General features: G+C 40.0%; 2 protein-coding genes across 2 annotated transcripts; one reads left to right on the top strand and one right to left on the bottom strand.

The window, feature by feature from the left end:
- Positions 1–14993: 14993 nt before the first annotated feature.
- LOC138875286 (uncharacterized) lies at positions 14994–30404 on the bottom strand. The gene is made up of 3 exons (XM_070154108.1): positions 30081–30404; positions 15367–15537; positions 14994–15296 (listed from the first exon to the last, which is right to left on the bottom strand). The coding sequence occupies exons 1-3, from the start codon at positions 30402–30404 to the stop codon at positions 14994–14996; spliced, it is 798 nt and encodes a 265-aa protein (XP_070010209.1).
- A 14992-nt stretch (positions 30405–45396) lies between these two features.
- LOC138875287 (uncharacterized) lies at positions 45397–45936 on the top strand. The gene is made up of 2 exons (XM_070154110.1): positions 45397–45615; positions 45676–45936. The coding sequence occupies exons 1-2, from the start codon at positions 45397–45399 to the stop codon at positions 45934–45936; spliced, it is 480 nt and encodes a 159-aa protein (XP_070010211.1).
- Positions 45937–72089: the final 26153 nt, after the last annotated feature.

Consider the following 72089-nt stretch of genomic DNA (forward strand, 5'->3'; position numbering starts at 1 on the left):
TTTACTTTTTTTTAGTTAATCGCGAAATATAAAATAAATATATTACATGCTTATTTAGGATTTAATTGTACATTTAGGAATTAATTAAATCATAGTTTGGTTTTTAAAGAAAAATCGCAAAAGTATGCTTTTCGTCTTATGTTTTGTTGCCATGGTGTGATTTTACCTATTTAAATATTTTAATATGTGTGTGATAATTGTGTTAAGTGTTAATTAATATGTGTTTAGTTTTACTTTAATTAGGTATTGTGTTTTAAATTAGAAAATAAAAGAAAAGGAGTGCAAATTGGTCTAAAAATCGGATTGGGCTAGTTTCTTTAGGAAAATTCGAGGCCCAAAAGCAGCCCAAGGCAGCCGGTCCAAGAGACCCATCTCCCAGGCCACCAAACGATGTAGTTTGATACCAAAACTACGTCGTTTCAAGAACAACCCATCTCCGCCGTTCAAACAAAGTTGATTTGACGGCCCTCGTCCCATCTTTCTTACCCATTACCTGACCCGACCCACTGAAACCCGGCTTGATCCATTCCCAGCATGAGACCAAACGACGTTGTTCCCTTCATTGGAAAGATCACGGCCGTTGATCATTGGCGATCCAACGGCCAATATCAAATCACTCACCCCGTATATAAGCTTACCCCCTTTCACCCCGCACCCCCGAGCCAGACCCCCCTCATCTCACTGTTCCTCCGTCTCTCTCATTTCAGAGACGGACCCGGGTTTAAACCCTAGCCGCCTTAGCCCCCTTCCGTTTGAAACCCTGCGGCATCAACGCCGCCGGCCACCATCTTAACACCCTAGGACCACTCAACCACCCTGAATCCAAATCCACAAACCGTTTAGTTCGAATCAATCCCTAGATTCTCGAATCTTCATTTGAAGATTCGAACCAAACCTCGACCTACACCAAACCCCCCCAAATCCATGCCAGGTACTCCCCTGACCTCCCCTGTGACCAAACCAGGCTTGGTTTGGTCCGAATCTAACCAGAAATACCTGAACCCCTAATCTGAGCCCCAAGAACCCTAGAAATCCAGAAATCAGGATTTTTGTCCTAATTAGCAGAGGTTTGAGGGTCTAATAGACCTTAGTCAAAGTGTTCTCTGTTGATAACACTTGATTAAGGTTCATTCGACCTCAAAAAGGTCGAGTCTGAGTTCGGGTCCGTTTCACCTACTTTACTTGAGGTATTCTTTTGTTTCTTTCCGTTTGATCCATTGTTGTTTGTTTGTTTTGTTGTTCGTTTGTTGTTTAGAATGATTTTATTTCCAATTTCTTCGCTTTGTTTTTCTTTTTCTCTAAATCAGACCTTTTATTTGGTCGAATTATTTCTGTTCATTGTTCAAGTATATAACAGGCTATGTAATCGATTCGATAAGTTTCGTCGATTAATTAAGTTTCCTTTTAGCCCCTGTTTTGTCAATACCATTGAAATCACAAGTTTGCCTGTTTGGTTCTGATTGTTTGTTGCCAGTCGTATGTTATACACTACGTAGTCGATTAATTAAGTTTCGTCGATTAATTGTTTGTAGTTATTTGTTCCCTTCGAACTGTTTGGTGCCAGTTTTGTTGACATTCCCTGATTCAGAGTTTCCTGTTAGTTGATTCTGCTGAATATATGTACATATGAATTCATGCTAGTTTCGAATTGAACCAAAGCCTAGTTTGGATTGATATTGATGTGCTGACCCTGTTTGTGCACATAAGATAGAGATTACTAGCCTTGTTTATTCACTTTAGATTTAGAAAATCAGAAAGCACGACAATTTGTAGTTCTTTAATGAATTAGGGGTAATTGGACAACATGTGCTGTCAGGGTATATTCCTGCTGCCCATGTTTGCTTAGTTTAATAAAATGATAAACCATTTTAATAATGAAAAAGAGGTTTTTGTCAGGGAATCTCATGGGGAGGGCTTTTCTTTTAAGTTTGTAAGTGGAAAAACAGAAAGGACATGGGGTGAGGTCAGTTTTATATGGGTTTTAACAGGCTGTTTAAATAGGGGATTTTGGGCTATAAAAGGGGAAGGTTTTAAAACCAACAGGAAAGAAAGATAGAGGACATTAAGGGTTCAGAAAAAAGAGAGAGAAAAGAATTAAGGGAGATAGAGAAAGAAAATATCTGCTGCTTGATTTAAGTTGAAAACTCTGTTTTTCCTCACCTTTTTCTGTTGAAAATTAGCATTAACCTGCTATTTGTTCTGTCAAAACTTAGGGTCCATCCTTTGAGTGTTTGAGAATCGAAAACTGTTTTCCATTGTTGTTTCGGTTTCACCTATTTCGGCCTGTTGATTAACATTGGTATTTTCGAGTCTCAACTGAGTCTGCTGAGTGTGATTGATTGGGTACTGGGTACTTGTTTCATTGGGCTACTTCTGGTTTGTCCATCTGGGGTTGATTCTGCTCTACTGTTGCTACTGTATTTGTTGTTGTTGCTGCCATTCTGGTTACTGCTGCTGACTTCTCTACCTTTTTCTTCTTCTTTGAGTTTCAACATCCAGGTACACACTAGAATTTCACATTGTTGTAACGGTGAAAGCATGAAATGAAAGATGTGAAGAAGTTCAATCATTTGCTGCGTAATTACAGCTTTGTAGATGTTGTTAGATTTGTACAACTTGTTAGGTTGTAACTCAATAGCATAATACAGTAGCTAGTTTTTTGTACTCAATTGAAGCTTAGTCGGTTTAAGTATTGTGATTTACATTTTGTTTGGTTGTACGAATGATATAATCATACAATTTGTGGAATGCACGAGTTGGTTGGCATAATGATAACTAGATTTCCTTTCAGCTATATGTTGCATGTATAGCGTTATACAATGTAGTCTTAATCTTCCGAGTTTTAACTTTATCGGATCCCGTTAGGCAGTTTATAGGACCACGTCCGAATCCCATTTGTAGCAGCTTCTAGTAATCAATTCTATTAATCTAGTTAAAAGTTAGCTTAAATTTAAACTTGAAAGATGTCTAGCGTAATCTTAGCATGCTATTTACCTTGTATGCAATTTCTTTTATCAAATTGAAAGCATGTTCAATAAGGTACAAAATTCCCCACCTCGCAGATAATTAATCTGATAATTAATAAGAACCCGGAGTTGGCCAAGCATGTAATTTAATTAGCATGTATTTTCTTTCTTCTATTTTTTTAGAGACAAACAAATAGAAAATGTGGTCATGCTAAGATTATCCTTTTTAAAAAAATAATGAGACGAGCCTCGCCAAATAAAAATGCAAATCGCGGGGCCCTCAATAATTGATCATAATAAATACTTAGAATTTGGGATGGATTGTTTAGTGAATTTCACTGCCTTCCCCATAGATAATAATGCGTTAGACTCTTTAGGCGTGACTTAGTTAAATTAGATTCTTAAATTCGGGTGCGCATTTATGTGACCCAAATTCAAATCTCAACGGAGTCGAAATGTGTTAACAACTACGGGTGCATTGATTGTGACGTGGTTCGAGATGCATTTTCACGACGTTGCAATTCTATAAAAAATAAATGATAATAATAAAAGCGGTTTAAACTTAATAAAAGCACATAAGTCACAACATGTATTTAAATCAGATATTTAGCCATTATAACAATTTAAGCGACCGTGCTAGAACCACGGGATTCGAGGGTGCCTAACACCTTCCCTCGGGTCAACAGAATTCCTTACTTAGAATTTCTGGTTCGCAGACTTCATTTGGAAAGTCGAAAATTTCCTCGATTTGGGATTCAAGATAAACCGGTGAATTGGGACACCAAAAGCCAAACCTTTCCCAAGTGGCGACGCTGAATTAAATAAATAATCCCATTTCGAATATTGTCACTTAAATTGGAAAAAACTCCCTCGCGTATTTTACCCTTCGGGGCAGGCGCAGAAAAAGGAGGTGTGACAGTATGTATATACGTTCAAAAACCCCTTGACATGGGCCATAATGCTCTCCTCCGGGGAAGGTATCTGCAACACCACCTTTTTCCCCATCCGCAGTCTTTTCTGAATGCCTCGAGATGCTCCTCCCCTATTGAGGAGATAAATCTCGACGCATGCTCCCGGTAGCCTAAAACATTGGGAGGTTTCTCTAACGTAAAGTCCCTCTTCTAGACAAAGCACCTCGATGTTAGCTCACCGGACGCAAGCGGTGTACCACCGACTGAGTGCGAAACTATGGAAGAACCCTCCTCTTCTTAGCAAGCGAATGTGGGCACAGTAGCCATGACTATGGAAAAGCAAAGAAAAGGGAAATAAAAGACTTAGGCGAAAGCTTTGAGGTAAAGGGAAATTGGCGCAAGAAAGGAGAACCCTATAAAGAAGATAGTCGCTCAATATAGCAGTATCTTCAAATAAAGGGAAAACAAGCACATAAATTGAGCAGGCGATGACTATTCGCTGATCTGGAGACCAACGGATTCTGACCACATCAGTATCATTTTTCTTTTCAGGAAGCACGCCGGTGGGGCCACCTCGGTCACTTCGCAACTGTGCCACAAAAATGGGACTGTCATGCAAGCGGTCGAATTCAGAAATCTGTGGGGGGATACCGGTCTTGGTGCCAATGGGTATCAACTTCTAAGGTTTCCGTTAAGGCCTGCATAACCCGCAACTTCCTCTAATGTATGTGTAAGCTCAAAGTTAGTAAAGCGGAACACATTGCGAGTCGGGTCCCAAAAAGATATTAAAGCTTCAATTATGTCCAACCTTGGCTTGACATTCAATAGTCCGACGAGGGCTCCCAGAACTTTTACCACTGTTTCTCTACGGCATTTTCCTAGATCATTCCACCATATATGAAGCTTTCAGGGGATCTTATTAAGGATTGTGAAGGGTTCAATTTCATTTGTGCTCATCCTGCACATTTATTAAGGTGATTATTTTGACCCAAAAAGAAAAAGTAACTTCATTTTTCAATTTTTTTTTCATTTCAAAAACAAACTTGGTTTCGCAAATACGACCCTTCAGCACTTCGGGGAAGAAGATTCTAAGGCTATGCCTGCTAACCATTAAAAATGATCCCATGTGGTTGTTCTTGCAAAAACAGCCTTCCGGCACCCTTTTTGGGGACATTCGACTTATTTTAAACAAGAATGGCATCACCCGACTTATTTGTGACACAAATCAAATTTTTGTTGTTTTTGGGGTATTCTTGCAAAAAGGAAAAGTTGGACCCGATGAGGGTTGCCTACGTATCCCACATCCGATGAGAATCAAACTGGCGTAGTTCGGGCAAATAAAACAAAACCAACTATTTTTGAAAATAAAACCAGTTTTTTTTGTTCATTTTGTTTTTCCCAAAAATTCGGCAGAATTTCAGCACTATTTGGACATTGGTTTTTCAAAACAGGGGACGAACTCACTTAACCCTCACATTGATATTTTTTTCAACTTTTCCCATTATTTATAAGCCGGTCAGCATGCAAATCTGAAGCAAATAAATGCACAAGTAGAAGTAAGATGCATCAGAATGGTCCTTTTTCATTTCGGGTACACCTGTCCTAGACAGACCCAACCCCTATGTTGAGTCTCCAAAGTCAAATGCACGTGATGCAAACAAACGTTCCTACTAGGGATCCGACATGAGGCTTTGTTATACTAGGTTTAAAACCTGGGTTTATTGTTCTAAACCAAGCTTACCCGAGTGGACAGCTCGAGCCGGGGGGGGGGGGGGGGAAGCGTACCGGGAATACAGAAGCTTCACCGGCTTTGCAACTGGTCTGAACCTCGTTCTAAATTTGGGATATGACTCTAACAGAAAAGAAGTCACACGAAGTGCACACTTCCCAGATGTTTTAGAAGATTCAGAGAGAGGAGGGATTCGTAGCAATTTTATATATAGTTCAACAATATCAAAGCGGTAAAAAGCAATGTTTAGCACATTAGGCCGAAACATGTGAATAAAACTAGATAATAAATAAAGCCAAATATAACAGTTATTCTAAGCTCAAATTCTTGAACCCTAAACCAGAGATTCTGGGTTCGTTCCCCAACAGAGTCGCGAAAGCTGTCACACCTCTTTTTTTACCTACACCCACGGAAGGGTATAAGGGAGTTTTTCTAATTAAAGGAAAATCGAAACGGGATTATTATTAAAAGATTCCGAGTTGCCACTTGGGAGATTTATGGTGTCCCAAGTCACCGGTTTAAATCCTGAATCGAGGAAAGGGTTGACTATGTATTACAGTCCGCGAACCAGAAATCTGGGTAAGGAATTCTGTTAACCCGGGAGAAGGTGTTAGGCATTCACGAGTTCTGTCGTTCTAGCACGGTCGCTCAACTGTTATATTCAACTTAATTATCTGATTTTAAACACTTTAGAACCTATGCACATTTTTACTTTAAACCGCTTTTATTTAATTTTAGGAAAAATTCAACGTCACATAAAATGCGTTTTGAACCACGTCACATAAATGCACCCGCAGTACGCAACACACTTTATATAACATTGTTAGGATTTGGATTTGGGTCACATAAATGCGCACCCCGAATTTAGGAAGGTACATTATTAAAATAACGCGACTAAAACACCTAAGCGTTTGCAACTTTGCGAGGGCCACAGAAAATTTGCTAAATGGCACGCTTCGAATTCTAAGAATAAAAATATTAACTAAGCGAGAGCCATGCAATTGTCATTTTTTATTTGGCACGGCACACCTTGAATTCTAACGATTTTAAAAGGAAGAATTAAATGAGGGCCACGCATTTGAGATTTTATTTGGCGTGACGCACCTTGATTCCATTTTGAAAGGTTATTCAAACTAAAGCTCGAAAGGCCATAAACCATTTATTATGACTCACCTCAAATCCCCCTAAAAAAATAGTTAATTAAGGAAAAACTTTACGGGATTCTAATTAATTCAAACTAAAAGTTCGACCCTATTTATTAATTAATAAGAGTCTTATTAAAACCAATTAACTTAAAGACAAATTGTTACAGAGGACAACAGCTATCTGAAACCATTTGAATTACTTTCAAGCTCGAGTTTGAACGAATCCGATTTCAATAAAGAACGGATGTCCAAAGAGTCGAACACATGATGCGTTTGAGATGGAACTTTCGTTAGTTGGGCCAACTTTAAGCCCAATCATCAGAATCTGATCTAGGGTACAAAATCAATCTAATCATGACTATATGAAACATGCATACTGAACTAACATTTTTTTTTTACTTTTGGAACCTTGATTATTTGAACTAAAAAAACTGAATTTCTAAATGTGACATCCATACACTTTGGGCCAAGTATGCCTTAGACCTTTAGGGAAACATCATTAGAAAATAGACATTGGGCTCCAAAAGAGCCCAAACCAGATGTAGGGCCAATTGCTGGGACCTGAGACTCAGGATCGAGTCTCCTCAAAGACAAACTAGGTGTGTGTGTTTAAACCCTTCCTTTATAACAACAAACTAAATTTCAAAACTATAAAGTTTAAAACCTCATTTCACGAGATATTGAACATTGCGTTAATTTATGTACATATCTCAAGCAAGACTAAGAGGGCAACTAAAGAAGACAAAAAAAAAACTACTTTCAACTTGGTTTATAATCATGCATCACCAACACAAATCCATCACATCAAGATAACACCTTATAGTACTTTTTTGGATAGCATATCATGTATGATCACTTCCATCCTTAAATTACACCAGTCAATTATAATCAATCCATTTGAAATCCTCAACAGGCATGAGTACTTATTTCAACCAGAATTTAAACAAATCTAAGACACAATATAGTTCGACTAAACATTCTAATACAACATCTTAACAATCCCCAAAGTCAAATATAATTAACTTAATTCAACTAACTAAAACATACATTAACTAGAATACATATTGAATCATGTTGCTAAAGACATAAATATTATAATGAAGCACAACTGAGTCATAAAGGGAAGTATTGCTATGCTTTCAACTCTATTCTGTATTTTCATTCTCAAATTAAACCTCACATTAGACAAGATTCAAAATGTACCTGGAAATGAGAGTAAAAAGGGTAAGATTCAGCAGTAGTTCAGCAGCAAAACCGCCCAGATTTAACTAGAAAAAATAGTGAATATTCCCGGATGAATCAATGTAACAGTAATTGAGTAGAAAAACTTGGGTCAATACTTTCAGAAACTAATTCAGATCATTCTTCAACACTAAAGAAAATCAAGAACTATTTTTGAAAGGAAAATTTTAAAATTCAAGGCAAAAAATGCAATGGAACAGTAGTAGTTTTTTTCCCTAGTAGTTTCAGTTTTTCCTCACTTCTAATTCTATCACTTTGTGTCTTGCAAACTCTACCTTTTTCAGTATTTTTCAGAATTATTCTTGTATCCCCTTGAACTCAGTCTCTATGAACTCTTAAATAGGTAATGGGGAATGCCCTTTGATTCACAAAATGGCCTTTCAACATTTAAAAATTTGATCCACTCAACCCTTATTGAATTAAATTTTCCGGTAAAGAAATCTAAACCCTACCACTATGGAAGCTTCTCGATTATGTGACCACTTTAAACTTATACTAATCATTCTTATCAACATAATTAAATAAGAAGTTAAACCAAACTATTGAACTAATCCTAATTATTCTGACTAAATGATTAAACGAGATACAATTTCAAAGTCTTAAAACAAACAGATATCCCAAATATACGAAACAAATTCACAAAACCAATCTAAAGAAACAAACAGTGAACAGAAATAATTTATACCAGAGGACTGATCGAATTTCAATTGAAATTGACCAGAAAAAGAAAAAGAGACGAGAAAGACGAACATCAGAATAATACTAATAAAATATAAACATAAAAGTAGGACAGAAACTCACCGGTCAGTAGTAATTGAAAGAAACCTTCGAATCTTCAATTTTTAAACCAAATTTTGACTTTAACTGTGTGTTCTTATCAAGAACACACAGATAAAGTCAAAATTAGCTTAAAGTATCAACGAATCTTGACTCTGCAGTTTTAGCTTTAAAACTTAGATTTATTATTCGACAAGTTTTGGTTTGATTCGAGGGTAACGGATCGTGGATTAGGGAAGAGGGAAGTGAGGTGACTTCAGGGTGTTAATTTGGGAGGGATTAGAGGCGCCGCCGCCGCCGGAAGGCTGTGGTGAATGGTGGCGGCTGCTAGGGTTCATCCCTTTAAATCGAGATTCGAACAGTTCTAGGGATGTTCGAGGGAATTGGATCATGGATTTGGGAAGAGGAGGTTGTGACGGTTATGGGGTGTGGTTTTCAGGCGGATTGGGGACGGCGCCGCCACTGGAGAATGGTGGAAAGGGTGGCGGCTACAAGGGTTACTCGTCTTTGAAGAGACGATGTGAGACAAGTGAGAGGAGGGGGTGTTCTGAGGGGGCTGGGGTCTGTTTGGATAATTATATACTGGGGGTGGAATTGGATCCAGGCCGTTTGATCAAACGAGATCAACGACTTGGATCATTTGACTAAATGGAATGACGACGTTTAGATACATTAGAGACCGGATCAGTCTCTGATGCAAACGGGTCGGGGTCGGATATGGGCGATGGGGCGCGTTTTAGACCGTTGGATGAAATTAAATCAATGGCTCATATGAATGGTTGGTAAACGACGTTGTTTGGATGGTAAAGGGGCGGACCGGGTTGGGACGAGTTTTGGGTGTATTTGATTTGGGCTAGGGATTTTGGCCCAAATCTATTTTCCCCTCTTCTATTTAATTCTTTTCCTTTTTCTATTTATTTCCCGAACTATTTTTTCAAAATTAAAACTAAAATCCTAAATTAAATTCTAACACCCAAATTAGCTTAAAAAATATTAATTAACTCTAAATAATAATTATCATAAATAATTAAATACTAAATTAAAAGAAAATCACAAAATTTGACTAAAAATACAAAAATATGTTATTTTTTGTGAATTTTTTATTTTTGTATAACACCTAATTATTAATTAATTCCAAAAATGTAAAGCCAAACCCTAAGTGCAGATGCTATATTTTTTTCTATTTTTAATGCATTAATAAAATTAAACATGTACTCAAACATATGCAAACAATCAGGAAAATCGCACCGTAATTCCTAGAATAACACATAATTAAATAAAAGACCTAATTTTGGAAATTCTTTTGGAGTAATTCATGTGAGGCAAAAATCACGTGCTCACACACTCTTGCGGTAAAAAGGAATAACGGAATCGGAAGTTAGACAAAAGTTGCAGCAAGCAAAAGAAGCAAGGTGAAGAAGGGTACTAGGTACCCAATTAATAAAGATTATCATTATTTACCATTCAGGAAGGGAGATATAAGCTTTTTGAATTACCTTCAACAATAATAGATGTATGTAGAATCGACCACACCTAAATAAGTCATGCCCTATGGGAGCTAACAGATATGGTTTAAGAGAAGGACAAAATATCACGATCCGGCTGGGGTTAGAGTGACCTAAAATGGTGGATGAATTATTTGCGTTAGTTGACATTGCCGAAGGATATTGCAAATGTGCTAATAGATCTCCTTGTGAGACACCCAGATGGTGCACTCTAGAATATTACAATTAGATGTGAATACTAGCATGATCAAAAAATTTAGAAGATAGGCATCGAAAGTCTGGAAGAGATAAATAATACCTTAATGTGACTCTTGTCCCTAGTAGAGCGAGGACGTTAAGCAACCCTAAGAGCCGATGAATGAAGCAAGGAAAGCTAAAAGTGAAAGAATTTCCTATTGATGTTTTCACAAGAAAGGGATGGGCAAAAATTTTAGCAGAGTAATGCGAAGAGAGATAAGGAAGAATTATAAGTGAGATGTGATATATGGATGACAACGGTAGAGTGTTACAAAACCTATAGTCAAATGAAGAAAGAGACGGAAGGTGATGGGCCTTAAGACAACAAAAGAGTATAGGTCATATAGTCACATCATTATTTTGAGAAATAAGTTCGCGACTCTAACGTGATTAACAGAAGGAAAAGTTAGACCCCGCAGTAATAGAAATCAATATGGACTGGTGAACAAGATAAACTAAACATGAATTAGGAACTGAGTGATTTGATAATAGTTAGCATCATGAGAATTTCAGATTGCATTCTGGCAATAATCGAATGGACAACAAAAGAAGATCCATGATGAATTCTGTGAATAGTCATTCCGGGACACGCTTCCCTAAAGCAAGCAATATGATCAAAGTTAAGCTTAAGGGGCTATATGTGCCAGTTACACTAAGTGTCACTATCGCGAGTAAGGAATTTTGTTATCCTTGGTACAGAAGGATTACCGCAAGGCAAGTAAGGGTCATTGATGATGTAAAAGGATGCCAAAGAGGAAGACGAAAAATATCTATAGGCAGGTCGTCATAACTCCAAGTCTTAGTACTCCCCTAAAGGGGGGAATATGGAATGCTAAATGAATAATGCGATAAAAATGAAAAAGGGATGACATTGCACTTATCCAAATGTTATAGATATGCTATGATTCTAGAACGTTATATAAGCACGACATAAAAAAAATGGAAGTCAGGGTTCCTGCCTATGATGTTATTGATAGATAAGGAGAAAGTACGTGAGGTAAGTTAAGACAAGGAAATAACCCAAGAAAGACTATGCGGAATAAGGATATGAGAATGGACCGACTAGTAGTTAGTAGTCGATTCAGGAAGAGCCTAATCACGACTAGACTAGAAGTAACAGACAAATCAGCAGATCATGCAAGATAAATATAGTAAACCCCAACATGGAGAAGTCAGCCTCGCAGTAGTGTCATTATAATACTTGAGATATATTCAAATAGGAGATGGGGTAGTTAAAGGTACCGTATAAGTGTTACGGGGATAAAAAAAAGTACCACTGGAAATACAGTCAAAATATCAATTTAGAAGAAACCCTACAAACACAAGGGCATGGAGGTAAGCAACTACGGATGATTATAGGCAGGAAAGACATCAATAAGTCCGTAGTAAGCTCACAGCTTTACGAGAATTAAAGGTTCTCCCTAAGTACTACAACGAAAGACCAGTTGAGGAAATAAGTGTTTACTGTGAAAATGGTAATAACAATTAAATTTTATTTAGTGGTTCTAAAAATATGTGATCTACTTTTATGCTAGTTATTAAGCAGTTGATGCTATGTGAGAGATTTAGAAACGAGATAAGAGCTTAAAACGAGATGTTAATCAAACCGAATCATTGCCAATCGAGGCCTCGAGCTTGCCTGTTCGAGGACCTCAGGGTCAAGTCTGAAGCTCGGCTGGGAGATATTGGGGGCGGTCGATGGTGGATAACAGTTATAAATAAATCAAAGGCGGATCTTTATGGCCAATAATAAGTAATGAATGAAGAACAACGAATAGAACACAATATATACGAGCAATAAATGAAGTAATAATATCAAGAGAATCTGTTAGAGAGCAGAGAGAATGTTCTTTGTATATTGAGTATGGAGCCACAAATGTTTAAAAAATGAAGCATCCCCTTTATATAAGAGGGGGAATCCCAACATAGTACAAGTGCATTTATTACAAAGATATGGAGACGGTACATCTAACTAATGCCACGATACAGGCCCAGACTAGCCTGACAGATTTTGTCGACTCTAGCTTCATGCCTTGGGAACTCCCCATTTTTTTCCTGTAACTGTCGACCTAATACTGTCCCGAGGTCGAGCATTGATGGACATCGAAGGACGAAACTCGACCGTGATTTCGAGCCTTCGAGGCGATATAACGATGGAAAATTGGACCCTCCCGATTTTACTGTATACAATAAGGAAGAAGGCTTCAACCTAAGCACAACGACCGAAAGAGGAAATGGGCGTGTAACAATAGTCTCACAAAAACATTGGAATCATTCCAAAGGAATGTGGCACCTACCGTGGCTAATGAACGAGAAGTAAAATTAGAAGTAATATTTGAGATCATATGAGTTGCACGAAAACTCTGGCATGTGTGGGCACTAAGATAAGCTAAGTATGTGAATTATACCTATGTGGAAAGGAGGTCGTGAAAGAGATATAAGATATGATACGAGGTTTTAAGGGGAGTAAGGTAAAAGGTGAATAACATACGGGATACTCAAATGCAATAGGTTGTGAATAGTCCATACTTCAGATAAAAGGCAAGAAATGCTAGGATTCAGTATTGATAGTGGCATCGCTAGTGGCATATCTTCCAACCTAAGGTTTCTAGGTATCGAGATGACTAATTAAGAGAGTAAAGAAGATTTAGATAAAATGTGATGTCTCGCTTGATGTTCTAGAATGACATAAGAAAATCTATGATGCAAGCAAGTTGAAGGAAGGTTGCGAGTAGTATAAATAGATATATGTAGGATACAAGCTAAAGTATAGTAAAGCGACAAGGTTGTATGAAGACAGGAATAAGGACAGGAAAGGGTGAGTGAGAAAGTGACGAGAAACGGAGAAGTTCTCGGGATTAAGCTAGTGAAAACAAGAGTTTGGTATGTTGGGATAAAATACCGTCCAAGCTAAAATACTCGGTATTTATAAGCTAGTGCCATACAAGGTACCACATGAACAAGATAGTAAGGTGTATAATATATGTGAAAAGTAAGTAGTATTTTAAGTAATTTGAGGTAATTCTTAATTATGCGGGTAATTGATTAATTACCGGGTAATATAACATTAACTAATTAATCAAGGATATAATGATAAGTACTAAGTGACATGACGTGGCAGCCCCCCACTCAAAGCATGTGACTAACAATCTTGGTTGAAAGGTGGCAACATTAAGTGATATATGCTACTTACGTCTTACATGTAAAGTTTGGCAACATTTGGCAAATTGGATTCAAAAATCAGCAATCACTTAAAAATGACTTCATTTTGCTTCATCTAACATTTTCCTAACTCAAAATCTCAAAACAGACCTCCAACAAAGGTTTCAACAAAGTCATTCTCATAATTTTACATTCAGATGTGATTTTCAATGTAATTCCTTACCAATTTTACATTCAGTGGTAAAGAATCCTCGACATACGCAAAAGAGCTTCGACCTTGTTAGATTCAAACTATAGGCTTCGAAACACTCAACCACCGAGAAAAACCTCTCGAGGTGTTCATTCACTGCCACATAACGACTCACAATCGAGGTTTTTATCGAACTATCGAAGAGTCAGGCAAACACAATTTCAAAAAGTTCTTAACGAGGAGAAACTAAAGCCTATATTAGAGGTCGTACCGACTCAATTCGTAAGAGCCACTGTCGCTAGCCCATATAAAGGGTCATACCGACCCAATGCATAAGAGCCATTGTTGCCAGCCCATATAAAGGGTCATACCGACCCAATGCGTAAGAGCCACTGTTGCCAGCCCATATAAGAGGTTGTACTGACCTAATGTGTAAGAGCCACTTGCCGCCAGCCCATATAAATGGTCGTACCGAGCTAACACGTAAGAGCCTAAGGGCCAGCTTTAAAATAAAAAACATAAGGGTCAATGAGCTCGAGTCGAAACCCGACTCGAAGACTGAACCCGAAATAGTTAACTGAATATGCCTAAGAGCAAAAGCGTAAGAGCTCAAATGCCGGCTTAAGCTGATAGGTCGTGCCGACCAAACGCGTAAGAGCCTACGGGCCAGCCCCACGAGCCCCAGGGCCGTACTACAAACCTAAGGGTTCTTTTTAACTCGAAGACTAGTTCAATCTGGCTAATGACTGACAAACATCGATGCAAAGGGAAGTGCATGAAAAATGAAACCGCAAGGATTCCTCTTATACTTATATGTGAAAAAATACAAAGCTCCATTTACAATGTTCTTTAAAAGCACTATACACAAATCAGAAAAGAAAGGCCTAATCTGCATCCCCCTCGGGGACTATGGCCCATCGACCTCTTTCTCGCTATCTTCGGCATCAGATATAAGGAACTTAGTGTCATATCCGTTCGCCTTTGCCTGCTTTATCTCTTCCAAGAGATTGAAGCCCCTGGCGTAGATCTCCTCGAGTGTTTCCCTTCGAGATTTACACCTAACATACTCTTTGCTCCTACTTTACCGGTCGAGAGCCCCTCTAAGCTCAGCTCGAGCGTCGGCAACGTCTCACAAATAGACGGTCACTTTCTTATCATCCTTGGTTTGAATCGCTTCAGCTTCAGCCCGGGTATCCACAACTTCGGCCTTCATCTTCAGAAGCTCAGACTCGAACCTTGTAATCATGTCCGTTCGGACTGAGCTGTTCTCACAAGCGTTGCGAAGTTGTACTTTGAGGGCGGAAGCCTTGACGAAAGCATCCTTCTTAGCCACAATCTGGGCATCCACCCGAGCCTTTAGCTCATCACACTCACACTTGGCTTGACCAACTTCGCTCCAAAGGCGTTCCAGGTCCCTTGTCTTTTTCTGCAACTGAAGTAAACGAAATATTAGCCTCAGAACATAGAAGAAGAAACACGCACTCATTTGGAATAAAAATTACCTGCTCCTCAAGGTAGCTTTCATAGTTCAGGCTTTGACTCGCCTCATACGGCAAGTGTGCCAACTCATCTTCCCTTTCATTGCAAAGAAGCCTGAGGGATTTCTCCCCATCCACGGCTTTTCGCAACCTGGTCTCACGACGAAGCAGATCAGACTTGAGCTGGTCAAAAGCCTATGAAGGAGAACCTCGATAAGAGAGTAAAAATTGCAAAAAACTACAAAACCAATACGATCGGCCAAAACTCACCACATAGTAGAGCCGCTGAGCTTCCTCAAAAGTAGAGCTCGCATCTACTAGTCTAGCTCCATCGACCCTAGTAGAACCGGTCCAGGTTGGGATACGGTTGCTCGATATATGCGTCCCTTGGCTTCAAACATCCCTAGAAGTACCTGCAACGGGAGAAGAAGTCAGCGGTAGAGAACCCTCGTTCCTCAAGGTACCTTCGACGAGAAAAGAAGATGGAAGCGTAGGAGGGACCGTTTTTCTAAAACCAGAGATCTCGAGCGCTGTTAATACCTAATTTTTCCCTATATATTTTAAATATGCATAAATACTTCCAAAATAGCATATATATGCATATATAAGCATGCACAAGATTTTTATAATTTTTCCCATACTTTTAAAGATTTAAATAGATTTATTTCCTTCCCTTTTATTCATAAAATCCTCAGTAATTATCTCTCAAATTATTGTTGTGGTAATTTAGTCATTTAATTTCTATTTTTTTCCAAAATATGGTTAAAATATATTTTTATACATTTTTATAATTGCATTTTGTATTTTTAAAGCTAAATTGCATATAATTTCAATATTAGCCCCATTGATGTATAAATTACATTTATATGCATAAAATTGATCTACAATATTTTTAAAAATGTTAAATATATATGTTAAATCATTTTAGTGCACTTATTTTTTTAGAAATTATTTATTATTTATTATAAATTATATAGGGATTATGTGCTATTTAAAATATAGCCAGATTTGCATTTCGATTGTAGCCCAATTTAAACCTACACCACAACCCAACTTCATATTAAAAATACCCGACCCAAACCCTGAACTCGCCTATCCGACCCAAAGCCATATTAAATCCTGGCAGTTGATCTAAAAGATCAACGGCCCTTGTCCATTTGTACCATTTTAATTCCAAATGACCCCTAATCCTAGCTCATTATTCAGAGACCGCTGCCTCTGTATTCTCTCCTCTCCTCTCCTCTCTCAACAACTCAACCTTACCCTAGCTCCTTCAACCGCCGACCTTCTTCTCCGATATTCTCCGGTGATCTCCCTTCAGCTCCTAAGCCTCCAGTGGCTCCTCTATTGCCATGCTCGCCTTCTCTAAGGTCTTTAAGGGCCCTGGGCCACACCGACTTGCATCTAGGGTTTGTCATTTGGCTGTTCTTGGCTACTTCAGTTTGATTTCAAGCAAAATCACGTTGTACTTGTTATGATCCTTAGGATTCTATACAGGTTCTTTCATCCCTACTTGAGTTTCTTCTGAAACCATAATTTCTGCCTACATCTCCTAGATCTGTACGATTTTAAAACGATTTGATTCTGTTTCTTTGATGTTCTACACTATCTTTGGAACTCTTTACAAGAATCATCGATTTCAAAGTATTTTCACCTTCTTCTAAAAATAGGGTTTTCGGAACTTCTTCTAAAACTTTTTTATGCGGCGAAATCAGAGGGCCTAATTTCTTGCTATCGAGTCACTTCATGAGAATGTCTCGAGACCCTGAGGACGTGGAGTTGCGACCGAGTCCCCTCCCTTGGGGATCGTTGAGGCTTGACTCAAATAAGACGAGGATCAAGGCTAGAGCAAAACGGGGAATTCCCAAGGTACGAGGCTAAGTCTGACAAAACCGGCCTACCTAGAGCCTGTATCGAGGTGTCACGTCTAGCCATCCCATCTCCATGCTTTTATAATTAATGTAAGTTGTACTATAATCAGATTCCCCTCCTATATAAAAGGGAATCCATACCACTTTGTAAGGGGCTGTTGTTGCTCCAACCATTCTATCCAAGATCAATATCCCTCTCTCTCTGTCTTTCTCTCTAATTTACTCGCCCGAGACTACTCTTTCCTTTTATTGCTTTCATACTTGTTCTTTATTTATTGCTTGATATTGGCCATAAAGAGCCTTCTTTAATTATATCTTAACTGTTATCCCCTCTCCGGTTATCCCCGATAGCTCGAGCTCGATCCAGGTAACGACCTCGAGGCCTTTCATCGAGCAGTTCGAAGCCCAAGTAGCAAGCCCCTCGGTTTGATTATTGCCCCATTTTAGCTTGTATTTCATCGTTAAACTTCATGCGCCTAGCATCAACTGCTCTAACAACTAGCATAAAAATAGATCACGTATTTTTAGAGTCCCATTTACAAATTTAATTGTTGTTACCATTTTCACGGTAAATAGTTTGGCTCCCACCGTAGGTCTAAAAATAATAGTAATTATTTTCTTTCTGGTTTCATTACAAAAACGCAAGTTATCTTTCACAATTTTCTTGTCCAAGATCTTTTGATTTTAGGATAAGATGTTTGGCTCAGTAAACAGAGTCGAGAACGACAACCTCGAAAACCACGGGGAAAATGACATGGCTATTCCGGTTATCGATGCGCCAGCGCAGAATCTCGATAACGCACCCAGACCGATTTTATCAGACGCGGATTCACAGGACACACAGTAGGTTAACGAAACCTCACACACCGATAGGCGCATACGGCATAATGACCAACATGAAGCCCAAAAAACCCTAACCCGGGAAGAACAAGAAGTTAGTGTTCATGTTATTTTTGAAATGTTGCAGGCACAGCAGTTGGCCATCGCTCAGTTACAAAGCCATCCGAAGACTCCCAGCATAGCAGTGCCGAAGATAGCTCCCCTAGCCGAACAGGTACCTGAGAGATCAAAGAATAACGGGTTGATAGCCGACCTTGCCATAGTAAAAATACTTGAGTATCTCGCCAAAAGGATCGAATTGGGCGAGAAAATGATAGCAGCCAATGACAAGAAGGTCGAGACCTATAAATTTAGGGTCAACCAGATCCCGGGTGCACCCCTAGTCTTCAAGGGTATGGAGTCAAAGAAGTTCATACAAAGGTCTTTCCCCGAAGAAGTGGCCCCGAAACCCATTCCAAAGAAGTCCAGAATGACACAACTCCCAAAGCACAACGGAACCTCAGATCCCAACTAACACATCACTGCCTGTACGTGCGAGGTGAAAGGCAATGACACAAAAGACGATGAGATCGAGTCTGTCTTATTAAAGAGGTTCAGAGAAGTGCTCTCAAAAGGGGCCATGATGCGGCATCATAGCCTAGATCCCAACCCCATAAACTCACTTACCATACTGGCAGATTCCTCCATAAAGGCACACGTCAGTGCCATCGAAGCAACGACAAGAAAGCCCGACGGATCCCAGATCGATCAAAGGGAGAATGAAATTCTATGAGAAGTCACATCTCACTCCCAGATGGAACAAATGGAATTACCCCCAATCTCGAACAAAGCCCGGTGATTTCAAGGTAGTTGAAACAAAACTTGATCCGGTATCTAGCCAAGACATGGTCGGACGCCCACATCAGGCACAGTTGCAATTCGGGGTCGTGGATGACCAGCCAGGAGCCCCCTCAGGCTCAGCATACCCAAGCAGGGTCCTGGAAAAGAAACTGATGTCGAACAAGGAGAGATACCGGCCGTACGCTGCAGATAGGAGGAATGTCCCGATATGCAACTTACCACGCTATGATCGGAGAATTGACCGAGGACAATATCCTCGAGGAATCGTCAACAGAGCCAGATTCAACAGGGACACAAGGCTAGTGAGGGCACCTCACCCATCAAGATACAATTTCAACAACGCTATACCAAACATCGTCTTCACCATCAGTGAAACCAGGGACGTCAAATGGCCCAGACCGATTTAGTCGATTCCTTCTCAGAGGAATCATAGCTTGGTGTGGGAACTATATAATATGCATGGCTACGGGGCCAAAGATGTCCACCATCTTTGAAGGAAAAAAGCCAAGCCACTAAACAAAAATCACCGCCGAGAACTGTCGAGCAACCGGATTCAAGTTCAGTCCCGAGTAGGGAAGACGGCGAAAAGGAACGAAGCAAATGGGCCGCGATGTATTACTGCGATAGTGGAGGAGCGACGACACTCTCCTAGAGATCTTAAAGAATAGAGTGAAAATGCTTGTCACCAGAGAAAAGCAGTTTCGGGGATATATTCCCGAGGACGCCCTCACATTCAGCAAAGAGGACTCCTATTATTACGTCCCGCAGTATTATATTACGACAATGTTATGATCTGCAGTAATATGTTACGATGGTGTTACCCTCAACAGTAATATATTACGATGGTGTTATGTCATGCAGTAAAATATTATGATGATGTTATGCCTTGCAGTATTACATTACGGTGATGTCACGCTCCGCAGTATTAAATTCCGACAATGTTGTACCCTGTAGTACTACATTATGGTGATGCTACGCATTGCAGTAATAAGTTACGACGATGTTGCATCCTGCAGTATTTTACGTTGAATTTGTCGTAAGGTAATTGACCTCAGTCCAAGGAAAAGATTATTTGGGGATTATAAGGATTATGCTATTTCACAAATGATTAGTAAATTCATGGAGGTGAAAGGGGGAGCAAGCTAAGAAAACAAATTATGTCAAAGTTTGGCATTTTGGGATAAAATACGACCCGAGCTAAAATACCTGGTATTTATGGACTAGTGCCATACAAGGTACTACATGTCCATGATAGTAAGGTGTACAAGGTATATTAAAAGTGAGTAATATTTTAAGTAAGTGGGAATAATTCTCAGTTTTATGGGTAATTGATTAATTACCGGGTAACGAGACATTACATAATTATTTGGGGATATATTTGGGTAAGATTAAATCCCCCCCATAATGTGGCAGCCATAAAAGGATTAATTAAATAACTCATAATGTCATAGTCCAAGGTGGCATACTAAGAAAAAGCTTGAGGCTTAGTCATTAGTTAAGGGTAGTAACATATCAATGTCATTCCATAAGAAATATGAATTGCATCAGAAAGTCAATCCAAGAATTTGAAGAATTGGTTTAACAAATTCATCAAATCTTGAATAGTAGTACGTGATTTCTTAGAGAAAAAATTCATACAATACCATATATGCTTAATTCATTCAAGATAAAACCACAAGATACATCCTACCGTAGGACAAAAACGTGAGGAAGCAGAAATAATTCAATTTTTGGGTCTAAGTTCAATCTACGAAGGTTTCCAACGGGACGAATATACAGAGTTGTTCCTACTTCAGGTATGTTAAGGCTATCTCTTCTTTCTTTTGGCATGATCCATACGATACGAGCAAAATATGCAAATGCACAAATTCCATGAATGACTCTATTCATAGAAGTATTAGAAATATCTATGTTCTTGAATTTTCATGTATCATAATATTTTATCATCTGTATATGGGTCTCAGAAAAATACGAAAGTTGAAAAGAGGTTACTTTATGATATTACTCAAAGGCATAATGGTCTTATGACAATTCTGAAAGATTTTATTAACGTACTTTAAAGAATTGCATTCATGTGCATTGACCCATGACCTGACGACGTTATGTACGTGTATATATGTATGTATATATATGTATATGGTATATGGGAAAGGTTATGGCGTTATATACGCACCACCACCTAATCAGCTGGTATATGATGATGATGTTGCCACAATGGCTAAAATATGATTAAAACAACATTATATATGTGTATATATGTGTGTATATGGGATATAAGAAAGGTTTTGGCATTTATGCATCACCACCTGATCAGCTGGTATACGATGATGATTTTGCCCACAGTAGCTGATATGATATGATGGGATGCCCTCAGAGGCTGATGATGTTATGAAACATGTACCTATGCACGACATGACATTCATACGCATATGCATGACACTAAAAGTAATTTATGGTTTACAAAGTTTTTCAGACTTATAGGTTGAGTCGTGTACTCTATATTTCTTCCATGTCTCTTATGTATTTATTTATGTGCCTTACATATTCGGTACATTATTCGTACTGACGTCCGTTTTTCCTTGGGATGCTGCATTTCATGCCCGTAGGTCCCGATAGACAGGTCAAGAGCCCTCCAAGTAGGCTATCAGCTCAGCGGAAGATGTTGGTGCGCTCCATTTGCTTCAGAGTTGCTTGTTTGGTTAGTATGAGTTAGACGTATATTGTTTGATATGGCGGAACTCTGTCTCGACTTTTATGATATTTATGTATTCTTAGAGGCTTGTAGACATATGTCGTGTACGTGAAAGATTGTATGGCCTTATCGGCCTATGTTTTTAGTTTATAAATGATTATGTTGGCCTATTAGGCCCGTATGTCATGTGTATATGATGATTTAATAAGAAAGATACAATACGTTGGTACCCGATTGAGTAAGGTACCAGGTGCCCATCGCGGCCCATCGGTTTGGATCGTGACAAAAGTGGTATCAGAGCAGTTTTTTCCTAGGGATGTCTACAAGCCGTGTCTAGTAGAGTCTTGTTTATGGGTGTGTCATGCACCACACTTATAAGCAGGAGGCTACAGTGTATTTAGGATTTTCACTCTTTCTTCTTAATCTGGAGCGTGTGGTAGAGCTCACTTATAAGAATTTAAGTTTCGAACTTCTATTCATAATAAGACGATGCCTATAAGAGATATAGCTGTGGAATTGTTAATTTAGAGGAACTCGATTTTGTATCTTGCTTATGATAAGTAAATGTGAGGTCTTTAGGAAATCATGGGTGTACTGAAAGGTGTAAGCCTCACAATGCTTTCAAGAAGTAAAAATAGCAAGGTGAAGAAGGGTACGAGGCACCCAGTTAATGGAGGTTATCGGTATTACAGTTCCGGGAAAAAAATATAAGCATTAAGAGTTACCCTCAACAGTAACATAGGTATATACAATTGGTCACACCTATTTCAGATATGCCCTATGGGGGTTAACAAAAGTAGTATAAGAAGATATGATGGATGAATTGTTTGCGTCACTTGACATTTCTGAAGGATATTGCAAATGTGCTAATAGATCTCTTTTTGAGACACCCCGATGGTGCACTCTAAAGTACTACAGCTAGATATGAGTACTACAAAGATAGGCACTGGAAGCCTTAAAGGGATAAATATTACCTTAGTATGGCTCCCATCCCTAGTAGAACGATAATGCTAGGCAACTCCAAGAGCTAATGGATGAAGCAAGGGGAGCTAAAAGCAAAAGGATGTCGGGTTGAAGTTTTCAAAAGAAAGTGATAGGCAGAAATATTAGCAGGGAAATAAGAAGAGAGATAACGAAGCATTATGAATAAGGTGTGAGACATGGATGACAACGGTAGAGTGTTACAGAACCTATAGTCAAATGAATAAAGAGACAAAAGGCGATGGGCCTTAAGACCACAAAAGAGTATAGGCCATATAATCACATCCTCATTTCAAAAAATAAGTTCGCGACTCTAATGTGATTAACAGAAGGAAAAGTTAGACCCTAGAGTGATAGAGATCAGTATGGGCTGATGAATAAGATAAAGTAAACATGAATTAGGGATTTAGTGATTTGATAATGATCGACATCATGAGAATTTCAGATTTCGTTCTGGGGATAATAGAATGGACAATAGAAGAAGATCCATGATGAATTCAGAGAACGGTCATTCAGGGAGACGCTTCCCTAAAGCAAGCAATATGAGGAAAAATGAGCTTAAGGGACTGTATGTGCCAGTTACACTAAGTTTCACCATCGCGAGTGAGGAATTTTGTTATCCTTGGTATAGAAGGATTACCGTATGGCGAGTAAGCGTCCTGGATGATGTGAAAGGACACCAAAGATAAAGAGGAAAAATATCTATAGGCAGGTCGTCATAGCTCCAAGTCTTAGTACACCCATAAAGGGGGGAATATGGAATAATGTGACATTAAGTCAGAATTAAGTGATTCTACTGACTGTGGAATGATAAAGGAAGAATGCGATAAATGAAAGAGGATTGAGATGGAACTTATCCAAATCTAACAGATACGCTACGATTCAAGAATATTGTGCAACCACGATGTCAAGAAAAGGAAGTAAAGGTTCCTGCCCGGGTTCTTATTAATAAATAAGGAGCCAGTGCGGGACGTAAGTTAAGTCAACGGAAATAACCCAAGAGAGATTACGAGGAATATTGATATGAGAATGGGCCAACGAGTAGTTAGTAATTGGTAAGGAAGATCCTAGTTATGGCTAAACAGGAGGTTACAGACGAGTCATCAGATCGTGTAAGATAAACATAGTAGAAACCAATATGGAGAATTTAGCCTCAAAGAATATCATTATAATACGCGAGATATATTCAAACAATAGTCGGTTTAGTTAAAGATACCGTATGAGTGTTACGGGGATAAAAGAAAGTTCCACTAGGAAGGTAGTCAAAATATCAATATAGAAGCAACCATACAAGCATAAGGGCATGGAAGTAAGCAACTACAGATGATTAAAGGCAAGTAAGGACATCAAAAAGGTCCATAATAAGCTCACAACTTTATGAGAGTCAAGAGTTCTCCCTAAGTACTACAACAAAAGACTAGTTGAGGAGATAAGAAAGAAGGATTCAACCTAAGCACAATGACCTAAAGAAGAAATGGTCGTGTAACAACAATCTCGCAACAACATTGTAAGCATTCCAAAGGAAAGTGACACCTACCGTGGCTAATGAACGGGAAGTAAGAATTAAAAGTAATCTTCAAGATCATATGAGTTGTATGAAAACTCTGGAATGTGTGGGCACTAAGATAAGCTAAGTATGGATGCAACAAGGGGCATAAAGACCAGGAAAAGTAATTGCACATGTTTAAAGAAAGCTGAGATGGAACGAAAAGAATTATTCGATCAATGATCCAGAGATTAGCACGTTATGGATACACACAAGATTTTGGAGCATTATATTTGTTGACAATCATACGACTATAGAAGACTCCGGTATAAGTTAAAAAGAAGAATTGAGCCTAGGGCATAGACAAATGATTGAATAGTTAGAAGATTGTATCATGGATATTCCATAATGCCCATGAAAAGTTAAGGTAATAACTGATATCATGAGCAACAGATCGGAAGATAGCTTAAGCCTACATAAAGGCTGATCAGAAGGAAGAGGAAACTAAAGAATTACATCACCCAAGTAAATTAGGAGTCTGATTATTGGACCTATAAAAATTATAGAAGTTGCGCTTGAGAACATGACAGAATCACTCTTAGTATTAGATGTTCAAGAGAAATAACACAACAACCATAATCTATAATGGCTTTACAAGGAAGCCAGTTAGAAGAAGTGCCAACCTCATAAGAAGTCAGTACAAAGCTCCCACCAGATTACATATGTACCAGAGGTGCGAGTATTATAATAGAGCTTCAAGTTATGGATGTGAATTATACCTAGGTGGAAGGGAGGTTATGAAAGATATAGAGGATATGATACATGATTTTAAGTAAGTAAGGTAAAAGTGAACAACGTATGAGATACTCAAATGCAAAAGGTTGTGAATAGTCCATACTTTGGATAGAAGGCTATAAACATGGGAGTCCAATAACCCAAAATGATAGCGTCATCGTCGGCGTTATGTCTTCCAGCCTATGGTTTCTATGTAATGAGAGATCTAATTAAGAGAATAGAGAAAAGTTGGAGACGATGTGATGTCCCGCTTGACATTCTAGAATAACATAAGGAAATCTGTGGTGCACGCAACTTGAATGAAAGTTTATATATGGATATGTATATGTCGCAAACTAAAGTATGGTAGAGAAACAAAGTTTTAAGGAAACATGAGTAAGGATGAGGAAAGGCTAAGGTGACGAGAATGGATAACTCCTCATGATTAAGTCCACGAAAACAAGAGAGATAATGGTTTCTCTAAGTTATTGAAAGTTCAGTATAGACTGAATGAACTCAAAGGAATCTAAGATTAATATTATTTAAAAAGAATGAAATGCTGACCTAGTAATAAAATGAGGGTATAATTGTGACAGATAAAGGATGAAGTTTGGGCCTTCATTTGAAAATGATTTGAAAAAAAGAAAATAGAAGAAGAGAAGGAGAAAAGATTTTGCTGGCGGCACGAAATTAGGATACCCCCATAAGTTGAATCACATTGAGACACTATGAAATATGATTATGAGAATCACTTCAAATATTCCTCAATGTAACGTAAGCCCTAGCGGTAATGTATTACGTAAAAAGTTTCAAATCTTCAAGTAGAGGATTATAGATAAAAATTGAGGCGAATCAATAATGGTCAGATACAAGTTACAATGTATGACATGAGATTAGGCCATGATTCTTAAGACGAACGGTAACGAAGGAGCATTGAAGGACTGAGATTTATACCTAAAGGATAAGTAACAAAAGTAACTAGGAGCTTGGTAAGCATACCTCAGTAAAGGTAGATTGAAGCAAAAATTATTGTATAATATAACCCATGTAAATGCAGTAAAGTCATGTGGATGGGTAACCAGATGTATGAAATAAGATATGGCCATATTCGCAAGTTCTACAAAGTATCGAGTAAAGGACTTCAGTATACCTATAGATGCCCAGAGAGTCATCCTATTAAGCCTTGTATATACAAAGTAAGGCCTACAGATTCACTAAAAGATAAAAGGAAAAAAGAAAGATGAATCACATAAGTGCACCTACAAAGCCAGGGTCATACATGCTGCATGACAGGAGGTAACAGAAGTTGCAAAATTAGGAAGATTTCAACCACAGGTCATGATATGAGCAAAAATACTAAAGGGGGGAATACCTAGACTTTGGATTTATTCACAGAGAAACTGCTTAAATGACAAGAAGAGTATCAAGGTATTCACAAGAGCTATAAGTTACGAAAATGATAAGAGCATTAGTCAACATTCAAGGACAAATGTTCCAAAGGAGGGAATGATGTTACGCCCCGCAATATTACGTCAATATTGCATCTCGTAGTATTATATTACGATGATATTATGCTATGTCGTAATATGTTACGATGGTATTACCCTCGGCAATAATATATTACGATGGTGTTACGTCCTGCAGTAAATTATTATGATGATGTTATGCCTTGTAGTATTACATTACGTTGATGTCATTCTCTACAACATTAAGTTACGATAGTGTTGTACCCTGTCAGATTACATTACGGTAATGCTACAATTTGCAGTAATAAGTTACGACGATGTTGCACCCTGCAGTATTTTATGTTGAATTTGTCGTAAGGTAATTGACATCAGTCCAAGGATAAGTCTATTTGGGGATTATAAGGTTTATGCTATTTCACAAGTGATTAGTAAATTCATGAAGGTGAAAGGGGGAGAAAGTCTAAGAAAACAAATTTTGTCAATGTTTGGCATTTTGGGATAAAATACGGCCCGAGCTAAAATATCCGGTATTTGTGGACTAGTGCCATACAAGGTACTACATGGCCATGATAGTAAGGTGTACAAGGTATGTTAAAAGTGAGTAATATTTTAAGTAAGTGAGAATAATTCTCAATTTTACGGGTAATTGATTAATTACCGGGTAACGAACATTACCTAATTAATTGGGATATATTTGGTTAGGATTAAATCCCACCCCCCCATAACGTGGCAACCACACAAGGATTAATTAAGTGACTCATAATGTCACATTCCAAGGTGGCATACTAAGAAGAAGCTTGAGGCTTAGTCATTAGTTAAGGGTAGTAATATATCAATGTCATTCCATAAGCAATATGACTTGCATCAGAAAGTCAATCCAAGAATTTGAAGCATTGCGTCAACAAATTCATCAAATCTTGAATACCAGTATGTGATTTCTTAGAGAAAAAATTCATATGATACCATATATGCTCAATTCATTCAAGATAAAACCACAAGATACATTCTGCCGTAGGACCAAAACGTGAGGAATCAGAAACAATTCAATTTTTGGGTCTAAGTTCAATCCACGAAGGTTTCCAACGGGATAAATATACGGAGTTGTTCCTACTCCAGGTATGTTAAGACTATCCCTTCTTTCTTTTGGCATGATCCATACGATACGAGCGAAATGTGCAAATGCACAAATTCCATTATTGATTCTATTCATAAAAGTATTAGAAATATCTATGTTCTTGAATTTTCACGTGTCTTATTATTTTATCATCTGTTCATGGGTTTCAGAAAAATACAAAAGTTGAAAAGAGGTTACTTTATGATATTAATCAAAGGAAAATGGACTTATGACAATTCTGAAAGATTTTATTAACGTACTTTAATGCATTGCATTCATATGCATTGACCCATGACCAGACGGCGTTATGTAAGGGTATGTATGTATGTATATATTTATGTATATGGTATATGGGATAGGTTATAGCGTTATATACGCACCACCACCTGATCAGCTAGTATATGATGATGATGTTTCCCACAGTGGCTGAAATATTATTTAAATGGCGTTATATACGCGTATATATGTGTGTATATGGGATATGGAAAGGTTATGGCATTATATACGCACCACCACCTGATCAGCTGGTATACGGTGATAATTTTGCCCACAATGGCCGATATGATATGATGGATTCCCTCGAAGGTTGATGATGTTATAAAACATGTGCCTATGCACGACTTGACATTCATACTCATATGCATGACGCTAAAAGTAATTTATGATTTACGCATATTCAGACTTACAAGTTGAGTTATGTACTCTATATTTCTTCCATGTATCTTATGTATTTATTTATATGTTAAGGCTATCCCTTATTTCTTCAGGGGGCCCGCACGTCCCCTTGAAGACGCCGTCCATTCGGAAGAGCTGGGGAACAACAGACTAAGTTCCAATAGGAAATCATGTACTGGGCCAAACGGTCAAAAGAGCCATGGTCGTGAAGGACGAGCTAATGGCAACGAAACACCGTGTATTTACACCAAGCAATCAAAAAATATCTTTCGCCGAAAGCATCTCGTACTCTAAAAAGAAAAATTCGGTATTCTCACAGTAAGGATCCCCCCATCAAGTACGTCCCGAAATACTAAGAGACTTAGCGTCAACAATTTGGCACCTGCACGACCTCAGGGTTGGAACTTCGTGCTCATAAGGCCCCAACGAGGCAATTCCGAGCTCACGAGTAACGGCCTTCGAGCGTAAACAAAATTGATGACTCAAAGACTGTCGTCAATCACCATTCACTAAAAAACACATGGCCGTAAGACCCCGAGCGGGTAGACTCGGTCTAGCCAGATCTATTTTACATAGCAATTAAAACTGTAAGACCTCAACGACATGACAAACTGTAAGACCTCAACAGGTATGAAACAACTGTAAGACATCAACAGGCATGAAACAACTGTAAGACCTCAACAGGCATGAAAAAACTGTAAGACCTCAACAGGCATGAAAATTTTTTAAGACCTTACTACATGCATAAAACTCAATCCCGAAGTTTAGACTATGTGTCACATTTGTAAGACTCCTGAAAGGGCATATCCTCAATGCAAATGCCTAAACTATCATGCTTGGGATCAAAATTGGCTCCAGCCAAACACATATGACTACGGTCAAAACTGCTGCACCAGTGAAAATAACGCGACTCGGGGATGACCGACCGTAGCTAACAAAATCATAGGCCATTACTTCGAATCTACTTCGAAAAGAATCGGTTAAAACAGGCTACCTTCAATAGGAAAACAAGCTTCGACCATGTAAGCTCCAAATCACAAGGCTTCGAGCTACTCAGCCTACGAGCCAAACCTTCCGAGGTGCTCGAACATCGCCGCTAACGACTTGAAATCGAGGTTCTTCCTGAACCAATGAAAGGTCAGGTAAATTTATTTCAAAAAAGACCTTAACGAGGGAAAAACAAAGCCTATATATGACCACAGGCAAAAGCGTAAGAGCCATTATCGCCAACCAAACGAGCCTTAGGGCCGCACACTAAAAGGTCACAACGACCAAAAATGTAAGAGCCAGTGTCGCCAACTTAAAAATTGAAAACTTGAGGATTCAAATGAGCTCGAGTCGTAACCTGATTCGGACACCGGATCCAAAATAGTTAACTATACATGCCTAAGGGCACGACGTAGGATCGACCATCGCCAGCTTTATGAGCCTTAAGGCCACATTTCTAAAAGGTCACTTTGACCCAAGGTGTAAAAGCCATTGTCATCCGCCTATGTGGGCACAAAAAATAACTTGAGGGTCAATTAAGCTTGAGTCACAACCCGACTCGGAGACTGAACCAATACTAGTTAAAATATAAATGCCCAACGGCAACACGTAAGAGCCATTGCCATCCGCCCATGCAGGCACAAAAGATTGAAGGTCAAGTAGGATTGAGTCAAAACCTGACTCGGAGACTCAACCCAAAACAACGAAGCAAAGCATAAGAGCTCTAACGCCAGCTTGCACTAAAGGTCGCATCAACCGAGCATATAAGAGCCTTCGAGCCTGCCTGATGAGTTCCGGAACCATGTTACGAAACTAAGGATTCTCTCCAACTCCGAAACCAGCCCGCCCGGTCAAAAGCAAAGAAAAAGGGATACATAAGAGATAAAGCTTCAGGTTTTCTGTTATTTACATATGTAAAAGGTGTGTTCTCCACCCACAAACGTGCTTTACAAATATCACATACAAAATGGCAAAATATACACCCCACTTTAGAAGGTTACGACCTACTAGCCTCATCTTCACTCTCTATGGCGTCAGCAAGAAGTGACCGAGCATCACGCTCGTCTGCTATCGCTCGAGCCATCTCTTCTAGTATAACGAAACCCCTGGCGCCGATCTCTTTAAGTACCTCTCTTCGGGATCTGCAACGAACATATTCCTCGATCCTATTTTCATGATTGGGGGCCCTTTTAAACTCGGCTTGGGCATTAGTAGCATTCTTCAAATGGATCGCCATCTGTTGATCAGCTTTAGTGCGACTCAATGATGCTTTAGCCGAAGCATTGACGATTTCAGCCCTGACCTTTGAGAGTTCAAACTCGAGCTTCACGATCATATCCGCTTAAACTGAAGCATTGTCACAAGCCAAGCAGAGTTGGGCCTCGAAGGCGGGAACTTTAGCCAAGACACCCTTCTCCTCTAAAGCTTGTGCCTGCATATGAGCTCTTAGTTCGCCACAGTCATTCCTAACTCAGTCGGCTTCACCCCTAAGGTGCTCCAGAGCCTCCGTCTTTTTCTACAACTAATTTAGGCAAAAAGATTAACCTTAAGGGTTAAAAAACCAAAACACGTACTACAAGAGGTACCTTATCCATCAAATAGCTCTCATATTTCAAGATCCGATACGCCTCATATCGCTAGTGCATCAACTCAACCTCCTTCTCCTCACAGAGGAGTCGAAAGGACCTACCCTCATGTAGTGCTTTACAAAGCCTAGTCCCATGATGGAGCAGCTCAGACCTGAGCCTATCAAAGGCCTGCATAAGAAAAAGTCGATAAGAAAAGGAAGACACAAAATGCAGAAGGACAACGTTGAAAACTCACCGCGAAATGAAGCCAGCAAACATCCTCGAAGGCCGAGCATGCTCCTATTGGTCCAACCCCCTCGGCCCTGGAAGAACCAACCTCGGTTGAAGCATGATCACTCGGAGGAACCACCACTCCAGAACCAAAGACTTCAAGAACAGCAGGCTCGGGCGATGCTCTCTTCTCGAAGATATGGACCTATTTAGCCTCGTTAAAAGCTCCATCGCACTGCTAGTGCATATCCCGTTTGTCACCATCGTTCCTAGGCTCGGAAGACGACAACTCCTCCCCCTCTCCAGGGAAGCACATCCTCGTCCCTGGGGATCTTCCGATACCTATGGCGGCAATGCTGGTACAATGGAAAGAGGAAATGTTATCTCAAATATGTGAAGACTAAGGTAAAGGCAGCGTACTCACAAACCTTGGTGTTTCTCTTTCCATCTACCCCGGAGCACATCTCGCCACCTACGCTTGTCGCAAGTCGAATGGGTTGCCAACCTCCGAACCCAGCTGGGCAAATTGGGAACTTCGCCCGGCGCCCACGAAGTTGCTGCAGAGAAAGAGGAAACAAATTACTAAGATGGTTTTCGCTATAAGCGAATCTAAGAAAGCACGAGACACTCCACTCATGCACATAATTCCACCCTTCATGGAACTGCAAGAGCTCCATAGGGATAATGTCAATCTTCTGGACTTGGACGAATCGACTGACCCACTATCGATCCCCATCTTCCTTATCATCAACGACAAATGGTGTGGACGAACGACACCGCAAGATTAGTAGGCCTCGATAATGAAAGGGCCGGTACAACCTGATGAGGTGACTAAGTGCAAATTCAAGCCCAGCCTTCTCCGCAAAGAATCTCATCATCAATAGTACGCGCCAGAACATCGGATGTATCTGCACCAAAGTAACTCAATACTTCAAACATAAATCAAGCACGACCCTATCAAGGGGGCCTAGTGCAAAAGGGTATAAGTACAGATTCAGGAATCCTTTAGTAGAGTCCGTGATACTCTCATCCGGGGAAAGCGCCTACAACACTACCCCCTCGCCTCATCCGCAGTCTCACCTCACCATCTCCAAATGTTCCTCTCTTATCGAAGACATAGTATTCAGAGTAAACTCCCGTGGATCCTGAGCACTATGAGTGGAATTTTCCCTTCCCTTCTAGGTAGGCCCTGAAGTAGCAGTCATAACTATGGCAGAATTTGCAAACTAAAGCAGGGACCTACGCCAACACTTTTTGCACTTGAGGTAACTAAGGACTCGATGCCTAGGCGGAAGGATGGCTATCTAAAATAATGGGATCTTTCAAAGAAGCAAGAGCTGCCCCATGTATATGTGGGATACATCAACAATTTGCCTGCCCCGAATAAGCCCCGGAAGGCCAATGACCTTGGAACGGATCCTGAGGTGGTGCCCGACCCTGGAGATCTCCGTCAAGAAGAAGTTAGGGCATAGAGGGTCAGCAATATCGTCTCCAATTCCGAGGTGGTACCCAAACTCGAAGTTTTCCCTCGAGAAGAAAAAATAAGCACTTCGAGCCCCGATCGCAAGGGCTCAACTGAAGAAAATTGCCTAGGTACGAATGGCCCCTTCATTAGAAGCCTACATACAACACTTTAAAAGGTTATCTACATCAATCTCAAAGTAAAATCTCCAAGCGGCCGAAGTCGACTTTCACTTCTGTGCTCTATCTCCACGAGGATCGAGGGCCCCAATGATCCAGGTTTACCAGACCACTTCAGGCATGATTCTAGGAACAATGATGAGCTCGGAAAGGAGCCATTTCTGTCGACCAAAGGCCGGAAAAAAACATTGACGATCGTCAACAGAGGCATACATTAAAAATCTCCGTGAACGCACAAGAGTATATAAGAACATGATAAAAATCAAAAGCAGAAGTAAAGGAAACATCTTCATATTTCGTAAATATTGGGTACAACGGCCCTCGAGGGGTCCTTACATACAATTACAAAAGCTCGCAAGGGGGTCCTTACGCAAAACAAAGGGGGTATACACCCATAGTGAAAAACTAAGAACCTAGTCCATCCTCGAGGGTCCATCTCCGGTATCAGCATCCTCAAGCACCGCCCCCTCGAGCTCACATCCTCGATGGAAACTCCTTCGACCGCCATCTCCTCTGGGTTCCCATCTCAATCCCGCAAAAAGTCCTCGTCGAGGAAAAAGATGAAGAAGAGGAAAAGGAGGGGATGTAGAGGAGGCAGAGAAAAGAGACATAGCCCACCAAAGCCAAAGGTTGAAGATTTGGCGTGCCATAGTCTCAACGACCGGTGGTTCCATTTTATCCCTTAGTAAAGGAAAAACCCAAGGGATGAAGTACCACACCAGGCCTGGTTAGGAGAGTGAGCAACGGTGCATAGTCCGAATGACTGTCTACAAAAAGGGAGAATTGATTCCCCATCTGTCGTCATCTCGGGCCAATGGGGATAGTGGCAGCAGATGCAACAATGACATGATATCATAATCGAGCTCAGGAAAAAGGCCACAACACGGCCTATCGAAAGGATGCCAAATAACCTTGAGGCCGTAAACCCCAAACATGATGATCAACGATAGAGGAAGATGGTAAGAGGAAAAGGGAAAACGAGTGTATAAAGAAACTTGGATAGGAAAACAATGCCACAATGCCCCTATTTGTAGGAGGTAATAATGCGGTCATCGAGGCCTTTGGAAGGCTGACCGGCAGAAACAATTACTGCATTCTTGAAGAACCTAATTGACGGCGGTACTTTCACCTTGGAGAACAGGAATCGATAGTACATTGAATGATGTTGAAAACACAAGTCTATGGGATATACCGGTTATCACAAAAACTAACGCCATAGGTTGAGTCATCAGTATAATGTTGCCATGAGAAGGTCAAGGAATCGGGTTTCAGAGTCGTTTCCCATCGCTTCGTTCTGAGAAACGTGGAGACTATCTGTATGCAGCGAAATTAGAGGGCCTAATTTCATTCTATCGAGTCACTTCAGAAGAATGTCTCGGGACCCCGAGGACGTGGAGTTGCGACCGAGTCCCCTCCCTCGGGTCTCATCGAGGCCCGACTCATAGAAGACGAGGATCGAGGCTAGAGCAAAATGGAGAATTCCCAAGGTACATGGCTAAGTCTGACAAAGCCGGCCTACCCAAAGCCTGTATCGAGGTGTCACGTCTAGTCGTCCCATTAATGTACATTGTACTATAACCAGATTCCCCTCCTATATAAAGTGAATCCCCACCACTTTGTAAGGGGCTGCTATTACTCCAACCATTCTACACAAGATCAATAATATCACTCTCTCTCTATCGTTCTCTCTAATTTACTTGCCCGAGACTACTCTTTCCATTTATTTCTTTCATACTTGTTCTTCATTTATTGCTTGATATAGGCCATAAAGAGCCTTCTTTAATTATATCTTAATTGTTAACCCCTCTCCGGTTACCCCCGATAGCTCGAGCTCGAGCCAGGTACCAACCTCGAGGCCTTCATCTACCAGTCCGAAGCCCGGGTAGCAAGCTCCTTGGTTTGATTACTGCCCCGTTTTATCTTGTATTTCATCGTTAAACTTCATGCGCCTAGCATCAACTGCTCTAACAACTAGCATAAAAATAGATCACGTATTTTTAGAGTCCCATTTACAAATTTAATTGTTGTTACCATTTTCACGGTAAACAACTTTGTTTAAACTGATTTTTATGTTTAAACTTCTATTTTCTCGAATACTTCGACTGATCCTATGAGTTTACTACCTCTTTAACTTGCCTGTGTTGAAAGCCCTAATTTTTCTAGGTTTCTTTGTTTGATTTTGTGAATAGCCTGTTCTTGTTTGAGTTTCTGTGACTATTTCACTTCGAATGTGTTTCTACTGAGTTTTTAATGCCTAACTTATGTCATCTCTGTATGTTTATGTTCATCTTGATTGTTTAGACTTGCCTCTTTCTATCAGTACTGTTTAACCTACAAGTTTGCTATGACTGGTTATTCTTATCTTACTCTATTTATTTGCTGAATGCTGAATCATGACTTCCTCTTCGATTGATTCTGGATTCCCTATTTTATGGTTTGATTGAAAGACCTTCCCTTAAACCCTCAATTTCTACTTCTTCTATTCAAATTGATTGATTCGCCTACCTTGTCTGCAGTAGTACTTTATTCTTACTGACTATTTCCTTAATTAGTGTTTTGTGAACTTAGCTCTAATCGGTTACCTTATACTTACTGAATTTTATTCTTTCCTTATTAGTCATGCATTGATTTCTTTCCTTATATGCTACTTGTTCTTACAGTTTGAATTGATTCCCTTAACTCAAGGGAGTACTTGTCCTGATTTTACTCTAATTAGTTATGAGTTCCATAATTATTATGCTACTATGATTCTTGCCTTACTTTACTTAATTTTAGAACTACTGTATATACACACTCTCTCATTAACACAAACACATGAACACTTTGGTTCAAACGCTCTCTCTCTCTCTCTCACTTAAACTTTCTGCACTCCCTTTTGTGCTACTTGCTATTATTCTAAGTTAGCTAGCTGCAAGCCAAGGTTAACTACTGTGCTCTCATGCTCCTTCACTTTTGTTTACTGTCTTCTCTACTAGTTTGTTCTAATTTCAATTCAAGTTCCAGAAAACAATATGGTTCTCTTATTGTTTCAGTTCCTCCTGTTTCTAGTTTGCTTTTACTTATGGTTTTGCTGTGAAACTTGAAGTTAATATGATTGCATGATTAGCATGTCATGTACTCCCCTTCTTTAGGATCAGTATAAACATGTTACCCCCCCCCATGTAGTTTGTGTCCATGTGATTTTGCTCTATCTGGATTCTGGTATGAGGTTCCCTGTGAAGTAGTTTACACTCCTAACTTGTATAGTTTTGGGATTGATCTTAAATCATGTGGATCCTATACTGAACTCCCTCAAGCATTGCTAGTTCTGTGACTATGTCTGATCAGTTGTGCCTGAGCATGTCTGCATAAATTCCTAAGACCTTTGCCTGTTACGTGTTTACAATCATGTGTTCTATATATCCCCAATCTCCATCACCCCTGTGTGTCGGTTTGTTCCTTCTGTTATGGTTCTGTGAGTATTGCTAATGTGGTTTTGGGACTCCTATTTGATCTACTGTTGTCTAATCATGTAACTCTCTCTTTTCAAAGTTGTTTTACTGCACAAAGTATGTCCAGCAAATCTCTTTTAATACTGTTTTCCCACTAAAACCTTTCAAATTGTGTCAAGCACTTTCACTCTACTCCTAGGAACCACACCAGAAATTCTGCCTATAGACCTAAACTAGTTTGGTTTTAAATAAATCAATTCAGTTAACGATTAGCTCACTTCTAAACTGGTTTAATTAAGTGGTTTATATTTCCTTGAAACAAGTTCTTTTAAAAGTTGTTGTAATCTATCATTAGACAGTACACCTATAGGGATTCAAGAGTCTATTTTTAAATCTGCTTTATTTCACTATATAAAACGTAGTCATTAGTATGCCGCATATAGGCAAGCATATAGGGCATTTTCAAATCTCGCAACTCTGAAACTGTTTCTGTGACTTAATGTTGTTCTTGTTTAATAGTTGTTTTTTAAAAAAAAAAATTCAATAGGCAACTGCTAGGGTCATTACTTCTGCGTTTATAAAATAAACTGCATGTCTTCTGTACATTCACTTAAAAATCATGCCTTAGGATATTGTTTGACAAAAGGCCCTTTTTTGTGCTTGAGTCGTGTTGTTTATGTGTATTGTTTGAGGAGGTAAATTTGAGACTCTAATTGCTCTCTTTTATCTTATATGCTAATATCCTAATTGTTCTTGCCTGTTGCCTTAATGTTTTCACCTTTAAAACATTAGGGGTCTGTCTAGACCCACCTATAGGTAGAGGTCCTAAATCCCTCCAGGACCACTAAGAAGGGACATGTAACAACACACAATAGAGATTGCTGACCTAACACTCGCTTTAAATGACCACTACGGGGATTGGAAAGGTAGATATGGGATATGATGACTACGTGCTAATGTGATGTGTAACCCCTCTTTGAGAAGTGTTTACTAAACAATGTGTGGGGTGATCCTATAGGCTAACCAACCTAGGACTCCTCCCTTTCCCGAAATTCCATTTTATTTAAAGACTTTGTTTTATACAACTTGTTCAAAACTTCTGTCTTATTATTATTTGAGTCATAGAAACATGACTTATTTGTAATTATTTGCTTCAAGTATTTATTTAGACTAATTCGTGACTATAAGTTCAGCCGGGACTCACAATTGTGGACCAAGAAGGGTGCCTAACACCTTCCCCTCGAGGTCACATCAGCCCTTACCCTAATCTCTGGTAATGCGAACTAGTTACATGAGTTAATAACTCTAGGTGACCTAACGCACTTTAATCCGTTAGGTGGTGAATCTTCAAATACCCAATTCCCAAAAGGAAATGAGTTATTACCCCATGAATGTCGAAACCCGGACTTTCTTCGCGGAGGGAAAAAAGGGGGCACGACAGCATGACGACTCTACTGGGATACCTTTAGGCTCTTACGATAACGAACTTATCTTTTTACTAATTTGTCCAAGCATTCTTTATCTCGTACTCTTCTCCCTTATTTGTATTTAACTGTTCATTTGTTAAGCATTTATGGTTCTTTATTCCTGAAACTGACTTGTCTATTTGTTTTATTTTCCTGTAACCATCTTTCAATTATTTAAATACTGTATTTGCTTTTCCTACATGAAAATACTTGACTACATGTTATTAATTTCTGCATAAATCATGCTCTGCATCATATTCCACTCGTGCGTATCAAATCCTATAGCAATGCTTTAATGAGTGATTGCACTCTTCTTAATTACTACCCTTAAATTCGGAAAGACTTATTTGCGGTAAAACCAGTCGATCAGTGGTGCAGTTGACGGTTCCGTGCCTTCTCCCTTGAGTTGTTTGCTTGAGGGTACCAGTCTAAAACCTCATAGAAACCTTACTTTGGTAAAATTGTACATGCATCATGGTCAAACCTAGTCAGATCAGTTATGTTGTCCACATAATGATCCTTAAGATAAGCCTTATCTAAAGTCCATCGTGTTTTCGATAACCCCAACGGACACAACCACATTTTGTGCATTAAATTGGAGAACTAAATGTTGATATATTGATCATAAATGTATAAATAGTCGAGTCAGGTGGGGGTAAGGTCTAACATTTTTTTTTGCAGAAAATGAGGCACGAGGTCCCCAGATTCGGTATGGTTAGAAACATCCCGCCATTGCTGCTAGATTGGTAGGAGGACCTTTCCTGAAGCAACAATAAGCATGTAAGAAAATACCTGGGTAACCTGCCTTCCTTGCTAGATATTGAGACTAACAACAAACTGATCGAGGCTGCCACTTTATTCTGGGATAGTGAAAGAACAGTGTTTCGTTTCGGTGATATAGAAATGACACCACTTATAGAGGAAATTGGAGGACTTGCAGGATTGACTTGGGACAGCCCCGGGTTATTGGCACCGAAAAATCATATGGGCATGGGATTTTTGAAGATGATGGGGCTGAAGAAGAATGTCGACCTAGTGTGCTTGAAGGAATCTTACATACCTTTCGAATACCTGTACGAGAGGTATGGCCATAGCAAGTCTTTCCGCACTTACGATGATGAGATCTCTCTCACTTCTCTGGGTCACATCCACCGCAGAGTATTTGTATTTATTGTGTATTTTCTAGGCCTGATAGTGTTCCCAATGAAAAAAAGAAGAATCCACACTAGGTTGGGACCATGGTCGCCAAGACTCTGATGGAAGGAATTAATGGACAGACATATACCATAGTCCCCATGATCATAGCCGACATCTATAAGGCTCTGGATCGTTGTCAAAGAGGGGTTAAGCATTTCGACGCTTATAATTTGTTGCTGCAGTTATGGCTTCTAGAGCATTTCCAAAAGGATCACTATCGTCAAGAATTTTTGCGAAGGGCTTAGAACGACCATATTCCCTTCCATCACCCTAAGCAAATGAATTACATTCCATACATATTTGCTTAGGCGAAAGTGCCAAAGAATGGGTAGAATTCTTCGACAATTTGACCGAGTAACAGGTGCAGTGGATGTTTGAATGGTTCCCAACAAACGAGTTTATTATCAGATCCAGGGATGCTCCGCACTTGGTGCTGATTGGGTTGAGAGGGATATACCCATATGTCCCTATGCAAGTCATGAGGCAGGCAGGCAGAAAACAGGTTATATCAAGGGTTGTCAAGATGAGTCATTCCAGGGCGGACTTTCAAGATGACGACGTCCCTTACAAGTGCCAACCTCAGCACATGTGACATTGCAAAATAATTGTGGAGAAAAGCACCGTTGAGCTAGACAGGTATCATGCAGGGTGCGAGCCTCTCTATTCGGCATGGTTGGAAGACAATCTAAAAGGAATGGTGACACTAGGGACCGGTCAAGGGAACAAAATCATAGATGAGGAAGCTAAAGCTCAAGTCAAATGCAACAGGCTGTGCAAGAGGGTCCACGACTCTAAGAATGAGCACCGGGAAATACATGAGAGAAATGTGAGGTTGTTTAAGGAGTGGAAAGAGATGTCAATCACTTCCAATAGGAAACTAGAATATCTAGAGCGAGGAATAGTGGAGCTAGAAGGCAAAGTGATAAAGTGAATTGAAAACTGCCAAAATGCTGAGGGAGCTGAAAGAGGACATATGGCCAGAGCCTACTTGCTGTTGGGACTGCGCGAGCTGGGGGATCTATATGATGGGGTCCGGATGATTGAGTTTGGGGAAGGTCCTTCTAGGACCAAATAAGCTAGATTTACTTGCTTTTCCTAAAATGCAATAAGGCCAAGTGCCAATAGTGACTTAGTTTATTATTATCTTAGTGTCGTTTTGGGATTCGTCTATTTTTATATTATGAAATAAAGCATTTATTGGCATTAAAAGTTCTCCAATTTTATTTGTCGTTAGGCCTACCTCGGGCACAATGAGGTTCCCAAAATAGGACATGAATTTACATTTCCGTAATGTGTGTTTAAATACTGCAAACATTTCAGAATCCTCACTGACTTGTTACCTTTTATTTTTGCTTAAGTTTTATTGTTATTCCCATCCCCTTAGGTTGGTTCACTCATACTGGCCTCATCATCATATCATACCAGATCTAGAGGCCCTCCACCTCTTCCTCCTAGAAGCAACACAAAAGGTAGAGGAAAATAAAAGATGGACGACTTAAGCGGAATCCGAAAGGAGAATATTGAGAATGCAGAGACTTCAGATGGTCGTAGTACTCCAGCCCCAAATGATCTAGTTTTAAGACTAGAACAAAAGATACTGGAATTGTAAGGAGAACTTGAGCAAGTTCGCAACTTGGCAAATTTGTCACTCACCCTCAATGTCCCCGATATTCATTAGCAAAACACAAAGAACTGGACACCTCCTCAGAACACACAAAACCAACGGCCACAAAATCCTACTGTACCAAATCAATACGCAACTTCACCCAAAAATATCAATCCATTGCCAATACCAACTCCACCACAACATCATCATCAACCAATTCGGTACCCACCAACCACCACTTACCACACTTCCCGTAATTCACCACCACTCATTCCCGATCCCCAAAACTCCACCAATGACCATCACTACACACAAGTTCGTGGCACCCATCAAAGCAACCCCATATACATGGAATTTATACCTCATTCTACCCAACCAATATCCTGTGCACCGGAATCCTACAAGAAGGACTTGCTCATTAAGAACATGGCTGAAGAACTCAAGAAGTTGACAAGCCGAGTTCAAGGTGTTGAAGGCAATAGAGGAATAGAGGGTTTGAACTATAATGATCTGTGCATACAGCCGGATGTCGAACTACCAGAGGGGCACAAACCTCCCAAGTTTGAAATGTTCGATGGTACAGGTGATCCAAGGGTTCATCTAAGGACCTATTGTGACAAGCTTGTCGGGGTCGGGAAATATGAAAAAATCCGGATGAAGCTCTTTATGAGGAGCCTTACTGGGGACTCTTTGTCTTGGTATATCAGCCAATCCCAAGCAATGGTCCAATTGGGTAAGCATGGCATCAGATTTCATGGACCAATTCAGGTTCAACACAGAGAATGCACTAGATGTCTTCTACATTCAGAATCTTAAGAAGAAACCTACTGAGACTTTCCGTGAGTACGCTACTCATTGGAGGTCGGAAGCATCCAAGGCCAGGCTCGCTTTGGACGAAGAACAAATGAATAAATTCTTCATCAGGGCACATGATCCACAATATTATGAGAGGTTGATGGTTATCGAAAATCACAAGTTCTCTGACATTATGAAACTCGGAGAAAGAATCGAAGAAGGAATCAAGAGCGGGATGGTAACAAACTTTGAGGCACTGCAAGCCACGAATAAGGCACTACAATCAGGTGGCATATCGAAGAAGAGAGATGTTGGGGCAGTAATGGTGGCCCAGGGCCCAAAATCTCCACTTACCTATCAAACACCTCCATATCAAAACGCCTCCACCTCCATATCAAACACCTCCACCCACATATCAAATACCTCCACCCACATACCAAGCATCACCACCTACATATCAACCTTCATCCCCCAGATATTCCCAACTAGCCACTATCCATCACACTTATAACTCCCAACCATCCAATTTCCAATCACCACCAGCTCACCAATATCATCCAATACCAAGACCCAACGTCGACCACAAGCCGCCTAGACAATACACCGCCATTACTGAGCCCATTGACCAACTGTATGAAAGGTTGAAAGCCGCAGGTTACATCACTCATGTTCCCGCAGTGGCATTAGAAAATCCATTCAAATGGGTCAATCTGAACAAAACTTGTGCATACCATTCCGGTATGAAAGGGCACACCACTATTAAGTGCCGAACATTGAAGGATAAAATCCAGACGCTAATTGACAACAAGGTCATACAAGCAAAGGAAGCCGCACCTAATGTTCACAACAATCCCCACCCTGATTATAGAGGTGATGGTATACATGTGATAGAGACAAATGAAGAATCGGACCCCGAGGGGTCGATTGGGCTCATTAGAGAAGGCGATGACTTTAAGGTTGCAGTCACACTAGCTCCTATTATGGTTCAAACTCAGGCACCAATCGATGTTGAGGTAACTGCATCAGTTCTATTCGAGGTGGAAGTGGCTCCGCCCGCAGCCACCTCTGCTCCATTTGAAGTAGAAGTGGTCACACCCTTTAATGTGACAGTATCAACTACACCCCCATTCAACTCAAAAGAAATACCTTGGGATTATATTGTCGAGGCTCGACGAAAAGGGAAAGCCAAGATAGAGGAATCTGACGCCGCACAAGGAATGACTAGAACTGGAAGAGTCTATACACTAGACATTTGGGAGGACCAATTAAGGCTGCTACTACTAGGCAGCCTATTATTGAGACCGGGCCAGATGACCTGTGGATGAAAGTACATGCAAAGGAGTACTCTGTTTTCAACCATCTAAACAAAGTCCTTGCTCAGATATCTATCCTGTCAATATTGCAGAATTCAGAGGCACACAAGAACGCTCTGATGAAAGTACTGAGCGTGGATTACATACCTAATAACATCACTGGTGGATAAATGGAAAACATGATTGGGCTAGTGCTAGAGAGCCATAAGATTATCTTCCATGAAGATGATCTACCACCCGAGGGTTTGAATCACAACCGAGCATTCCATATCACAGTGCGATTTGCAGACAAGTTCATTTCCAGGGTCCTCGTTGATGGGGGTTTTAGCCTAAATATTTGTCTATTGGACACACAGAAAAGGTTGGACAAAGGTTTCCATGAGATACCAGTAGGAAGCATGAATGTGAAGGCTTTCGATGGGTCCCATAGGGCCACGATCGGGGAAATAAACCTTTTCTTGCAGATGGGGCCAACTTGGTTCGACGTTGAATTCCAAGTGCTTGATATACCAGCCTCATATAATCTTCTATTGGGCCGACCATGGATCCATGTTGCTGGATCTGTGCCTTCCACACTACATCAAGCGACAAAATTCGAATGGAACCGTCAAGAGGTGATCATCTACAGAGATGGGAGTAACCGCATCTACACTAGTTAAACCATCCCGGCCAGCGTACATAAAAGAAGGCTAGGAGGGGAAACCTATCATCACATATAATGGGTCAATGCCGTCGAGAAGGATAAATGGTGGAGTAACAAAACAGAAAGCATGGTCTGTATATGAACCCGGCAAAGTGTAGGGAAAGAACCTCCAAGGCATCACCAAACCAATACAACTGAAAAATCATGGTACCACATTTGGGATCGGATACCAATATACATGGCAAGAGTATAATGATTGGTCACCTCCGTAGCGCGGACCATATTACCCTTTTGAGCAACCAGTGCCACGTTTGGAACAAGCTTTTCATCAGGTTGACACAATATGGGGAACTGCAGAGGAAGAAGCACTTGCTGGGTTGAAGAATTTGTTCTTGGAGGATGAGGACATGGACTATGGTGCCATAATTGAGGAGGAGGAGGAAGAAGGCCTCACTATTCAGACTGTGTTGAAGGGAGCTATTCTCAGAAACTGGACCGCCACACCATCCCGAGCCCCCCGAGTCCCTGGGTAGCTTGGCAGATTTACTTCTATAGCCGTTATAGGCATTTAAAATTTCCTGTAGTTTCGTTTTAATCTTTACTTGTTTCAAAATAAATGCTCGATTCATCGAGCAGTGCTTTGTCTGAACAATTTTTCAAGTTTTAATAAAATCCATTTGCTCTTTATTATTCACTACTATCTTTACACTTTTTCTTTCCACAAAATTATTATTACTTTTCCTGATGAACCAGTGACTGTGACATGTAATGAGGCAACGCAACATAAGAATAGTGATTCAGAGGAAGAAGATGAGATACCCGAGGAAATCGTCAAGGAGGTTGAAAATTTTGAGAATAAGCCTATGTCCAATCTGGACGAGACCGAAGCAGTAAATTTGGGAGACGCCAAGACCAACAAGGAGACCCGCATTAGCATTCACTTGTCACCAACAGAGAAGGAAGAGTACATTCTATTCCTAAAAGAGTATGAGGATATTTTTGCATGATCATATGATAACATGACCGGCTTGAGCACATCCATAGTGGTTCATATGTTGCCTATAATCCCATGTGTCCGCCACTAAAACAAAAACTCAGAAAGTTCAAACCAGACATCAGCTTGAAAATCAAGGAGAAAGTTACCAAGCAGATCAAAGCCAAAGTTCTCAGAGTGGTTGAGTACCCAACCTGGTTAGCTAACATTGTGCCAGTTCCAAAAAAGGATGGGAAGTTCAGGGTATGTGTCGACTATCGAGATTTAAATAAAGCCCGTCATAATGAAGACTTCCTACTGACAAATATACACATCTTGATCGATAATTGAGCCAATTATGAACTCCAATCCTTTGTAGATTGCTTCGCGGGTTATCACTAGATTTGGATGGATGAAGATGATGTAGAGAAGACAACTTTCACCATACTGTAGGGTGTATACTGTTACAAAATGATGCCATTCAGTCTGAGGAATGCTGGGGCAACCTACATGAGAGTCATGACAACCATCTTCCATGATATAATACACAAAGAAATAGAGGTGTATGTGGACGACATCATTATCAAATCCAAGAGGGCCGCAGATCACATAGCAGACCTGAGAAAATTCTTTGACAGGCTAAGGTGGTACAATTTGAAATTGAACCCCATAAAGTGCGCATTTGGGGTTCCTGCAAGAAAATTATTGGGATTCATCATCAGTCGTCGAAGGATCGAACTGGATCCATCTAAAGTCAAAGCTATTTAGGACTTACCACCACCTAAGAGTAAAAAGGATGTGACAAGATTCTTAGGGAGTCTCAACTATATCAGTCGCTTTAGAGCACAGTCCACAGTCATATGTGAACCCATCTTGAAGATGCTAAGAAAGGATGCTGAAACAAGTTGGACCGAGGATTGTCAGAAAGCTTTTGAAAAAATCAAGGAGTACCTGTCCACACTGCTAGTTCTGGTCCCGCCAGAACCAGGACGACCTTTGCTACTTTATCTATCCGTATTGGATGGAGCCTTCAGATGTGTTTTGGGACAATATGATGAGACAGGCAGAAAGGAGCATGCAATATATTACTTGAGCAAGAAGTTCATGCCTTATGAAGCTCGGTATTCGCTGCTTGAGCGCACTTGTTGTACATTGACCTGGATAGCCCAGAAATTGAGGCATTACTTCTGTGCCTGCACTACCTACCTCATATCTAAGATGGACCGCCTAAAGTACATATTCCAGAAACCCATGCTGACCGGGAAGTTGGCTAAGTGGAAGATACTACTAAGTGAGTTCGATATCGTTTGTGTAACTCAAAAGGCGGTCAAGGGATAAGCATTGGCAAATCACCTTGCTGAAAATCTGGTGGGAGGAAAATATAAACCCTTGAAAATGTATTTTCCTGATGAAGAAGTATCATTTGTGGGAGAAGACATTACCGAAGCATATGATGGTTAGAGGATGTTTTTTGATGTTGCCGCAAATTTCAAAGGAGTGGGCATTGGAGAAGTTTTGGTTTTAGAAACAGGCCAACACTATCTGGTATCTGCTAAACTCAGATTTCCTTGCACCAACAACATGGTGAAATATGAAGCCTGCATACCAGGGCTTAACATGGCAGTCGACATGAACGTTCAGGAGTTGCTAGTGATCGATAATTCAAATTTGCTTGTGCACCAGGTACAAGGAGAGTGAGCCACCAAAAATTCCAAGATATTGCCATATCTATACCATGTGCAGGAATTGAGAAAGAGGTTTACAAAGATAGAATTCAGGTATGTGCCCAGAATTCCGAATGATTTTGTCGAGGCACTAGCCACTTTGTCATCTATGATACAATATCCGAATAAGAACTACATTGATCCTATTCCGATGAGGATCCATAATCAGCCGGCATATTGTGCTCATGACGAGGACGAAGCAGATGGAAAGCCTTGGTTCCATGACATCAAAGAGTACATATCAAAAGGAGAATACCCTGAGCATGCAAATCATACTTAGAAACGCATGCTCTGGAGATTGTCAAATCACTTCTTCCACAGCGGATGAAACTTGTACAGAATAACTCCTGATTTGGGTTTACTAAGATGTGTTGACGTAGAGAAAGCATCCAAGTTGCTCGAGGATGTGCATGTTGGGACCTGTGACCCACACATGAATGGTTTTGTCTTGGCTAAGAAGATACAGAGGCAGGTTACTTTTGGATGACCCTGGAGACGGATTGCATTTAGTATGTCCACAAATGCTTTCAATGCCAAGTGCATGCCAATATGATAAAAGTGCCGCTGAATGAGCTCAATGCAAAAAACTCACCTTGGCCATTCGTTGCCTGGGGAATGGATATTATTTGTCCGATTGAGCCCACTGCTTCAAACAGACACAAGTTTATTCTGGTAGCCATTGATTACTTCACAAAATGGGTAGCAACTGCATCTTACAAAGTTGTACCCAAGAAAGTCATCACAGATTTTGTCAAGGATTGTATTGTCTGCCGATTCGGAGTTCCTGAGTCCATTATTACCGACAACACCGCCAATCTCAACAGTGATCTAATGAAAACTATATGTGAAGCTTTCAAAATCAAGCACAACAATTCCACATCCTACAAACCTCGGATGAATGGAGCCGTAGAAGCCGCTAACAAAAACATCAAGAAGATACTATGGAAAATGGTAGAGAACCACAAACAATGGCATGAGAAGTTACCCTTTGCTCTGTTAGGGTACCGCACTATAGTCCGCACTTCAAATAGTGCAACTCCCTACATGTTGGTTTATGGTACCGAGGTTGTCATCCTAGCCGAGGTGGAGATTTCTTTTTTAAGAATCAAACATAAGGATGAACTTCTCGATGCAGAATAGATAAGGAGTCGCTATGAACAATTGGCCCTTATTGATGGAAAGAGAATGAACACAGTGTGTTACGGCCAACTTTATCAGAACAGAATGTTCCGAGCTTTCAACAAAAAAGTCAAACTAAGACAGTTCACACTAGGGCAGTCGGCATTAAAGAAAATCTTCACGCATCAAGCTGAAGCCAAGGGGAAATTCTCCCCCAGCTGTCAAGGTCCGTACATGATCCATAGGGTGCTAACATGAGGAGCACTCATACTTGCAGAAATGGATTGAGAAGTCTGGCCAAAACCAATCAATTCAGATGCAGTCAAGAGATGCTATGCCTAGATTACTTTACATTTATTTTCTGATGTAATTGAACTACGCTTGACCTGATTCCCGTTTAAGAGGGGATACGTAGGCAACCTTATGGGTTCAGTCATATCATAATAAAATTTTCATTTCTCCCAAGAGCAAAAACTAGGGCAGAATTTTGAGGAGGACCCTTAAAATTCCGAAGCAAGTCCAGTCAATGCCAACATGTGTCAGACGATCAGTAATCAGTTAAGAAATTGGGGCAGAATTTTGAGAAGGATTCTCAAAATTGCGAAGAAGGTTTAGCAATATCCATTATCCGCAAACTACAGAATGATCATCTACTAAACTATGGTAGAATTTTGAGGAGGGCCCTCACAATTCCGACATAAGGGAGCTACAATGCCTTTGAGATGTGTTACAGTCACTAGTTCATCTAAATGTATCAATATATTTCTGAAATAACTCTATTTTTATCAATAATTGCATATTTTTTGAAAAACTCTATTTCTATAACAGTCAGGTGTTACCTAGGGGAATTCAAAAGGGGCTTTCAGAATGGAGCATAGCAAGGCTAGGGACGAAGCATGAACCAACCTCCCCCTCACAGAACTTACAATTTTTCTTGAATGCAGGCACATTTGACGTAACGATAGCGCTCGCAAAACATGTATACACAAAGATAATTCACTATCAATCAGGTCATCAGACATCGAATACATCTCAAACTAAGACATATGCTACTTTTACTTACTACTTGCTCTCTGCATGAGGAAAATACTTGTCTCCACATTCGCATGAGGCTAATCCCTGCCTCCATATCTGCGTGTGTCTAATCCTTGACTCTATAGCTTCATGAGGCCAATTTTTTGCCTCCCTACTTGTATGAGTATAATCCTTGACTCCATACCTGCATGAGGCTAATCCTTACCTCCCAACTTGCATGAGTCTAATCCCTGACTCCATACCTGTATGAGGCTAATCCCTACCTCCCTACTTGTATGAGTCTAATCCTTGACTCTATACCTGCATAAGGCTAATCCTTGCCTCCCTACTTACAGGAGTCTAATCCTTGACTCCATACCTGCATGAGGATAATCCTTTCCTCCATACTTGCAGGAGTCTAATCCCTGACTCCATACCTATATGAGGCTAATCCCTGCCTCCCTACTTGCATGAGTCTAATCCTTAAGTCCATACATGCGTGAGGCTAATCCTTGCCTCCATGTTTGCATGAGTCTAATCCTTGACTCCATACCTGCATGAGGCTAATCCCTGCCTCCCTACTTGAATGAGTCTAATCCTTGACTCTATACCTCCATGAGGCTAATCCCTGCCTCCCTACTTGCATGAGTCTAATCCTTTACTCTATACCTGCATGAGGCTAATCCCTGCCTCCCTGCTTGCATATGTATAATCCTTGACACCATACCTGTATGAGGCTAATCCTTGCCTCCCTACTTGCATGAGTCTAATCCTTGACTGCATACCTGCGTGAGGCTAATCCCTACCTCCCTAATTGCATGAGGCTAATCTTTGCCTCTATACCTGCATGAGGCTAATCCTTGCCTCCATTTTCACATGGGACTAAGCAGTGTCCCTTTTGCACATATATTGCTTTATTTTACTATCTATTTGCGTTTCAATCGGGCTAAGCTCTACCCTCCATTTCACAAGACTAATCATTGTCTTGATAACATCATGCCTATTGCATATTATGGGCTAAAATATCGCCAATCTATCCGAAGGCGTCATAAACTAAAGGCATCATCCTCATAGCCGGAAGACACCATGCCATGGCTTGAGGATCTCTCAAATTTGTAAATCATTATTCAAAGGCGTCATTGTTCGGAGGCACCATTGTCATGGCCCGAGAAAATCATTTTCTGGCCTGTGAATCCCTTACTAAACAATTCATCGCCCAGGACGTCATGGTCCAAGGACGTCATCTTTAACCGTCCAAAGACAACCTTCATGGTCCAAAGGGAATCTGCATCATGTTTAAATTTTCGCAAATACTTTTATAGCATCTTTTATCTGCAGGCAACCAGTAAGCAACCGCTATCCTAGTAGGAGCGATCTCGCTCAAGTTCCTTCAACTATCCCGAGCTTTGACCGATCACCGTAGCCGCTTCGGTATCGCGTGTCCGTTCTTACAATAATTTCATCGGCATATTCCGTAGATGAATCCGGAACAACACATGGCCCGATTCCTGTAAAACTAGAGATATCTAGGCAGCTCTAAGACCGGAGTCCGGCCCCTTTCTTTCAAAGCATCCGGCCCGGTCAAAATTGGCCATCATTTCTTTAACCGAAATCTATTTCATCCTTCTCGGGAAAAGAGGGGCAGCTGTTGATACCTAATTTTTCCCTATATATTTTAAATATGCATAAATACTTCCACAACAGCATATATGTGCATATATAAGCATGAACAAGGTTTTTTATAATTTTTCCTATAATTTTAAGGATTTAAATTGATTTATTTCCTTCCTTGCCTTTTATTCAAAAAATCCCTAGTAATTATCCCTCTAATTATTGTTGTGGTAATTTAGACATTTAATTTTTATATTTATTCCAATATATGGTTAAAATATTTTTTTATGAATTCTTATAACTGCATTTTGTATTTTTAAAGCTAAATTGCATATAATTGCAATATTAGTCCATTAATGTATAATTACATTTATATGCATAAAATTGATCTCCTATATTTTTAAAAATGTTAAATATCTATTTTAAATCATTATAGTACATGAAATTAGTTTTTTAAAAATTATTTATCATTTATTATAAATTATATTGGGAAAATGGGCTATTTAAAATATAGCTAGATTTGCATTTTGATTGTAGCCCAATTTAAACCTAACCCATGCCCAATTTCATATTAAAAATACCCGACCCAAACCCTGAACCCGCCTACCCAACCCAAAGCCATATTAAATCCTGGCTGTTGATCTAAAAGATTAACGACCCTGTCCGTTCATACAATTTTAAATCCAAATGACCCCTAAACCTAGCTCATTATTCATAGACCGTCACCTTTGTATTCTCTCATCTCCTCTCGTCTCTCAACCACTCAACCTAACCCTAACTTCTTCAACCACCGACCTTCTTCTCCAGTCTTCTCCGGTGATCTCCCTTCAACTCCTAAGCCTCCAATGGCTCCTCTATTGCCATGCTCTCCTTCTCTAACGTCTTCAAGGGCCCTAGGCCACGCCGACTTGCATCTAGAATTTTTCATTTGGCTGTTCTTGGCTACTTTAGTGTGATTTCGAGCAAAATAACGCCGTACTTGTTACGATCCTTGGGATTCTAGACAGGTTCTTTCATCTCTACATGGGTTTCTTCTGAAACACTAATTTCTGCCTACATCTCCTAGATCTGTACGATTTTAAAATGATTTCAGTCTGTTTCTTTGATGTTCTACATTATCTTTGGAACTCTTTACAAGAATCATCGGTTTTAAAGTATTTTCACCTTCTTCTAAAATTAGGGTTTTCAGAACTTCTTCTAAAACTTTGTTTAAACTGATTTTTTATGTTTAAACTTCTATTTTCTCGCATACTTCGAATGATTCTGTGAGTTTACTATCTCTTCAACTTGCCTATGTGGAAAGCCCTAATTTTTCTAGGTTTCTTTGTTTGATTTTGTGACTAGCCTATTCTTGTTTGAGTTTCTGTGACTATTTCACTTCGAATGTGTTTCTACTGAGCATCTATTGCTTAACTTATATCATCTCTGTATGTTTATGTTCATCTTGATTGTTCAGACTTGCCTCTTGCTATCAATACTTTTTAACCTGCATGTTTCCTATGACTGGTTATTCTTAACTTACTCTATTTATATGCGGAATAATGAATCATGACTTCCTCTTTGATTGAAAGACCTTCCCTTAAACCCTCAATTTCTACCTCTTCTATTCAAATTGACTGATTCGCCTACCTTGTCTTTTGTGGTACTTTATTCTTACTGACTATTTCCTTAATAGAGTTTTCTAAACTTAGCTCTAATTGTTTACCTTATACTTACTGAATTTGATTCTTTCGTTATTAGTCATGCATTGATTTCTTTCCTTATATGCTACTTGTTCTTACCATTTGAATTGATTCCCTTAACTTAAGGGAGTACTTGTCCTGATTTTACTCTAATTGGTTCTGAGTTCCATAATTATTATGCTACTATGATTCTTGCCTTATTTTACCTAATTTTATAACTACTATATATACATGCTCAATCATTAACACAAACACATGAACACTTTGGTTCAAAAGCTCTCTCTCTCACACACTTAAACTTTTTGTTGTCTCTTTTGTGCTACTTGCTATTATTCTAAGTTAGCTGGCTGCAAGCCAAGGCTAACTACTGTGCTCTCCTGCTCCTTCACTTTTGTTTACTATCTTCTCTACTGGTATGTTCTAATTTCCATTCAAGTTCCAAAAAACAATATGGTTCTCTTATTGTTTCAGTTCCTCTTATTTATAGTTTGCTTTTACTTATGGTTTTGCTGTGAAACTTGCAGTTAATATGATTGCATGATTAACATGTCATGTACTCCCCTTCCTTAGGATTAGTATAAACATGTTACCATCCCCATGTAGTCTATCTCCATGTGATTTTGCTCTATCTGGTTTCTGGTATGAGTCTCCTTATGAAGTAGTCTGCACTCATAACTTGTATGGTTTTGGGATTGATCTTAAATAATGTGGATCCTATACTGAACCCCCTCAAGCATTGCTGGTTCTGTGACTATGTCTGATCAGTCGTGTGTGAGCATGTCTATACCAATTCCTAAGACCTTTGCTTGTTATGTGTTTACAATTATGTGTTCTATATATCCCCAATCCCCATTACCCCTGTGTGTAGGGTTGTTCCTTCTGTTATGGTTTTGTGAGTATTGCTAATGTGGTTTTGGGACTCCTATTTGATCTACTGTTGTCTAATCATGTAACTCTCTCTTTTCAAAGTTGTTTTACTGCACAAAGTATTTCCAAAAAATCTCTTTTAATACTGTTTTCCCACTAAAACCTTTCAAATTAAGTCAAGCACTTTCACTTTACTCGTAAGTCAATATGTTCTGCCCCCTCCAGTATGTGTACTGCCTTGGGATCCTCTTGAGAACCCTCTAAACTCTGGCATACTGATGCAGGCCCTTCCACACTGCACTAATTCAATTTTGATTACCAAGTCTAGGTGTAAGCACTGCCCGAGATCCTTGAGATCCTTAGGGAACTTTGATGCACCTAGACTATCACATTGTCTATGGAATTTGGGCATTTCAGGGTATTGGAGGATTTGGAAATTTGGGTCTATCTGTAGGATCCCTATAGAATAACTTCTTATTTTCTTATCTACTTATGTAATTCATTCGTACGGTCTGTAATAATTTTTGAATGAATATTGGTGTAATTAGTGAAAATGGTGGGTAGCTACATGTTTGTGGGGTAATACGGGTAAAAACCATGCCTATAGGACTTTACATTTTGATATGATTTCCTTACCAAATAGAAAACATGCCAATAGGACTTTTACATCTTGTTATGTTTGTCTCACCATGTTAGAAATCATGCCTATAGGTTTCAAGTGATTCCATAATAGAAATCATGTTTATAAGTCATAAAATCAGCTTCACAAGTAGAAGCCATACCTATAGGATATAATTCAATCCAAATTCTGTTATAACAAGTGTTCACATTTTTTTTTCATTTGTCATCATGCCTGCAAAATTTCAAGAATCAATATTAAACAACTAGATATCATTCAAATAGGGAACCACACTAGAAATTTTTCCTATAGACCTAAACTAGTTTGTTTTAAATAAATCAATCCGGCTAACGATTAGCTCACTTCTAAACTGGTTTAATTAAGTGGTTTATATTTCCTTGAAACGAGTTCTTTTAAAAGTTGCCTTGATCTATCATTAGGCTGCACGCCAGTAGGGATTCAAGAGTCTATTTTTAAATCTGCGTTATTTCACTATATAAAACGTAGTCATCAGTATGTCGTGTATAGGCAATCTTATAGGGTGTTTTCAAATCTCGCAACTCTGAATTTGTTTCTGTGACTTAATGTTGTTCTGGTTTAACAGTTTTTTTTTAAAATATCAATAGGCAATTGCTAGGGTCATTACTTCTGAGTTTATAAAATAAACTACCTGTCTTCTGTACATTCACTTAGATATCATGCCTTAGGATACTATTTGACAAAAGGACCTTATTTGTGCTTGAGTCATGCTGTTTATGTGTATTGTTTGAGGAGGTAACTTTGAGCCTGTAATTTCTCCCTTTTATCTGCTAAAGTACAAATTCTTCTTGCTTGTTGCCTTAGTGTTTTCACCTTTAAAACCTTAAGGGGCCTGTATAGAACCACCTATAGGTAGAGGTCCTAAATCCCTCCAGGACCATTAAGAAGGGACGGGTAACAACACGCAATAGAGATCGCTAACCAAAAACTCGCTTTAAATGACCACTACGGGGATGTGAAGGGTATATATGAGATATGATGAATACGTACTAATATCACGTGTAGCCCCTCTTTGAGGAGTGTTTACCAGACATTGTGTGGGGTGATCCTATAAGCTAACTTTCCTAGGACTCCCCCTTTCCCAAAATTCCTTTTTGTTTAAAGACTTTGTTTTATAAAACTTGTTCAAAACTTCTGTCTTATTACTATTTGAGTTATACAAACATGCCTTATTTGTAATTATTTGTTTCAAGTATTTATTTGGACTAATTCGTGACTATAAGTTCGGTCGGGACCCATAGTTGTGGACCAAGAGGGGTGCCTAACACCTTTCCCTCAAGGTCATTTTGAGCCCTTACCCTAATCTTTGGTAACACAAACTAGTTACATGAGTTAATTACTTTAGGTGCCCTAACACACCTTAATTTGTTAGGTGGAGATTCTTCAAATACCCAATTCCAAAAAAGGAAATGAGTTATTACACCCATGAGTGTCGAAACCCAGACTTTCTCCGCGGAGGGAAAAAAGGGGGCGTGACAAGCGTTGAAGACTCGGCTGATACATCCTCTATGAGCCTCCGGGCTGGGCTCATCTTGCTATAAGCATCGTCGCCCCGCGAAGGTTCTTTTTGCTTATTATTATTATTCCTCAGCCCCAAAGGTGACGATCCTTATCCCTCTTCGAGAGGGCACGATCTGGCCTAAAAAAACTCCCCAATGCCTACAATGACGGAGTTAGTACGCATAAAAAGAAAGCGCCTTTTAAAAGAGGAGCGAATCGCATAGCACTTATCGTGGTTTTTTGCCTCCCATCTACCCTAGGCAAGGCTCGCCACTTATGTCCATCGTAAGTCGAGTGGGTCGCCAACTTCCAAGCTCAATCCCTTAGGTCAAGGACCTCGTATGGCATCCATGGAATTGCTGCAGAAAGGGAAAGAAAGGCTCATTTACGGAGCCCGCCTCCGCCATAAGCAAAATAGGAAGGCACAAGTGCACCACTTACGAGTAAACTTCCATTTCTCAGGAAAAGTCGACAAAAGTTATCACAACTTAGGTTCATAATTTTACTTAAACATTAGGTCAAATGTTACTAAAATTTTCTCCCAATTTACTTAAAATTATGGGGTAATCTACCCACCAAATTTAATATCTATGAGTCTAGTTTCCAACGCATTAAAACGTTCATCGATACGATTTTGGAGTAGAGAGATATTAGTATTTTCGTGAGACTGCGCCAAGCACCTCTCTATGGGGCCACTTAGGCGGTTTATGATATTTGGGTATATATATCATGCCTCCAACCCGTTTTAAGTCATTTTTTCACGATATTCAGACCTTAGAACCCTAGGAAAACCCTCTCAATGTTCTTTCAAGATTCAAGACCCAAACAAAGGAGAAACAACACAAATCAAGTGTCGGGAATCCTGTGGCGCTAGAAAGTTTCTTTTTCTTCTTGTTGTTGCTCATTTTTGTGTTATTCCAACTCATGTGGGAGGTTGTTATAAAAGGTTTATGTTCTGTAAATACTCCCTCAGGTTCTTAATATCAACCCTAGGAGATTTCAAGCCTTCTAAAGTGATTTTAGTGCCGAAAACACTTATTGATTGCTAGTTTCGCTTTCTTGTTGTTGTGACAGCATTGAAGGGATATTTCATGGAAAATCCATGTTGCGGCTAAATCATTGAAGCTAGAACTTGTGGAATATATATCGAAAGGCTTGGTAGTAATGTTATCAGTTGGTGGACTGTTTTGGGAGGTTCAATATGATTAACATTGATGTTGTTTGGGATTTTTGGTGATTGTTTTCACTTGTGGAAGTCATATAAATAGGGGAGGTGTTGTCTGTTTCATCATAAAATAGGTTGTGGTCGGTACATAATAGTTACGGTGCTTAAACATTAACGATAGTGTCATTTCTCCTATTGTAGACTAAGGAGTCTTGACATTTGCATATCTTGAGGTTGGGAAGTATATACAAGGTATGTGAGGCTATCCCTTTCCTTCATTTGCATGACTCCGATTATACATAATGTAATGAACGAGCTTCCAAAGATACTCTACTCTTAGAAGCTAGTAGTACTTACATTATTTCCCCTCTTATGGAACGATTAATGTTGATGTTCTTCTTTTATTCTTATATTATCAATGTTGTTGGTACTTCCTAATTCTTATATGGTTCATAGTGAAGAGTTAGTCCTAATAATGTGTACAGAGGATACCGACCTTACGTCACTCCGAAAGGTTTAGAACGTGATTCCATGAGTCGAGCATACAATATATATATGTATCTATTCTACTCTACCGAGCCGCGCTATAGTCGGCCGGGTGCGACACCTATTGTGCAACCACTGATCAGTTGGGTTTTACCAAGCTCCACATGGCTGGGTACGATTCTATCGAGCTTTATGATGGCAGGGTACGTTTTTATTGAGCCTATTATGGCCGGGTATGTGATATGATGATGATGATGCCCACAGAGGCATATGTTTTAAAAGTTTATGCATATATACATATGTATCATGCATAGCATGTCAGTAGCCCTCAGAGGTACCCAGACGTTACAGGTTGTATATTCTCTATCCCTGCTTACATTACTGTTCGTACTTATGGTTCCCTGCCTTACATACTCAGTACTTTATTCGTACTAACATCCTTTTATTTGTGGACGCTGCATGTCGTGCTGCAGGTCCTGATAGACAGTCAGGCGCAGCTCCCCCACCACAGTAGGCGGTCCAATTCAGCGGTGATTGGCGAGATCCCTTCTTCGGACTTGCCGTGGTCTTGGTATGAATTTTTGTTATGGACATTATGGGTATGTCGGGGCCTTGTTCCGGCACTATTCAGCACTTATGTTCCTTTAGAGGCTGATAGACATGTGTCGACTCATGTATAGTTTGGTTTGCTTTGTCTGTTGATTTTTGTTGTATAGTCTTTCATGTTAGCGTGGTAGCTTGTACCTTAAATATTGTTTCTTAATTGTCTGGTCATCCCATGTTATGTATGTTCATGTCATCATCTTTTGTTGTTAGTTGTCCATGATCCATGTCTACCAATTATATTGATCTCGTCAGCCCTAAAAGATAATAAAGAAGGTTAGATAAAATATACGTTGGTGCGCGGCAAGTATGGCCGGGTGCTAGTCACGGCCCTCTAGTTTGGGTCGCGACAAACTTGGTATCATAGCAAGTGTGTCCTAGGGGTTGTCTATGGTCCGGGTCTAGTAGAGTCTTGATTATGGATGTGTAGTGTGCCACATTTATAATGGGAGGCTACATGACATCAAGGGTTGTTACCTTCTTCCTGAATTCAGATATGCGTAGAGTTGGGTCGTAAGTGTTCGTCTCTAATATTCACCTTGTTTTCTTTCAGTGATGCCTTCGACTACGAAGTAAACGATTAGTAGACAGCTTGATACAACAATAGGAGAGGGTACTAGTCAGGTGCCCCAAGCCAGAGCAGGACAAAGTGAGGCTCAAAGTGAGATGCCCTCTCATACCTCATCTACTCTGTCTCCTCTAGAGGATATTAGGAGGCACCCAGCACCTCCAGTTCCTCCGTCTGGCACTACTGACCAGGATATGCGGAGTTCTTTGCAGTTGTTGACTAGCTTGGTAGCTGCTCAGGCTTAGAGGCAAAATACAGGTGCTGCTGATAAACCAGTTAGTACGAGAGTTCGTGATTTTATTAATTTAGACCCTCCAGTGTTTACCGTATCAGACACCAAGGAGGACCCGCAGACTTTTATTGACCAGGTTCATCGTACACTGCGGGTTATGCATGCTAGTGATACGGAGGCAGTAAAGTTGGCTTCTTATCGGTTACAGGATTTAGCGGATTTCTGGTATGATAGTTGGGAGAGATCCAGGGGTCCGAACTCTCCTCCAGCTATGTGGAAGGAATTTTTTGAGGCCTTTCTTTTGTCACTACTTGCCAGTTGAGATATGACGAGCTAGAGCTGATAAGTACTTGAACCTTCGACAAGGTAATATGAGTGTGCGAGAGTATAGTATGCAGTTTGATTCTTTGGAATGGTATGCTCCCCATATGGTGGCCGAGATGAGTGATAGAGTGCATTTGTTCGTGAACGAGTTTGGACCATATCTGATAAATGAGTGTACGACAGCCTCATTGGTGGAGGGCATGGATATTTCCCGTATTCAGGCTCATGCCCAAACCCTAGATGATCGTAAGCGCCAGCAGAAGGCTGATAGGGAGCAGGATAGGGGCCAACATAAGAGGGCGAGATTTGCAGGGTATTCTGATGACTTCAGAGGCAACGTTAGGTACTAGTTTTTGAGGAGTTCAACGCCACCTGTAGCTACTGCTACTCCATAGTTTCAGAGGCCTCGAAATGATCGATTTACCTATTCTGGTTCGGGTCAGATTTCGCAGGCATCAGGCTTTCAACATCACAGGGATACTAGTCAGACGATACCCCCAACACCACGTTGTGATCAGTGCGGTAAGGCCCACTTTGGACTATGCCGTCAAGATTCTAATGTTTGTTATTCTTGCGGACAGCATAGCCATATGATGCGGGATTGTCCTAATAGAGAAGTTGATGGTATGGCTCAGCCGACTGGATCTGTGTCTGGTTTTTCCTCATCAGTTCGACCTCCAGCACGGGGTTTTCAGCAGTCGATAGGTCGTGGTAGAGGTAGAGGTGCAGTGCCGAGTTCGAGTGGTGCTAAAAATTGAACCTATGCTCTAGTAGGTCGACAGGATCTCGAGTCATCTCCAGATGTTATTACAGGTATATTTTCTGTGTTTTCTTATGATTTATACATGTTGATTGATCCGGAATCTACATTATCATACGTTACACCCTTTGTGGCTAATATGTTTGGCATTGAACCTGAATTGAAAAGTAAACCCCTCGCGGTATATACTCCGACAGGAGATTTTGTGATTGCTAGAAGGGTATATAGAGGTTGTGCTGTGATGATTTATAGTCATCAAACCTCGGAAAATATATTTGAGTTATAAATGGTTGATTTTGATGTGATAATGGGAATAGACTGGTTGGCCTCATGCTATGCAAATGTTGACTGTCGTACGAAGATGATTAGCTTTCAATTTCCTAGTGAACCCGTCATTGAATGGAAGGGGAACATTGCTACACCGAAAGGTAGGTTTATTTCCTATCTTAAGGCAAGGAAAATGATATCAAAATGTTACATTTATCATGTCGTTCATGTTAGGGATGCGGAGGCGAAGCTGCCTACTCTACAATCAATTCTCGTGGTCAACGAATTTCCAGATGGTTTCCCAGATGAACTCCCAGGCCTTCCTCCTGAAAGGGAGATTGAGTTTAGCATTGATGTTGCTTTACACTCAAACGATCTCTATCCCTCCATACAGAATGGCCCCGACAGAGTTGTGAGAGTTGAAGGTGCAGTTGAAGGACTTGCTGGATAAGGGCTTCATTAGGCCTAGCACTTCACCTTGGGGTGCACCAGTCTTATTCGTAAGGAAGAAAGACGGGTCGTTATGGATGTGTATCGACTATCGATAGTTGAATAAGTTTACTATAAAGAACAAATATCCACTTCCAAGAATTGACGACCTGTTTGACCAACTCCAGGGTGCCAAGTATTTCTCCAAGATTGATTTACGTTCAAGGTATCATCATGTGAGGGTTAAGGAGAAGGATATTCCAAAGACGGCCTTCCGGACAAGATATGGGAACTTTGAGTTCTTGGTGATGTCGTTCGGGCTAACAAATGCCCCGGCAGCTTTTATGGATCTCATGAATACTGTATTTAGGCCATATATTGATGTGTTCATGATTGTATTCATTGATTACATTCTAGTGTATTCTCGGTCAGAGGCGGAACATGCGGGCCACTTGCAGATTGTATTACAGACGCTTCAGGATCGTAAGTTATATGCTAATCTCTCTAAATGTGAATATTGGCTGAACTTAGTATCGTTCCTTGGCCATGTGATATCTGACGAGGGTATTAGTGTCGATACTCAGAAGATTGATGCAGTAAAGAATTGGCCGAGACCTACAACACCATCAAAAGTCCGCAACTTCCTAGGGCTAGCATGATATTATAGGCGGTTTGTAGAAGGGTTTTCCTCTATCAGCACAATTGACTAAGTTAAGAAAGAAAGCTACCAAGTTCCAGTGGTCTGACACTTGTGAACGTAGTTTTTAGGAGCTGAAGAATCGTTTGACATCCGCACCAGTGCTCACTCTCCCTGAAGGGACAGAAGGTTATGTGGTATATTGTGATGCCTCAGGAAAAGGTTTGGGGTGCGTATTGATGTAGAGTGGGAAGGTGATTGCTTATGCATCAAGACAATTGAAGAAGCATTAAAAGAATTATCCAACCCATGATTTGGAATTGGCTGCAATAATATATGGTTTGAAGATATGGCGGCATTACTTATACGGCGTCCATGTTGACATCTACACAGATCACAAGAGTTTACAATACATCTTCAAGCAAAAAGAGTTGAATTTGAGGCAGCGTAGGTGGCTTGAATTACTGAAAGACTACGATGTCGAGATATTGTATCATCCAGGTAAAGCCAATGTTGTGGCAGACGCTCTCAGCCGTAAGTTAATGGGAAGCTTAGTACATATTGAGACAGGTAGATAGGGGTTGACTAAAGAGCTTCATCAGCTAGCCAATATGAGAAATAGATTGTTAGACTCTGATAACGGAGGTATTACTGTACAGAATACATCAGAATCATCTTTGATAGCTGAGGTAAAAGCAAGGCAATATGAAGATACTATCTTAGTACGATTAAGAGAGAGCATTTAGCAATATAAAAGTACGGCTTTTGAGATCGGAATAGATGGGGTACTGAGATACCAGGGCCGATTATGTGTGCCTAATGTGGCAGGGTTGCGAGAGAAGATTATGAATGAGATTCATCGATCCCAATATTCCATCCATCCCTGCTCGACAAAGATGATGTCAAGGAGGAGTATTGGTGGGATAACATGAAGAAGTCTATTGCAGAATTTGTTGCCTAGTGTCCCAATTGTCAAAAAGTAAAGATAGAACATCAGAAACCCGATGGATTGCTTCAGAATATAGAGATTCCGACCTGGAAGTGGGAGGTGATTCATATGGACTTCATTATTGGATTACCTCGCTATTATCATAAGTTTTACTCCATCTGGGTGATAATCGATCGACTTACAATATGTGCCCATTTTCTGCCAATTAAAACAACTTACACGACAGAAGATTATGCGAAGTTGTATATCAAGGAGATTGTTAGGCTTCATAGTGTGCCGGTATCTATTATACCAGACGGAGGAGCTCAATTTATGGATAACTTTTAGAGGTCTTTTCAAAAGGGTTTAGGCACACAAGTGAATCTCAACACTCCATTTCATCCTTAGACTGGCGGACAGGCTGAATGTACCATTCAGACACTAGAATATATGCTACGAGCATGTGTTCTAGATTTTAAAGGGAATTGGGATAATCATCTTCCACTCATAGAATTCTCCTACAATAATAGCTACCATTCCAGTATTAAAATGGCCCCATACGAGGCACTATACGGGAGGAGATGTAAATCACCAATTGGATGGTTCGAAGTCGGTGAAACAGAATTAGTTGGCCAGATTTGATTCACCAAGCTATTGAGAAGCTGAAAGTGATACAGGAGCGATTGAGGACGACACAAATGAGCGATTGAGGACGGCACAAAGCAGGAAAAAATCTTATTCCAATGTTCGACGTCGTGATCTGGAGTTTGAGGTTGGTGATTGGGTTTTCCTGAGGATATCACCAATGAAGGGTGTTATGCTTTTTGGGAAGAAAGGTAAACTGAGTCCAAGGTATATCGGGCCGTATAAAATACTTCGACGAATTGGACAGGTTGCTTATGAGTTAGAATTGCCATCATAATTGGAATTTGTCCACCCGGTATTCCATGTATCTATGTTGAGGAAATGTATTGGAGACCCTTCTCGAGTCGTCCCTATCAAATATGTACAAGTTACAGATGACCTATCATATGAATAAGTGCCAGTGGCTATATTATATCGACAAGTCCGCAAGCTGAGAACAAAAGATGTAGCTTCCGTCAAAGTATTGTGGAGGAACAAGAAGATGGAAGAAATGACATGGGAAGCAGAAGAGGAGATGAAGTCAAAATACCTGTACCTATTCCATAATGAAGATAACAAAGATGCTGGAGGAACACAGGATACATTAGAAGGTGAAATGGCTCTATGAGGTAAGCAATAACTTGAGAATACTCTTCCTTAATACAAAATGGTGATATGCAAATAATGTAAATATCCGTAATGCTTTGTGTAGCCTTGTGAGGCCATATGTTGGGCTTAACTACTTGCAAGTTTTGCTAGTGACCATTTTATAGGGGAAAATTAATCGGAAATTTCCGTTGAAATCCACGATGATTTGGACTCCCCATAGACCCTTACATTCACAAATGTTACAACCCATATTCACAAATGTTAGCTCATGTCATAAGGTAGTCAATGTAAATCCATGAAGAGATTATCTTTAAGATGATAAGAAGTTAATCCTATTGGTTTTCAATGATACAAAGGTGTATAAGGGTGCTTAACAAGTATTAGAAGTTAAACGAATCAAGGATGTGGTGAGCCGTATTTTCGGATAAAGCTAGAGGTGCTTAATACACTCAAGAGGTAGTGTTTTAAGGTATTTGAATCATATAATATCCGTATTATAAGTCTTGAAGTCAAACGAGTTATGAGACAAAAGTCGACAAAAGTTGTCACAACTTAGGTTCATAATTTTACTTAAACATTAGGTCAAATGTTACTAAGCTTTTCTACCAATTTACCTAGAATTATGGGGTAATCTACCAACCAGTGCCCACTCTCCCTGAAGGAACAGAAGGTTATGTGGTATATTGTGATTCCTCAGGTATATGTTTGGGGTGCGTATTCATGCAGAGTGGGAAGGTGAGTGCTTATGCATCAAGACAATTGAAGAAGCATTAAAAGAATTATCCAACCCATGATTTGGAATTGGCTGCAGTAATATATGCTTTGAAGATATGGCGGCACTACTTATACGACGTCCATGTTTACATCTACACAGATCACAAGAGTTTAAATACTTCTTCAAGCAAAAAGAGTTGAATTTGAGGCAGCGTAGGTGGCTTGAATTACTGAAAGACTACGATGTTGAGATATTGTATCATCCCGGTAAAGCCAATGTTGTGGCAGACACTCTAAGCTGTAAGTCAATGGGAAGCTTAGTACATATTGAGACAGGTAGATAGGGGTTGACTAAAGAGGTTCATCAGCTATCCAATATGAGAAATAGATTGTTAGACTCTGATGATGGAGGTGTTACTATATAGAATAATATTTGATAGCTGAGGTAAAAGCACGACAATATGAAGATCCTATCTAAGTACGATTAAGAGAGAACATTCAGCAGTGTAAAAGTACGGCTTTTGAGATCGGAAGAGATGGGGCACTGAGATACCAGGGCCAATTATGTGTGCCTAATGTGGTAGGGTTGCGAGAGAAGATTATGAATGAGATTCATCAATCCCGATATTCCATCCATACTGGCTCGACAAAGATGTATCATGATGTCAAGGAGGAGTATTGGTGGGATAACATGAAGAAGTCTATTGCAGAATTTGTTGCCCAGTGTCCCAATTGTCAACCATTAAAGATAGAACATCAAAAACCCGATGGATTGCTTCAGAATATAGAGATTCCGACCTGGAAGTGGGAGGTGATTAATATGGACTTCATTATTGGATTACCTCGCTCTTATTATATGTTTTACTCCATCTGGGTGATAATTGATCGACTTACAAAATGTGCCCATTTTCTGCCAGTTAAAACAACTTACATGACAGAAGATTATGCGAAGTTGTATATCAAGGAGATTGTTAGGCTTCATGGTATGCCGGTATCTATTATACCAGACCGAGGAGCTTAATTTACGGCTAACTTTTAGAGGTCTTTTCAAAAGGGTTTAGGCACACAAGTGAATCTCAACACTGCATTTCATCCTTATACTAACGGACAGGCTGAACGTACCATTCAGACACTGGAAACTATGCTACGTGCATGTGTTCTAGATTTTAAAGGGAATTGGGATGATCACCTTCCACTCATTGAATTCTCCTACAATAATAGCTACAATTCCAGTATTAAAATGGCCCTATACGAGGTACTATACGGGAGGAGATGTAAATCACCAGTTGGATGACTCGAAGTCGGTGAAACAGAATTAATGGGCCAGATTTGATTCACCAAGCTATTGAGAAGGTGAAAGTGATACAGGAGCAATTGAGGACGGCACAAAGCAGGCAAAAATCTTATTCCAATGTCTGACGTCGTGATCTGGAGTTTGAGGTTGGTGATTGGGTTTTCCTGAGGATCTCACCAATGAAGGGTGTTATGCGTTTTGGGAAGAAAGGTAAACTGAGTCCAAGGTATATCGAGCCGTATAAAATTCTTCGACGAATTGGACAGGTTGCTTATGAGTTAGAATTGCCATCTGAATTGGAATTTGTCCAGCCGGTATTCCATGTATCTATGTTGAGGAAATGTATTGGAGACCCTTCTCGAGTCGTCCTTATCAAAGATGTAAAAGTTACAGATGACCTATCATATGAAAAAGTGCCAGTGTCTATATTAGATCGATAAGTCCGCTAGCTGAGAACAAAAGATGTAGCTTCCGTCAAGGTATTGTGGAGGAACAAGAATATGGAAGAAATGACATGGGAAGCAGAAGAGGAGATGAAGTCTAAATACCCGTACCTATTCCAGAATGAAGATAACAACGATGCTGGTGGAACACAGGATACATTAGAAGGTGAAATGGCTCTATGAGGTAAGCTATAACTTAAGAATACTCTTCCTTAATACAAAATGGTGATATGCAAATAATGTAAATATTCGTAATGCTTTGTGTAGCCTTGTGAGGCCATATGTTCGGCTTAACTGCTTGTAGGTTTTGTTAGTGACCATTTAATAGGGGAAAATTAATCGGAAATTTCCGTTGAAATCCACGATGATTTGGACTCCCCATAGACCCTTACATTCAAGGACGAATGTTCCTAAGGGAGGGAGGGTGTTACAACCCATATTCACGTATTATAGCTCATGCTATAAGGTAGTCAATGTAAATCCATGAAGAGATTATCTTTAAGATGATAATAAGTTAATCCTATTGGTCTTCAATGATACAAAGGTGTATAAGGGTGGTTAACAAGTATTAGAAGTTAAACGAATCAAGGATGTGGTGAGCTGTATTTTCGGATAAACCTAGAGGTGCGTAATACACTCAAGAGGTAGTGATTTAAGGAACTTGAATCATATAATATCCGTATTATAATTCTTGAAGTCAAACGAGTTATGAGATAAAAGTCGACAAAAGTTGTCACAACTTAGGTTCATAATTTTACTTAAACATTAGGTCAAATGTTACTAAGCTTTTATATCAATTTACTTAGAATTATGGGGCAATCTACCAACCAGTGCTCACTCTCCCTAAAGGAACAGAAGGTTATGTGGTATGTTGTGATGCCTCAGGTATAGGTTTGGGGTGCGTATTGATGCAGAGTGGGAAGGTGAGTGCTTATGCATCAAGACAATTGAAGAAGCATTAAAAGAATTATCCAACCCATGATTTGGAATTGGTTGCAGTAATATATGCTTTGAAGATATGGCGGCACTACTTATACGGCGTCCATGTTTACATCTACACAGATCACAAGAGTTTACAATACTTCTTCAAGCAAAAATAGTTGAATTTGAGGCAGCGTAGGTGGCTTGAATTACTGAAAGACTACGATGTCGAGATATTGTATCATCCCGGTAAAGCCAATGTTGTGGCAGACGCTCTCACCCGTAAGTCAATGGGAAGCTTAGTACATATTGAGACAGGTAGATGGGGGTTGACTAAAGAGCTTCATCAGCTAGCCAATATGAGAAATAGATTGTTAGATTCTAATGACGGAGGTGTTACTGTACAGAATACATCAGAATAATCTTTGATAGCTGAGGTAAAAGCGCGGCAATATGAAGCTTAGTACATATTGGGATTGATGATTCTGATGAAGCTTAGTACATATTGGGATTGATGAAGCTTAGTACATATTGGGAAGCTTAGTACATATTGAGACAGGTAGATGGGGGTTGACTAAAGAGCTTCATCAGCTAGCCAATATGAGAAATAGATTGTTAGACTCTGATGACGGAGGTGTTACTGTATAGAATACATCAAAATCATCTTTGATAGCTGAGGTAAAAGCAAGGCAGTATGAAGATACTATCTTAGTACGATTAAGAGAGAGCATTTAGCAGTATAAAAGTACGGCTTTTGAGATCGAAAGAGATGGGGCACTGAGATGCCAGATCCGATTATGTGTGCCTAATGTGGTAGGGTTGCGAGAGAAGATTATGAATGAGATTCATCGATCCCGATATTCCATCCATCCCTGCTCGACAAAGATGTATCATGATGTCAAGGAGGAGTATTGGTGGGATAACATGAAGAAGTCTATTGCAGAATTTGTTGCCTAGTGTCCCAATTGTCTAAAAGTAAAGATAGAACATCAGAAACCCGATGGATTGCTTCAGAATATAGAGATTCCGACCTGGAGTGGGAGGTGATTAATATGGACTTCATTATTGGATTACCTCGCTCTTATCATAAGTTTTACTCCATCTAGGTGATAATTGATCGACTTACAAAATGTGCCCATTTTCTGCCAGTTAAAACAACTTGCACGGTAGAAGATTATGCAAAGTTGTATATCAAGGAGATTGTTAGGCTTCGTGGTGTGCCGGTAACTATTATAACAGACCGAAGAACTCAATTTACGGCTAACTTTTAGAGGTCTTTTCAAAAGGGTTTAGGCACACAAGTGAATCTCAACACTGCATTTCATCCGTAGACTGATGGACAGGCTGAACGTACCATTCAGACACTAGAATATATGCTACGAGCATGTGTTCTAGATTTTAAAGGGAATTGGTATGATCATCTTCCACTCATAGAATTCGCCTACAATTATAGCTACCATTCCAGTATTAAAATGGCCCCATACGAGGCACTATAGGGGAGGATATGTAGATCACTAGTTGGATGGTTCGAAGTCGGTGAAACAAAATTAATGGGCCAGATTTGATTCACCAAGCTATTGAGAAGGTGAAAGTGATACAGGAGTGATTGAGGACGGCACAAAGGAGCGATTGTGGACAGCACAAAGCAGGCAAAAATCTTATTCCGATGTCCCACGTCATGATCTGGAGTTTGATGTTGGTGATTGGGTTTTCCTGAGGATTTCACCAATGAAGGGTGTTATGCATTTTTGGAAGAAAGGTAAACTAAGTCCAAGGTATATCGGGCCGTATAAAATTCTTCGACGAATTGAACAGGTTGCTTATGATTTAGAATTGCCATCCGAATTGGAATTTGTCCACCCGGTATTCCATGTATCTATGTTGAGGAAATGTATTGGAGTCCCTTCTCGAGTCGTCCCTATCAAAGATGTACAAGTTATAGATGACCTATCATATGAAGAAGTGCCAGTGGCTATATTACATCGACAAGTCCGCAAGCTGAGAACAAACGATGTAGCTTACGTCAAAGTATTGTGGAGGAACAAGAATATGGAAGAAATGACATGGGAAGCAGAAGAGGAGATGAAGTCTAAATACCCGTACCTATTCTAGAATGAAGATAACAAGGATGCTGGTGGAACACAGGATACATTAGAAGGTGAAATGGCTCTATGAGGTAAGCAATAACTTGAGAATACTCTTCCTTAATACAAAATGGTGATATGCAAATAATGTAAATATCCGTAATGCTTTGTGTAGCCTTGTGAGGCCATATGTTGGGTTTAACTGCTTGCAAGCTTTTCTAGTGACCATTTTATAGGGGAAAATTAATCGGAAATTTCCGTTGAAATCCACGATGATTTGGACTCTCCATAGACCCTAACATTCGAGGACGAATGTTCCTAAAGGAGGGAGGGTGTTACAACCCATATTCACGTATTTTAGCTCATGCCATAAGGTAGTCAATGTAAATCCATGAAGATAGTATCTTTAAGATGATAAGAAGTTAATCCTATTGGTCTTCAATGATACAAAGGTGTATAAGGGTGGTTAACAAGTATTAGAAGTTAAACGAATCAAGGATGTGGTCAGCCATATTTTTGGATAAACCTAGAGGTGCTTAATACACTCAAGAGGTAGTATTTTAAGGTATTTGAATGATATAATATCCGTATTATAAGTCTTGAAGTCAAACGAATTATGAGACAAAAGTCGACAAAAGTTATCACAACTTAGGTTCATAATTTTACTTAAACATTAGGTCAAATGTTACTAAACTTTTCTACCAATTTTCTTAGAATTATGGGGTAATCTACAAACGGAATTGAAGATCTATGAGTGTAGTTTCCAATGCATTAAACTGTTCATCGATACGATCTTGGAGTAGAGAGATATTCGCGTTTTCGTGCGACTGCGCCAAACACCTCTCTATGGGGCCCACTTAGGCGGTTTAAGACATTTGGGTATATATATGATGCCTCAAGCCCATTTTATGTCATTTGTTTTCACTATATTCAGACCATAGAATCCTAGGAACACCCTCTTAAGGTTTTCTCAAGATTCAAGACCCAAACAAAGGGCAAACAACACAAATCAAGTGTTGGGAATCCTGTGGCGCTAGTAAGTTTCTTTTTCTTCTTGTTGTTGCTCAGTTTTGTGTTTTTCCAGCTCGTGTGGGAGGTTGTTTTAAAAGTTTTATGTTCTATAAATACTCCCTCAGGGTCTTTATATCATCCCTAGGAGATTTCAAGCCTTCTAAAGTGATTTTAGTGCCGAAAAACACTAATTGATTGCTAGTTTCGCTTTCTTGTTGTTGTGGCAGCATTGAAGGGATATTTCATGGAAAATTAAGATCAAATTGGAGTTGTTCTTAAGGAACCTCTTACACTATATGTATTTAAGATTATCCAAGTTGCGGCTAAGTCATTGAAGCTAGAACTTGTGGAATATATATCGAAAGGCTTGGTTGTAATGTTATCGGTTGGTGGACTGTTTTGGAAGGTTCAATATGATTAACATTGATGTTGTTTGGGATTTTTGGTGATTGTTTTCACTTTTGTAAGTCATATAAATAGGGGAGGTTTTGTCCGTTTCATCATAAAATAGGTTGTGGTCGGTACATAATAGTTACGACGCTTAAACATTAACGATAGTGGCATTTCTCCTATTGTGGACTAAGGAGTCTTGACATTTGCATAGCTTGAGGTTGGGAAGTATATACAAGGTATGTGAGTATATCCCTTTCCTTTTTTTGCATGACTCCGATTATACATAATGTAATGAACGAGCTTCCAAAGATACTCTACTCTTAGAAGCTAGCAGTACTTACATTATTTCCCCTCTTATGGAACGATTAATGTTGATGTTGCTTCTCTTATTCTTATATTATCAATGTTGTTGGTACTTCCTAATTCTTATAAGGTTCATAGTGAAGAGTTAGTCCTAATAACGTGTACAGAGGATACCGACCTTACGTCACTCCGAAAGGTTTAGAATGTGATTCCATGAGTCGAGCATGCATTATATATATGTATCTATTTTACTCTACCGAGCCGCGCTATAGTCGGCCGGGTACAGCACCTATTGTGCAACCACTGATCAGTTGGGTTTTACCGAGCTCCATGTGGCCGGGTACGATTCTACCGAGCCTTATGATGGCCGGGTACGTTTTTACTGAGCCTATTACGGTCGATTATGTGATATGATGATGATGATGCCTACAGAGGCGTATGTTTTAAAAGTGTATGCATATATACATATGTATCATGCATTGTATGTCAGTAGCCCTCAGAGGTACCCAAACGTTACAGGTTATATATTCTCTATCCCTGCTTACATTACTGTTCGTACTTATGGTTCTCTGCCTTACACACTTAGTACTTTATTCGTACTGACATCCTTTTATTTATGGATGCTGCATGTCGTGCTGCAGGTCCTGATAGACAGTCAGGCGCAACTCCCCCACCACAATAGGCGGTCCAATTCAGCGGTGATTGGCGAAATCCCTTCTTCGGACTTGACGTGGTCTTGGTATGCATTTTTGTTATAGACATTATGGGTATGTCGGGGCCCTGTTTCGACCCTGTTGCAACACTTATGTTCCTTTAGAGGCTTATAGTCAGGTGTCGACTCTTGTATAGTTTGGTATGCTTTGTCGGTTGATTTTTGTTGTATAGTCTTTATTGGTAGCGTGGTAGCTCGTACCTTATATATAGTTTCTTAATTGTCTGGTCATCCCATGTTATGTATGTTCATGTCATCATCTTTTGTTGTTAGTTGTCCATGATCCATGTCTACCAATTATATTGATCTCGTCAGCCCTAAAAGATAATAAAGAATGTTAGATAAAATGTACGTTGGTGCTCGGCATGTATGGCTGGGTGCTAGTCATGGCCCTCTAGTTTGGGTCGTGACACAATCTTTTGAGTGTCTACCTTTATACCTCCGTCGGATACAATATGCCCCAAGAATGCTACGGACTTTAACTAGAACTCACATTTAGAAATCTTAGCGTGCAATTTATTATTGCGGAGGGTTTGGAGTACTGCTCACAGGTGATCCACATGCTCATCCTCTGAACGTGAATAAACCAGAATATCATCTATAAGACTATCACGAACAGATCCAAATATGGCCGCAGTAGGCTATTCATCAAGTCCATAAATATGGCAGGTGCATTCATTAACCCGAAGGACATAACAAGGAACTCAAAGTGGCCATATCGCGTCCTAAAGGTGGTCTTGGGAATATCTTTCTCCCGAACACTGACTTGGTGGTACCCCGACCTCAAATCATTCTTTGAAAAGCATCTAGCTCCTTGCATCTGATCAAACAAGTCGTCTATCCTTGGAAGGGGTACTTATTCTTAATAGTTACCTTGTCCAGTTGCCTATAGTTGATACACATCCTTAGTGAGCCATCTTTTTTCCGTACAAACAATACCGGTGCACCCCAAGGTGAGGTATAGGATCTAATGAAACCTTTCTCCAGTAAATCTTTTAACTGCTCCTTCAACTCCTTTAATTCGGCAGGTGTCATTCTACATGGAGGGATGGATATTAGTTGTGTTCCCAAAAGTAAATCGGTGCCAAAATCAATCTCCCGCTTTGGAGGAATACCTGGAAGTTCATCTGGAAATATAACCCCGTACTCCTTTACTACTGGAATAGACTGAAATGTAGGTATCTCTACATCTGCATCTTCAACTCGCACAATATGATAAATATACCCTTTTGCGATCATTTTCCTCGCCTTCAGATAGGAAATAAACCTGCCTTTAGGCGTCGCTGTATTACCTACCCAATCAAGGACTGGCCCACCCGGAAAATGAAATCTAGCTGTCTTTGCTCGACAATCAACTGTGGCATAACAAGCTGCCAGCTAGTCCATGCCCACGATGGCATCGAAATCCAACATCTCTAGTTCAACTAGGTCTGCTAAGGTGTGACGACCACAAACTGTTATCGTACAACCTCGGTAAATGCATCGAGCGTTAATCGATTCTCCAACCGGTGTAGATACCGCAAAAGGATCACTTAGTATTTTAGGCACTATACAAAATTTTCGCGCGACAAATGGGGTAACATATGATAAAGTAGATCTTGTGTCTATCAAGGCATAAACATCGTGAGAACAAATGGTCAATATACCTGTCACAACTTCTGGTGAGGACTCTTGGTCTTGTCGACCTGCTAGCACATAGATACGATTCTGGTTACCACCTGAACTGGACCCTCTACCATTTCCTCGACCTCTACCAGCCAAAGACTGAGACTCACTCCTTGAAGGATGCACGTACATAGCCGATCATGTTGCTAAATTCATTGGTTACACCATACCCCCAAAATATCTATTTGGGCAATCTCGCTCTTATGACCTAGACATCCACATGTATAACAAGCATCGGAACTGGCTCGGTATTGGCCGAAGTGTCCTCGACCGCAGATGGCACATCACGGCAGAAATGACACTCTCTGTCTCGAACCTTGTTATCGATGCAAACTTGACGCCTGGGAGCTCTCACCTATTCCTGACTTAATATAGTGGTCATACCTGTAACCCTGTCGTTGAGGTGGCGGAGGTCTAGTTGGTTGTTCAAAATACTAGGACCTGTAACTACCCTGAGACTGCTCCGGAGACCTGGCAAATCTTATCCTTTTACGCTGCCCTGACTCAGTCCTCTCCGTACTCTACTATCGACGCCTACCCCTCTCTATATTCTGGGCAAATGACTGAATCCGTGAGATATCCATACTATCCTGTAATGTAGCGGTGGCACATGCCTCAGTCAAATCTGGGGCCAACCCTACTATAAACCTGTGGATTCTATCCCGCATATTAGCAACTATAGATGGTGCATATCTAGCCAATTAGTCAAACAGAGACTATATTCTCGAACACTCGTATTCCCTTGCTTGAGGGCTAGAAACTGATCGAGTCGGGCCTATCGGATCTCTCATGGTATGTACTGGTAAAGGA

This window comes from Nicotiana sylvestris, chromosome 8 (genome assembly GCF_000393655.2).
Source record: "Nicotiana sylvestris chromosome 8, ASM39365v2, whole genome shotgun sequence".
In the NCBI taxonomy this organism is placed as follows: domain Eukaryota; kingdom Viridiplantae; phylum Streptophyta; class Magnoliopsida; order Solanales; family Solanaceae; genus Nicotiana; species Nicotiana sylvestris.

Excerpts from the sequence above, each read along its gene's own strand:
- LOC138875286 (XM_070154108.1), bottom strand. The coding sequence starts at position 30,404 with ATGATCGTGAAGCTCGAGTTTGAACTCTCAAAGGTCAGGGCTGAAATC. Across the intron at positions 15,538-30,080 it reads CCATAGAGAGTGAAGATGAG|GCTTTTGACCAGCTCAAGTC; the intron begins GCTAGTAGGTCG and ends TCTCCTTCATAG. Across the intron at positions 15,297-15,366 it reads AAAGCTACCTTGAGGAGCAG|TTGCAGAAAAAGACAAGGGA; the intron begins GTAATTTTTATT and ends CGTTTACTTCAG.
- LOC138875287 (XM_070154110.1), top strand. The coding sequence starts at position 45,397 with ATGTTTTTTGATGTTGCCGCAAATTTCAAAGGAGTGGGCATTGGAGAA. Across the intron at positions 45,616-45,675 it reads CAAATTTGCTTGTGCACCAG|GAATTGAGAAAGAGGTTTAC; the intron begins GTACAAGGAGAG and ends TACCATGTGCAG.